We start from the raw sequence: 71,004 nt of genomic DNA on the forward strand, positions 1-71,004 counted from the left end.
TCAGTCCCACGGGTGTGCGCTGAGGACCTACTGTGCATCCTGGGCCCAGCTGGGAGGGGTGGGGCTGCCAAGATTGAGGAGCTGTAACCAGATTGGCCAAGCAAGTCTAAAATCCTTGGAATGAGAGTGCAAACAGGGTTACCAAGCTCCTGATTGTGTAAGAGAGGTTGCAAAATCTCTAGAAGTTCAGCAAGGGCAGGGTTAGAGCATTCATTCATTCATTCATTCATTCACTTATTCATTCATTTAACAAATATTTATTGAACCCTAAGCACTGGTCATGGAGCCAACAGTCTCGACAATCACCCAGGCAAGGTTCCTGCTCTCCCAAAATCCTAGAGAGAGAAAGTCAATCTGTAAACAAATAAATACATTTTAGCTAGAGATAAATACCATGAAGAAAATTAAAAGAGTGGAATGCAAGCAACTTGGGGATGCCATTTATGTTGCGGGGGAGAAGGGGAGAGGTGCTCAAGGAAAGCCTCTCGGAGGAGGTGACATACGAACGGAATCCTGAAAGGTGAGGGGGAGGCATCCATGCAAAGATGTGGAGGCAGCATGTTCCTGAAGGAGGGAACAGCAAGTACAAAGTCCCTAAGCGGACATGACACTGATATGTTCAAGGAAGGAGAGATTATTGTGTGCAGACGGTGAGAGGGGCCTGTGAGGAGGCTGAAGAGAATGTCAGGAGGCAGACAAGGCCTGGCCTTGTGGACAGGCGATGAGGGCAGGCTTTATTTTGTGTGCAGGGAGGGTTTACTCAGAGAGGTAGCATGATCCTTCGTGTGGCATCAGAGTGGTTTCTAGCTGCTGGGAGGAAAAACAGTTGGAGAAGCTGGAGAGGAATGGAGAAGCTGTGGAGCTGAGGCCAGATGGTAGAAAGAGGGGAACAAGGACAGAAGTGTTTTTGAAGCAGAACAGGCCCCGGGATTGCTGATGGCTTTGATCACCCAAAGGGGTGGTCAGATTATGAATGCCAGGCTTTGGGCTTGAGCAACTGTGGGAATGGCGGTATCATTCACAGGTATAGGAGAGTAACAGGTTTATGAGGAGAATGAAATCTTGCAATTTGTGTATCAGGGAAAAAAGCTCAGTATCCTTTGCTGACAAAACCTGTTCTGTCTGAATGTACTATAAAGACCGTGTGTCCATATGACAACAAAAGATACAGCCATTTAAAGAACTCAAAGGTGTCTGTGACAGAGGATGGGGCAGCCAGGCTCTGAAAATAGCCAACATGGCCAAAAATGTATCAATCACAAGTAAAATTTCAAAACTGCTTTCCTTCTGGGCTTTCCACACCGTGCGGCTGACAGCCAGGGCTCTCCCTCCAGCCAAAGGCGGGGCCATGTGGTCAGGGACCGGGGCTGGCAGGGGCACCTCACGCCCTGTGTTTGAGCTTCTTTCACTCTTGTGCTCCCTCTCATCTGATTTTCATGTTGTGCGAACCGTGGTCACTGGATTTGGGCATGGTTCTTTTTGTAAGTCAAGAGGTTTTTTTTTTTTTTTTTTTTTTTTTTTTTCCTTTTGTAATCATCTTCTTTGAGAATGAAGGCGTTTCTTTTTATTGGAAAAAAGTACCAGCTGGAATCATACACTGAATCACATTCCCGGCACCACATTCTGAGGGGAACTTGGGCATTAGATCCTGCCATGGCACCCCTGCTGGGCGCCCTCAATCAGAGGACGACACTGACCATCTGCCCTATGCCTGTCAATGCAAACCCCAGAGGAAGACACAGCAAATTCCTTCCTCTAGGGATTCTGGTTGGGAAAATCTAGCCTCTTCCTCCAATTCTGTATCCTGCGTGGTCCTACTGGACCCCAAACCCAAGGCTTCTGACCTTGATGAGCCCCCGTCTCAGCCCTAGCCTCAGTCAGCCCTGCCTCTTTCCTGGGCCTTCCCTGACCTCTGCTGCATCCTCCTTCTTTCTTTCCTCCATCCTTCTTTACCTCTGACTGGAGATGTCCTGAACTTTTTTCCTCCTGTGCTGGTCTAGCCCCAGGCCACCTCCTCCTGGAAGCCCCCAGTGATCAAGCCTGATGCCATCATCAACCTGGCAGCAGTTTCCAGTGCTCTCTCCTTCTATATACTGGTGTGTGATGGTCCTGGGTTGTGTGTGTGTGTGTGTGTGTGTGTATGTATGTGTAACAGATCTGAAGGAGCATCTCTTCTGTTCAGATAGGAGGGTCTTAGGGGCCTCATAATGACCAGTGGACACCTTTCCGTTCTCTTCCTCGAGAATCGTCTCGTTATGGGCCTGTTACCAGTGACTGCCCTGTCTTCCCACTCTCCCTGGCCTCTGTTTCAGGTCCCTCCCATCCAGCCAACACATATTTACTGAGTACCTACTCCGCACCAGACACGTGCTGAGGGCACAAGTATGAACAAGATAGGCAGTTCCCAGCTCTCACGGAACTGCTATTCTGAGTGTGGCATCCACAGGGAGGTCGATGGGTGAGTGGGGAGCGTGTACACAGAAGGAGAGAGAGAGAAGATCATCACCCATAGTGACAGGTGCCATTTGCTCCACAAGTTGAGTACCTGTGGTGTGTCAGGTGCTATTCCAGGGACTTAAGACACATCAATGAATAAAACAAAGACACCTACTCTTGTAAAACTTAAATTCAGGGTGGGGGGAGACAGAAAGTACACAATGCACATAATAAATACATGCATTTTATACTGTGAAAACATTAGAGTGGTAAGTGTTTAGAAAAAAAGATAAAAGAGTATAGAGTAAGAGGGCTGGCAAGTGTAGGAAGAATATTGCCATTTTAAATAGGATGCCCAGGGCAGGCCTCATTGAGAAGGTGATGTTTGAGCAAAGACGTGAAGAAGGCAGGAGAGTGAGTCCTGCAGATATCTGGAGAAAGAACATTCCAGGCAGAGGGGGAAAGCTGTGCGAAGGCCCTGGAGCAGGAGCATGCCAGATGTGTTTGAAGAACACCCTTGCTGTTCTTGGAAAGGAATCATGTAGGACCTTGAAGTCCATCGTAAGGACTTTGGTCTTTAGTCTGAGGAAAACCAGGAGCCACTGCGGGGATTTGAGCCAAAAAGTGACATGAGCTGACTCAGCCCTTCTTCATTAAATGCAGCAACTGATAGAAAGTGACTGAGGCAGGGAGGAGGCCGCTACTTTAGGTAACGAGGTCAGGGCGGTCTTTCTGAGGAGGAGCATCTAAGCTGGGAGGTTAGAGGCAGAGAATGGTCCCACCCACTCTTCTTTCCCCTCCTCTTCCTCAAACTGTCAACCAGGGAAAAGCCTTCTGATGTCTACCACACCTCAAGCATCTCCTTTCCCTCATCCTTTCATCCTCTCTCTCTTCCTCTCTCACCATCTCCATTTTCTCCCTCCCCTCTTCTTTAGTCTTTTGCCGCACCCCTCAGAGATGAGGCCTCTGCCTTCCTGGGGTTCTTAGAAAACAGTTGTGAAAAGCAGAAGGAAATGCTGCAGTAGGCCCTTGGCAGGAAGGAGGGCAGCAGATTACAGTGTCTGGTCCCAGAGGCTCACCCTGTAATCATCACTGTGTTTCAGGTGACCGGGGACCCTGAGGCATGCCCCACCAGGCCAGGACTTTCTATCCTCAGCCAACCCTCCCCAGTCCCCCACCTCAAACATAGGTGAGAGAGGAGGCAGCTTCAAGGCCTTGCCCTCAGCCCAGCCTTCAAGGCCTGATGAGGAGCCAGCTAGAGGGGACCCCTGAGCCTTCAAGCACAACCCCCACGGGGTGCAGAGGATGAAACGGAGGCCCCAAGAGGAAACAATGCAACTCCACGTCGCAGGTTGAGATTTGAACCCAAGACACTGTCTGCACCCCAGACTACCTCATCTTCTGGCCTAGGCCTTGGGGTCAAGCAGCAGGTCAAGGATTTGGCTCCCTTGCCTCAGACAAAGAAGAGGGCCTGTCTGTGGTCAGATACTGCATTACCAAGGCAGGGCAGGGGTGCTTTGCTGCTAGATGCTGGCATCCAAAGGGCCAGGGAGAACTCATCCCCAGTGGAGAGTGACCCTAACCCCACGTCTCCAGGAGAATGGGGATGGCTCAGGACAGCCCTGTCCCGCTGAAGTAACAGCTCAACCAGCCAGTGGAGCAAAGCTCCAGGGGACAGGTAAGCCCACAGGCCATCTTTTCAGCTCCATCCCAGGGGCCCAGGCCCTGAGCCTGTGAATAGAATCCCTCCTGTCCTCTAGGAAGAGAGATTTCAGTGTCAGCCTCCTGGGTCACCTGTCTATCCAGTCCAGAAATAGACCTGGCCCTCCTTGGCTGTCACGTGCCATGCGTGGCTGTGGCCTCCAGCACCTGAGTCATCCATGACTCATCGCCCTCTGTCCTTGGTCTCAAGAGGGTTGGGCCAGGAGGACTCATAAGACCAGTCTGATGTCCCTGCTACAGGCCTATCCCTCCCTGCTCCACCCCACACTGCGACACAGGAAAATAGCCAGACGCCTTGCAGCAGACACCCATATGAACACCCATCTGCTCACAGGGGACCCAGACACCTAACCGCACTCACCCCTGCACGCACACACACACACACACACACACACACACTCCTTCACAGCGCCCCTCTGCTCACATGTGTGCTGGGTGGCCCCATGTCCCCCAGAGTCTCTCCATAAGCCCAAAGCACTGCTCTGAGATTTAGGCTCTGCTATTAACTCCCTGGGTGACCTCACGCAAGATTCCTCCCCTTCCCCTTTGGGGCCTCAGTTTCCTCCTCTGATCTTGGACTCACACGTCTCCAAGATCCTTTCTAGACCTTAATCTAAGGTGGGGCATGGTGATTACGGACTACAGTGAATTAATGAAAGGAAAGAGCTAGGAGGGTGACAGTGGGCACGGTGGAGAGGGAAGGAGGACACCTGCCCGGGACCCTTCAGATCACACCACACCTCTGGCTACAGTCAAGCATGACAAAGAATGGCAATGCCCTGAAAGACTCCTCCTCGGCGGGGCGCGGTGGCTCACGCCTGTAATCCCAGCACTTTGGAAGGCCGAGATGGGCCGATCACGAGGTCAGGAGATCGAGACCATCCTGGCTAACATGGTGAAACCCTGTCTCTACTAAAAAAAAAAAAAAAAAAAAAAAAATACAAAAAAAACTAGCCGGGCGAGGTGGTGGGCACCTGTAGTCCCAGCTACTCGGGAGGCTGAGGCAGGAGAATGGCGTAAACCCGGGAGGCGGAGCTTGCAGTGAGCTGAGATCCCGGCCACTGCACTCCAGCCTGGGCGACAGAGCGAGACTCCGTCTCAAAAAAAAAAAAAAAAGACTCCTACTCAAACAGCCAACTCTGGGCATCACTATGTCTCCCCTCAGACTGGGGCTCCCTGAGGACGGGGCTGTGTCTCCTCTCAAACTGGGGTTCCCTGAGGACGGGGCTGCGTCTCCCTCAGACTGGGGCTCCCTGAGGACGGGGCTGCGTCTCCCCAGACTGGGGCTCCCTGAGGACGGGGCTGCGTCTCCCTCAGACTGGGGCTCCCTGAGGACGGGGCTGCGTCTCCCTCAGACTGGGGCTCCCTGAGGACGGGGCTGCGTCTCCCCTCAGACTGGGGCTTCCTGAGGACGGGGCTGTGTCTCCCTCAGACTAGGACTCCCCAACTCAGGGCTGTGTCTCCCCTCAGACTGGGGCTCCCTGAGAATGAGGCTGCGTCTCCCTCAGACTGGGGCTCCCTGAGGATGGGGCTGTTCTCTTCCTGACTCTCTGACAGGTCAAGAGCTTTCAGTCTCACCTTTTTTTCCAACTCTTCCTCTCTTGACTGAGCATGATGCAACTCCAGGCCAGTTCTTCTCAGCCTGGTTTCTTCTCTGTGAATTGGACCCAGGATGACAGCACCCACACAGAGGGGGCCATGTACTGATGAAACCATCTAAATAGCCATCACCACCAGGTCTCTCCCATATTCCACCTGTATTATCCTCAAATCCTCCCGGGTAATGTGGGTCACACCTGGATATGGTTCCTTAGAGGAAAGACAGGGCAGTGTGGTCCAGAAATCAGAGATTTGGCAGGAGCCACAAAGCTGAGGGTCATCAGCCACTCACACTCTATTTGTCCTTGTTCACCCACCCGGACAGCAGACACCTCCTCCACCCCTAGGAAGGGGTTAAGGAGTATCCCTCCCAGGGTACAGGGCATTGGGAAAGCTAGGAGGGAGCCATGTTCCTCCACTTGGCCCAAGATTCAGTTTCCCAATCCAGTATTATTACCGTGAGGCAGAACCAGGCCGGAGGCAGCTGGGCAGACTGGACACCACCAGGCTGTGGATCCCAGAATCTTCTTCTCTTGTTGGAGTGGCCCAGGGGACCAGACTAGCTCCTGAGGGCTCTCAGCTGGGAAGGCCCCGGGTTCTGGGTAGAGAGGGGCATGAGCTCAGCAGAGGCAAGGCAGGAAGACTACTCAAGAGAGCAAAGAAGAACCCCAGACAGGAGGTTGTAAGTGGGCCTGTCATCTCCGTGACGTGGAGAAATAGCAGAGACCACGTCTGGGTCTCCAGTTGCCACTGTCACCCTTCTGTCACAGCTTCCAGTACCGACTTCCTTACTTTTTTGTTTTACCACAACCCCCTGAAAAATACTTCCTACCTCATGACCCAGAACACATGTACGCACACACACACACTCCACACAAGTTTCAAGAAACAATACTTACCTTTACTCCATGCAAGACTAAATATTTTGTACCCTATTCTCCTTCCTATGTAAGAAAAAGAATCATACTGGTTGCATGCTGTTAAATCGACTTCATGACCCACATAGATCACAACGTACAGTTTGGAAACCCTACTCCAAGGTCAGCAAGCTAGATATAGTGCCATTGTACTGGTAGAGATACTGAGGCCCAGAGAAGAACCAAGAGCTACCTGAGGTCACAGGGCTGGTTGGTGACAGAGGCCCAGCCAGAGCTCTGGGGTTTTGGCTCCCAGAGAATTTTTCCACTGGAAGTTTCCAGAGCCTGAGGGACTCTGAGATAGCTGCCTGCAGAATGAGGACTAGGGAAGAGAATTCCCACCGACAGGTCATCAGGAAGGGGGAGACGGATGTTTACTAAGGCTCTCTTAGAGCTTCTGCAGGCCACAGCAGTGAAGGCTATGCTGAGCCTATGGAAAAGGTCAGCCTTGAGGGTCAGCGCCAGGTCCTCCTGAGCACAACGAAAAGGAGAAAGGGGAGTGGGCTGACTGCAAGGTCACACGGACTCAATCCAAAGGAGACTCCCAGTCTGATGGGGGAGACACTGACTGCGCCCTCAGAGAGCTCCTAATTTGTTTCAGATCTCTGCTGCAGGCAGAAAGTGAAGACAAATCCAGAACGAGGGCCCACACACAATGTCTTCACTGGACACCTCAGCAGCAAAGCAGTGAGAAGGCTGGGGAGGAAGAAGAAGAGCAGCAAAGCACCTGAGAACTCTCGAGAGGGAGGTCCAGCCACTCCCTCCACGCAGGGTTGCCAGACACAGTACGGGATGCCCAGTTAAATCTGAATTCCACACAAACAATGAAAATTTTACGGGGCACCTCATGTTTTTATTTGCTGCGTCTGACAACGTACTTCCAGGATCTTCTCTCCTCAGACCTGGAAGGCCAGCTGACCATAGAGGCCTGAGGCCCATGCAGGACTAACAGACAGCAGGAGAAACTGAGGAAGTGCTTCATGTCCAGGTATCTGGTATTGACCCAGCGGGGGTGAGACAGAGATGAGGGGCTCTGGGACCCCCATGCCCCAGTAGGTAGTCCTCAGACCACAGATACCTCCTTCCCACTTTCAGAGAGGGAGAGAGGATGGTCTGGGGTGCAAGAGATAGCCTTTGGAGTGGACATGTGATGGTGGGCAAGGGAACAAATGGCTTCCTTTGCCCCCTCCCAGCAGAAACCCAGGCCATTCGAGATAAGCCAGACTCCAGGGACACTTCCTGTGAGGCAAACGCCAACGGCTGGCACACCACTGGCATCTGGGGGGCGGGCTAGGAGAGGGGCAGTTTCTCCGAAGTCATGGGGCCTGGGGGAGGGTTTTACCAGCATCGAACTGAGCCCTTCCCCTCACCCCTGTGTCTCTTCTGCCCTCTTTCCCCACTGTGTGCCCTCCCACTCACCACCAGCACCACCATTTGAGTTTTTAATGTGGCTGCCAGACACTTAGGTAGTACCAAGGGAGTGGTTGAGGTCACCACAGTCACAATGAAAGGGGATGAGCCCCACTGACCTCAACAAGAAGGCATTCCCTGGGCTCCCATAATCTTTGCCGGCAAAATGTCCCCTTTCCCAGTCCCCAGAATGGGGGATAAGTGATAGGACTTGGGGAGGGGGGCACAGAGCAATGCCAGGGATGCAGCCAGGAGCTGAACCTGGGGCCACATCCTGGGAGGGGACTAATTGTAGGCCTGGGACTCTGTGCCCAGGGCTTAGGGCAGCATACCTTGCCTGCACCTCACTACAAGAAGGAAAGGAAAAGTTGTTTCCATTTTTCCTTGTGGGTTTCTGCACTGGCTGTTGCCACACCAAGAGAATGAACCATCCCAAAAAAGACTCGGTATTTTAGATGGTTCATCTAAAGGGATCCGTAGATCCCTTTCTCCCCAAGGGAGAAGGCCCAAGGTCATACCCTCACCTTCAGGGAGCACACGGGCTAATCAGAGAGAATTTGCCCCTGCTCTTGGGGACCCTGACAGAGTGAGGTGACTAATGTTCATTTATTCATTCATTCTACAAGTACCATATTTATTGAGCGCCTTAAGAGGGGACTGGGGGTGGGTTTTACCAGCATCGAGCTGAACTCTTCCCCTCAGCCCCAGGTCTCTTCTTCCCTCCTTCCCTTTTAAGTGGCAATCACTGTGTGTTCATTGTCTAATATAATCCACATCAACACCTGGGAGGTAGGTGTTGCCATGCCCATTTTACAGAGAAAGACAATGAGGCCCAGACAGATCCAGCAACTTGCCCAAGGTCACAGAGCTAGAAAACTCTACTGATGTCAAAAGCAGAGCTCAGCTCTGTCCGATTTCAAATCCTCTCTTCCCACATCCTTGTGCCAAATCACGACAATAGCTAACCTTTATTGGGCCCTATTGCGTGCCAGTCATCCTCCTATGACCATCCGCATTTCCCCGAGCACCAGCACTCTCAGCTCTAGTATGGGGACACTACTGCCTACGTCTGGTGTGGGGAGGATGACATGATCATGTGTACACAAAACACTGTGAAATAGATATCATGGTGCCTCTTTCACAGATGACAACTGAGATGCAGAAAGGTAATTGTCCTAAACATAACTGAGAAGCTGTCAGAGCTGGGGCTGTGTTTGGGGTTTGGGTTTTGGACCTCAGGGTTCAGAAGTTGCAGCTGGGATTTGAACCCAGGCAGTCAGGCTGGGCCAGGCCAGAAGTGACCCAGTGTTATCAATTCTGGGCTGCCACATAGAGGACTATTAATAGCCACGAGGTGTTTATTGCTGAACAGTCAGCAGTTCCCAAAGGGCAGCTCCAGGTCATGGGACTGCAGCCAGGTCAGTCCCCAACCCCCAGCCCCATGGGGGTTCGTCCCGAGATGCTGGCTCCCCCAGCTGGGCCTCACCCAGCCCCTGGGAACCCTTACCCAACCAGGCGGCCACCCCGTGACTGGGGATGGTGACCCCTGTCACACTTGTATGTGTGCGAGCCCTTGTGGATATGCCTATGCGGAAGATCTATAGCAGGAGTCTCACTCCAGGAGTGAGGATGCCTCGGGAGGGCATTTGCTGGGGCCAGGCCTTCCCCACCACTCCCAGCCTCAGGGGCCCAGCAAGCCCTGCCATCTTCTCTCTTTCTCAAGCTGGCCAGGAGAGCAGCTGGGAGGGAGCCCCGGGGAGTGAAGTAGGGAATACCTGGGGTGGGGGTGGAGATGCCTTTGGGAGCCAAAAGCAAGTAGATAAGAAAACACCCTCCCTGAATATTTCCCCAGAAGACACCCTCCTGTGGCATCCCTGGGAGATGGCAGCTCCCAGCTCTCCAAAGTCCCAGGGAAGGGCTTCTCCCCTGCCTGGGTCCCAGAGGCCCCTCTCTACCTATACCACTAACCATTTCACCTAAAGATCCTAGAACAGACAGGTTTTCACCTTGAGGGAGCTTCTGAAGACAGCCCTGGGGACATCCATCCCCTGCAGCCTGGCCCAGGCAGCCCTGCCCGGCCTCAGCATTTCTTGCCCAGAGGACAGCTGTGTATATAAGGGTGGACATCCGGCCTCCTCCATCAGACTGGAGGTTCCCAGTGTGTTTGGGGGACCTAAGAGAAGATTGGCCATGCATTCTGCTCCTGGTTCATGTGTTCATTAATTCCACAAATACTCGTCCAAGCCCACCTTGTACCTGGTCCTGGACTCAAAGCCACAGGGCATCATCCCTACCAGGAGGGGCTCTCCACACCCTCTTTTCCCTTCAGTCCAATCCCTTTCTCTCACTGCTGGGCCCCAGGGCTGAACCTGCTCTGGCATGCCTCACTCCTCAGCAGGAGAATAAGGATGCCTGCTTGCAAAGGTGATTGTAAAATCCAGCCAGACCATTTCAGATTCTTTTAAAAAGTGGGAAAAAAGCCCCACAAATGACCAAAATGTACTAAAGGGGGCGGTCAGAGAGGAAAAAGCTTTAGTGTGGAGACTAGAATAACAACACGATGACAATGACTTTTTTTTTTAGGACATCCTATGTACCTGTCACTTCATGAGGTACTTTTACATGTCAATGTCACTTCAGGCCCTTAAACTCCACCATGTAGGTATTATTGTGCCCATTTTAGACATGAGAAAGTTGAGGTGCAGGGAAATAATTTCTCCAGTGGCAGACCCAGGAGGGTGGCCCAGATTAGGCTCTGCAGAGGCATCCAAAGAGAGGTCCCGATGGGCCGGGCCTCAGAGGACATCACCCCACCTCCTCAGAGGCTTCCAGCCCCAGGACAACTGGATGAGCTACCGACAGGGAGTAGGGGAACAGTCTTCCCGCAGGAAGTCTGAGGAGCTAATGATGAACAGGGTTCTCAGCAGAGGAGACACGAGAAGCCCAGGAAAGGGACATGTACTGGCATCTGCTCCACTTGGAGTCAGACCCAGGGACCATCAGGGGATGTGTGGAGAAAATCGGGGCCCAGGCTGGTGAGCCACACATGCCTGATGACAAACATGAGAGAAGCTCTGTGAGCACTGTGAATGAGCATCGAGATTGGAGGTAAGGATGGGGTACCAGCATGCGGTGACTTCAAACAGTGCAACAGCCAAACGGAGGCAGGGTAGTGCCTTCCCGAAACTAGTATCCAAAGAAATGTCTGATGGCAGAGGCTCTGTCTCCTCCCTCAGATTAGATACTCTGTAAGGACTGGGAGCATCCTGAGGGCCAGGGCCATGTCAATCCTCCTTGAGACTGGGAGCTCCCTGGGAGCAGTACTTGCACTTCCCTCGTAGAGAGATTAACGCCCCAAAGGCAAAGGCAGCCTTTGAAAATCTCTGTCAGATCCCGGCCCCCTCTTGCCCTGGGAGACTCAGGCCCAGCCTCGCTCCATAGGCACCTGTTCCTAGTGAGCCCTTTCCTCTAACTCACTGCTCCCTGGGTTCTAGCTCTTCCCCTTCCATGTCACCCCTCTGTCCCCTTCTCAGCAGATGCTCAGTCAAGCCCTGTCTTTGCTTTGCATTTTCCTTTTCTAGGCAGATTATAAATATTTACTGATTCCTTCCCTGCCCTCCCCTAGTCCCATGTCCTAATGGACAATGTCCTGTGGATATAGCTGAATTATCTCTCTCCCAGCAACTCTGAAGCTAACCTGGTAGAGCCTTCCAAGGGTCATCCCATCCATCCCCATCTCTAGGCTGGCTCGTGCTAAACCCCCCGCCAGTAAATGAGAGGCCATCCATACACCAGGGTATAGTACATATACTTGGTATTCCATAAATGCTGGAGGATGGGAGGAAGAAGGCAAGAAAAGGATTCCACAGTCTTTTCCTCCAAATCCCTCAGGCTGTGCTCTCTGGCAGTTCTTCTCATCCTCTCTCCTCTATCCCTCGTGCTGTAGGTGAGGCCCACTTTCTTTTGGTGAGACTCCAGTAGAACCAAGTCACTCTCCTCACTTTAGAAATTAGGACAATACTTTGTGCTGCCTGGGAGAGCCCTTACCCTGAGTCTTCCCACAAAACTTACCACCACGGCAGATGCCTGGTCTCTGATTCCCTTACAAACACTCTCTTCTTTCCTTGAACATCCCTCCATCCACTAAGATCTTCATGAATACCAGTTAAACCTTATGGATGGGAAGGGACAAACACCCTAATCCCAAGGAAATGACTGTTTTGTTGGACAGCTCAGTTATTATTGAGGAGTAACAACAACCCCAAAGCTTAGTAGCTTTAAACAACACAGTGTATACATTTGCTTACAACTCACTAAAGTGGAGAAGGGATGGCTTCTCTGTACTTTATGTGTTGTTGGCTAGAGTGGCTCACCTGGCGCTAGGGAATCCAAAGTGATTTCACTTACACGTCTGGTGCCTCAGCTTCAGGTGGTTGGAACAGCTGGGAGTTGGCTGAGCCTCTCTCTCTCCATCTCTGTTTCTCTCTTCCTCTATCTCTCTGTCTCTCTTCCCCTATCTCTCTCTGTCTCTCCACAGTCTCGCTCTCCAGTAGAGTAGTTGGACAGTTATAGCCTGGCAGCTGCCTTACAAGAGGACAAAAATTGATACTACAATGCCGCTTAAGGCCTAGGCCTGAAAGTCCCAGAATATCTCTCTTGTGTTGCATTTTTATTCAAAGCAAGTCATAAAGCCGGCCCAGATTCAGAAAGAGGAAAAATAGACTCTACTTCTTGGGGGGCAAAGCATGTGGGCACAGGGATGGAAAGAACTGTTGACAGCCATGTTTGCACACTGGCCACCACATGATCCTAACACATGAAATTGATCCAGAATCACCAAGTTTTGCATGGATCCACCCTTCGGCCTTGCAGGTCTCGTGGGAGGCAGGAGAGTGGGCCAGCAGGCTCTCTACAGGCCTCTCAGGGCTGGGAGTAGGATGGGCAGCTCCTTGGAGAAGGGAGAGTCTCAGGCTAGGCAGAGGAGAAGGAGCACTGGGTAGCTCCAGACCAAACAGTGGCTAGGCCAGGGGGTGTGAGTCCCACAGAGAGGAGATGATCTGGGAAGGCAGGGGAGGCCCTGGGACTTGCTTAGGTCTGGAGAGATCCTTGGGAAAGGCTCCAGGGGGGTATCTGAGCGAGTCTTATACAACTGGGGGAGGTGGCATTTTCATGTTCTCCTTCTTTTCTCCATGGTCTATTTCAAGGCTGTTTCTCTCATCTAAGGCCATGTGTTGCAATCTCTTGCGTGCTTAGGTTTCCGATCTTCCACTGACGAGCCCCAGCCCCTAGAGACATCTCTTACTTGCCTTGCCTTGCCTTACCACACTTGGGGAAGTCTGGATTTCAGCCCTGGGTTTGGCCACCACTACATCCTCCCCCTGTCCCACTTTTCTTCTTGCCTGTTTGTGTTCAGTCTAGACGATTCATTTTTATTTGTTGATGTCCTGCCCTAGCCTGGGGCAGCTGTGGTGTGGTGAAAAGAGCACTAGATTTGGAGTCAGAAAAGCTGGTTTAAATTCTGGCTTGGCCATTTACTGACTGTGTATACATTTGGGCAAGTTATTTACCTTCTCTGAGCCTCCTGCTTCTCATCTGCCAAGCAATAATAAGGAGCCCCATCTCCAGGGTGGCTAAGAGGAGACGGTGCTAGCACTGACAAAGAGACCTCTGCTCTAATCCCTACCAGCTGACTTTGAGTTCACTTCTAGAAAATCCCTGCTCAAGTCCCCACCTGTCCAGCTAACCCTCCACCAACCACTCCTGGCATCTCTATAGAAATCCTGTACTCACCTCCATAGTCTTGGGATGAAACCCTCAGGTCCAGGCCTCAGTTTAAACAACGTCAGTCATTTAACAAATGTTTATTGAGCATGTACTGTGTTCCAGGCACTGTTCCAGAAGCTGGAGATACAGTGAACAAAACAGACAAAAATCTCTTCCTTCATGGAGCTTGCATTCTGGCTGGGGGAGACAAACAAAAGGGGGAGTACGTTTTAAAGCTATACTGTCTGAAATGGTAGCCACTAGCCATGTGTATATTAAGCACTCGAAACGTGGCTACGACTAATTGAGACATGCAATAAGTATAAAATACGCACCAGATTCAAAGATTTATTTTTTCTTTACACCCGATTTCTGCCCTTGGACAGATGCAAAGACTTAGTACCAAAAGAGTATAGAATTTCTCATTAATAGGCTAAGTGCAGTGGCTCATGCCTGTAATCCGAGGCAGGTGGATCATCTGAGGTCAGGAGTTCAAGACCAGCCTGACCAGTATGGTGAAACCCCCATCTCTATTAAAAATACAAAAATTAGCCAGGTGTGGTGGTGTGCGCCCATAGTCCCAGCTACTCGGGAGGTTGAGACAGGAGAATCACTTGAACCCAGGAGGCAGAGGTTGCAGTGAGCTGAGATCGCACCACTGCATTCCAGACGACAGAGTGAGACTCCATCTCAAAAAAAAAAAAAAAAAAACTCATTAATAATGTTTACATTGATTAGATGCTGAAATGATATTCTAGATATGTTGGAGTTAAACTATTAAAATTAATTTTACCTTTTCACAGTTTTCAAACTCTGGCGCCTAGAAAATTTTAAACTCCGTAAGTGACTCACACTATATTTCTGTTGGTAGCATTGTTCTAGAGTCTGTTAGGCGGCTACATGCGCTATGGGGAAAAAGAAGGGATGGTGAAAAGGAGGTACCCAAGTGCAGAGTGGGAAGGGGGGTCAATCGTAAATGCAGTGGTCAGGGTAAGTCTCACTGAGAAGGTAACAAGACTTGAAAGTGAGGGATCCAACAACATGGGCCATGTGTAAGAAAGTGCTCCAGGAAGCGAGGACAGCCAGTGCAAAGGCCCTGTGGCAGGAGCATGCCCACTGCATCTGAGGAACGGAGAAACCAGCATGGCTGGAGCCACGCGGCCAAGGCAGGGCCCGAAGTCATTGAGTAGTCAGGGAGTCAGCCCAAATGGTGCAGGCCTTTTAAGGCCATTTGGGTTTTTCTCTGAGTAAAACTATCTCTGGAGGGTTTTGAGTCAAAAGGTGACAAAACTTAACTCACATTTTAACAGGCTCTCTCCAGCAGTTGTGTGAGATTCAGCTAAAGGAAGGCCAGGGGAGAATCCAGGAGACCACTTTAAAGGCTCTGGCAAAAATCTAGATGGGATGAAAAAAGCCCCTACCTGCCGGGCACAGTGGCTCACGTCTGTAATGCCGGCACTTTGGGAGGCCGAGGCGGGCGGATCACCTGAGGTCAGGGGTTCGAGGCCATCCTAGCCTACAATGGTGAAACCCTATCTCTACAAAAACACAAAAATTAGTCGAGTATGATGGCGCGTGCCTGTAATCCCAGCTACTTGGGAGGCTGAGGTGGGAGAATCCCTTGAACCCGGGAGACGGAGGTTGCAGGGAGTCGAGATCATGCCATTGCACTCCAGCCTGGGCGACAGAGCAAGACTCCATCTCAAAAAAAAAAAAAAAAAAAGCACCTACCTCCCAGGGCTGCTGTACATATTCAGTGTAGGGGCCGGCACGTGGTCAGTGATTGGGAAAGGAGCACTTACTAGACCAAAAGCTGCCTGAGGCTGAGACCTTGCAATGGCCTGCACTGCCAGTCACCAAAGGTGCTTCCCCACCCTCAGTGCAATTCCTCCTGGACGACTACAACAGCCTCTGCCAGCCTCTCTGCCCCCCATACTGTTGCCAGGCACCTATGGAAAAGTGTATCTGACTGGGCCGCTCAGTGTTTAAAGCCCCTCAGCTGCTGCTCATCCCTGACAGGCCCTAGGCAGTTGGCATGCTGCTGCAGGCTCCCCTGGAGCTAACCCCTGCCCATGTCTCCAGCCTCCACCCTGCCCACCCACTCCCTGCCCAAGTGCCACCTTCATGCCTTGCTTACACTATCCCTTCTGCTTGGGATGTCCTCAACCCTTTCACCCCCCTCCCCCCGTTCTCCGTCTTCAAACCATTCTTTAAGTGGCAGCCTACAGATAACGTTGTAAGACACCACCCCCCAGCCACCACCCCCAATACAACTTCCACCCCCAAGCTAGATCAGACGCCCCCAGCACATTTTATGTATTTTTCTGCTCATGGATTTATAGTTTTGTGTCTCCCCACCCACTCACCCTCACCAGATCCTTGAGGGGTGGAATTGTGTCTTATTCATAGCACACAGTGACTGGCTCAATATTTATTCAAGCCGTATTTATGATTTGCAAGAATGAGAGGCTAGAGGAAGTGAATTTGGAAGCACTGCTCTTCAATGCCAAAGACCTGGACAGGTGCCACTTTACCCAGAAGCAGGACATGAGAGAAGAGCTTATGGCAAGCTGGAGCAGGGAGTCCCATCAGTGATGACCAGACCTATGGGTCCATCTTCCAGAGGCTCAAGGAACTCCAGGGTGTAACTATGCAAAATTAAGTTACACCCTGGGGTCACAGCCCTCCAGCAGCATCCCCTTCCCACTCCCAGCCTGTTGTAGCCAACAAGACCCCCACAGACAAAAACAGCTTTCTCCTGTCTCCTGGGCAGCAAGCTTGGAGACATGGCCAGTTCTTTCCCTGGCTAAGGGACAGAGGCCTGGATTATCTAATTCCTGAAGGCAGCACTACCAATTGCAAGGGCCCTTGGCTCCTGTCTTATAAGCTGTTTCTCCCTCTCCACCCATTCCCAGAGCTTACCACCTTCTATATCAAGACAGGATGAATGGGTTCCCCCAGGACCAGCTCAGCCAAAATGGAAGGACTTCACCCCCAGCACAAGGTGGGTCACCCCATATCCTACACATTAGACATACCTTTCCCAGACCCAAGACAAATGCCATGTTCCCCAAAGGAAGAGGGAAAGGGGGCAGGAGGAAGTCTAGAGCCAGGATTCAATGGAGAAGGAGAAACCAAGAAGAGCTTTGAGATCAGAATTAAATTCTTTAATACAAAATCCTTTTTTTTTTAAGATATATCTGTATTTCTTTGTTGTTGTTTAAAAATAAATATGTACTACGGAATATCTCAAAAAACTGCACTAGAGACAAAGACGTGATGTTAATATCTTTTCCCCACAATTATTACGGATAAACAGTAGCACCAATAAATAAATGATAACAAATATTAAAATTAAAAAAGGAGAGAGATTTAGTATGTAGAATTCTCTATTTTTTCTTGTTTTGTTTTTACATATAAAAAACAGAATAGCAATGTCTATTTTATCAGAATCACATATATACATAAACATATATATATATATATACACACAAATACAAGTTGCCAAATATATATATAGTATGTAGATGTATATTGAAACCTTATTTCAAAGGAATGTGTGCTGGGGAGCCAGGGGAACGGGGAGGGCAGAGCTAAGTGTTAGCAAAATTAAATATCTGTTCAAGATAAGCTAGTGACTGTCACCGATCAGGGAGAGAGAGATTGGAAACATGAATTTTATATACAAAAACCGGTACAAATAAGAGAGCGAGAGAGAGCAAAAGATACATCTCATAAATAGTTGAAATTAAATATTAACCAAGAATACTGAAAAAAACCCTACTCTTTAATTAAATTAACTGTTTTAATTTCTAATTAAAAAGGGATATTAAATAAGTACCGTATATAAAACACTTTCTCTTTTCTCTGCCTCCACAACGGGCACGTGGATCCTGCCTTGTCTCTCTGTGCCTCAGGAAGGGAAGGGAAGGACCAGGGGATGGAGGAAGGTCAACCACTCACACACACACAACCAGGTCTCCTGGGGGGACAGAACTAGTGGTTTCAATGGTGTGAGGACATCAGGTCCTTTTAGGCTACACCCCAGGAAGGGGAGCAGGAAGAGGACAAGGGTGAATCCCAGGAAGGGGAGCTGTCATGGGCTGCTTCTTCCAACAATGTGTCTCTTCTCTTCGCCGGGCCATCTGCCAGTGGCCTCCTGGGCAACTCAGAAGCAGGTGAGAGTAAGTGAAGGCCGCCCAGGCTCCTGAATCTTCCAGGCGCTGCCCCTGGGGGCAAGATGCGCATGCAGCATGTGGAGGGAATCCCCAAAGCACAGCAATGTCCTGAAGCTCCCCAAACTCCTAGTCAGAGCCAGTGTCCTCGTCCCTGTACCTGTCATCTGTCTTTCTGTCCATCTGACCCGGGGTAGAGGCTCGGTGCCAGGGCTGGGTTTGTCGGTGTTCCCAAAAGTGGGTCATATTTGCCCCCATACCCTGGCGTTGCACGTTCCTGGGCAGGGGAGGGGACCCTGGCCCCACCAAGTGGGACAAAAAAAAAGATCATGCCAGAGTCTCTCATCTCCTCCTCTTCCCTGTCAGGATCTGAGTGGGAACATTCCCCCTCCCAACTCAAGTCCACAGCAGTCAAATACATCCAGTGAAGACACCAATAACATTAGCACTGTTAATTTAAAAAAAGAATATATATATTTTATATATATAAAATATAGATATTTATTTTTATATATATAATATATATATATATATAAATGTATGTATGTGGGTGGGTGTGTCTACAGGAATCCCAGAAATAAAACTCTCTAATCTTCCGGGCTCGGTGATTTAGCAGCAAGAAAAATAAAATGGCGAATCCAATTCCAAGAGGGACCATGCTGGGTCACCCGCCCGGGAATGCTTCTGCCGGAGTCTCGCCCTCCGGACCCAAAGTGCTCTGCGCAGAGTCTCCTCTTCCTTCATTTCAGGTTTCTGGATTAAGGACTGTTCTGTCGATGGTGATGGTGTGGTGGCGGCAGCGTGGTTTCTGTATCGATCGTTCTGTATCAGTCTTTCCTGGTGAGAGATCTGGTTCCCGAAACCCTGAGGGAGGCTCCTTCCTCCTGCCCGGCTCACCGCCTCGGCTTGTCACATCTGAGGGAAATGGAAAACAAAGGCTGGGGTTAGGACCAAGTGAGGAGGCCTGGCGATGAGGCAGGCGGCCTCCCCATTCCTGGGGGACCCTGGGTCACTGCAGCCTCCAGCACCATAAGAGCAGAGAGGACAGGAAGGTGTGGTCCTGGGGCAGAAAGCCCCAGTGTGAGAACAGCCCCAGCCCCGCCCTCAGGGAGCCCTGGTCTGAGCAGCAGCTCCGCTCAGGGGCTCCCAGTCTACCCTCCGGAGCTTGCAATCTACTTGAGACAAGACAAGGACACAGGAACACTTTACAAAGCAACAAAGGAACGGATACCAAAGAACAGTCCCCACTTGACATTTTAAGAGCTGATGGGTGACGAGAGCTGGATGAAGTTAATCAGAAGAGGTTCCCTGCTGAGGAGGTTTTTCAGTTCAGTCTCTAGGAGCTGGTGTGGGGAAGACAGTAGGCAGGTCACCTGGGAGAACGCCTGAGACAGAGAGGCTTGGCTGGGTGGCCAGCAACGGGAAGGGCCTGCCCTGGGGACAGGAGGCTCCCGAGGGGGTAGTGTAGAGCAGGAGGCCCCAGCAAGGTGAGGGAACATCTCCATTCCCCATGTCCCCTCCCAGTGTGGCTGTAGGCCTCATCTCTCCTGAGCTGCCTGGAGGTTACAAGCCCAGGTACCAGATTGTCTTTCCTTTCAAATATGCTGCTTCACTTAGGATGGGGAGAGACAATTCGGCGGCTTCACAACTCCTGCCGAAGCAAAGGGGGCCTCCAAGAATTTTCTCAGCATGCCCCTACCCCTGGGTGATTGTGAGGAGGAGGTAGAACAGGCCCTACCCTTCTGGGGAGCCCAGAAATGGAAGTCCAAAGCTCGCAATTTTGGAAACTGATATTCCCAGGTACAGCCAGCCTGGGGGTTGGATAATGGTATTGGGAGGTTAGGGTCACCAGTTAACTCCCAGGTCACTTCACACAAACCCCCATCGGCAGAATCATCACCAAAAAACCCTAAAATGTCAAGTCCCTTATCTTCCCCAAAGACCCCTGGGGAACTGAGACTCCCCTCATCCAGCCCTGAAGTTAGGCAGAGCCCCCACCCCCAGCACTAATAACACCCTCTTGGTTTCACATAGGGCCAAGACATATAGAACCCCACACCAACTACCCAGGCCTGGTTCCCAGCATCCCCTGAGCATCCACAAGCCACAAGAACATTGCTGGGGGAGGGGAGACACTCCAAGGACTTCCCTAACGCAGCCTCAGGGCGAGCTGGGGGGTGCCTTGGCCCTGTCTAGGAAATCCCCATAAAAGTCTTGCCTCCCTGAGTGAAGCTGACCCTGACCCCCAGGGCCTCCCTCACTCTGAGCACAGGCCAAGTTGGTATAAAGAACACAGGCTAAGGCATTAAAAGATTGCCAGCCACCTGTCCCGGCCCTGTGCTCCTGACCTCACCCCCTGAACTGACTCACACATTCAGTCACGCACTTGACACTTCCTTGGTACCCAGTATGGACAAGGGACAGAGGTACAGATGCCCGGGGCTCATAAAGGTAAGTAAACCAGGCCCGGCTTACGGAGCTCACAGTCTAATGTCAGGAGAATGGGCACAGAACCCTCCCTTCACGCATCCTGGGAGCACTTGAAAATGTGTGGGCTGCTTGGGGTTGTCACCATGACTGGTGGAGGATTAAAGGTATCTAGTATTCTTGGATGCTACAGCTCCTTCAGTGTGTAGGCAAAACTGCCCCATCCTAAACCAACAGCCAGAGCCCTTGCCCTTAGAGAGCCCCAGTCTGAGGGGGGAGACATAGCCCTGTCCTCAGGGAGCCCCAGTCTGAGGGGAGAGACACAGCCCTATCCTCAGGGAGCCTCAGTCTGAGGGCGGAGGCATAGCTCTGTCCTCAGGGAGCCCCAGTCTGAGGAGGGAGACATAGCCCTGTCCTCAGGGAGCCTCAGTCTGAGGGGAGAGACACAGCCCTATCCTCAGGGAGCCTCAGTCTGAGGGCAGAGGCATAGCTCTGTCCTCAGGGAGCCCCAATCTGAGAGGGGAGACATGGCCCTGTCCTCAGGGAGCCCCAGTCGGAGGGGAGAGACATAGCCCTGGCCTGAGGGAGCCTCATTCTGAGCAGAGAGACCGCCCTATGTGCAGGGAGCCCCAGTCTGAGGGGGGAGACATATCCCTGTCCTCAGGGAGCCCCAGTCTGAGGGGGGAGACATATCCCTGTCCTCAGGGAGCCCCAGTCTGAGGGGGGAGACACAGCCCTTTCTTCAGGGAGGCCCAGTCTGAGGGAGAAGACACAGCCCTTTCCTCAGGGAGGCCCAGTCTGAGGGAGGAGACACAGCCCTTTCCTCAGGGAGCCCGGGTCTGAGGGGGGAGACATATCCCTGTCCTCAGGGAGCCCCGGTCTGAGGGAGGAGACACAGCCCTTTCCTCAGGGAGGCCCAGTCTGAGGGAGGAGACACAGCCCTTTCCTCAGGGAGGCCTAGTCTGAGGGAGGAAACACAGCCCTTTCCTCAGGGAGGCCCAGTCTGAAGTGGACTTAATCCCTTCCCCCATCAAGAAACATTGAGTGAGTGAGAAGCCCAGCCATGTAGACTTCAAAGGGCCGAGGCAAGGCCCCAGTGAGAGCGTCACGTGCTTTGTTGACACTGTCCACACCTGGAATCGGCTTTCAGCTTCTCAGCATTAGTACCAGAGGTAGTAATAACATCAGGACCGACAGCCACTATGAGCAGAAGGACCACAGGACACAACACACAGCTTGCGTCCACACCACCACACTAAGCCACACCAGCCTACCACTCAGGCAACCAGGGCAACCTCAGAACAGGCCCCGCCAGGCTGGACCAGCGCCTGCAGCCCACCACAGGGGCCTTAAAAGCAGAGAAGGCAGCAGTCACCAGGCAGGCAGCTAGAAACTGAGCAAGCAGCTGGCCCCTCTCAGGCACTCTCTCGCTCGCTCGCTCTCTTTCTCTCTCTCCCCATCTCTATGTGATGCCCCTCTCTGACCTGCTTGCCCTCTGGGAACCAACCTGCAAGTACGTTCGTTTAACTCAAGCTGCCTCGCCTTGCAACGCGAGTCTGTGTTTTTGCAGGAACATTTACACGTCTGCGGATCTTGTACAAACAAATGCTTTCTCCGCTCTGAGCAAGGCCCACAGGGACTGCAAAAAGGCAAAAGGAAAGACATCTAAGCTAGAGCATCAGCAGAGAGAGAGAAAAAAATCACCATGCAACACCCCCTAACACGTCCGCAGCTGCACCCCCACCCAGCTGGTCAGCCCCCAGGCCCTGGAAGGATCCGAGCGCTACAGCAGAAGACAGAGAGAGCGGCGGAAAGAGGCAGCACTGGCTAGGACAGCTGCCGCAGGAAGAGGCGGGCACAGACGGGCAGAGAGTGCGGGGAGAGGCTGCCATAAGGGGTAATGCTATGTCCCTGGGAGACCAGGGTGAGTCTCAGACCACAGGGACCCAACTGTTGCCGCCCCCATCGGAGCACGCCTTGACTCTTCACCTGCTGGGGATGGCAATCAGGGGCCACTGAGATGGCAGGGGCCACCTTCTCCCTGTGCAAGGCTCATGCCCAGGCCCTTCCACCAAGGTGGGCTAAAGTAGGGTGTGATGGGAGGCTAAGCCCAGAGGCAGTGTCCACAGGCCAGGCTGCTGGTGACCAGAGGACCCAGGGCAGGGCCCACCATAGCCTCCAACCCAGAGGAAGAGGCCGTCCTACAGGGAGGCCTCTGTGGGTGCCATGGGTTGGGCTGGAATAGGGGGCTCCCCTCCAGAGGCCCCAACTCCGTGAGGAGCCAGGGCACTTCCACCAGATGAAGGGAGGCCGCCACATGGTGTCTGATCCCACCCAAGCTCCTCCTTCAGCCGAGGAGTCATTCAACAAGCTGCCTCCAGTCATTCACAGCCCTTCTTGGGCCATGTCTGCCCTCCCCACCACCCTCCGCTTCCAGACGAGTGCAGAAGCCTAGAGCAATGGAAACCAGTTGGGTGAGCAGGCACCCGTGCCAACATGGGCCCATCACCAGTGCCCAGTGGGTGAGAGAAAATCGGTGCCCAGCCAAGCCAGAGTCCCCTCCCTTCATCCTCCAGGCCAAGTCGGCTCCCCCATTCACCCCAACCCTGGACCAGCAACGCCACCACCAAATCTACCCGTTGGTGCCAATTAGTGGAATGAGAGTGAGAGAGAGACACGGGCCAGGGGGATGAGAGCCAGGGAGGGACCAGGGGAGGGAGGCAGGGTTACAGGGTACGGCAGGCAGAGGTTGGACTGGGGGCCAGGGAGGCTCCAGGGAATTAGACAGCAGCGGGCACCAACGTACACGCTCCAGGACTTATACCGGGATTTCTTGCGCTTTCGTTTTTGCCCCTTTCCCTTTCCTCGAACTGATTTTCTGGAAAATAAAAAAACAGAGACAGAGAGAGAGCGGGGGCGGTGGGGGGAATAAAAGAAGCGGTAAGGAGGGCAGGGATGGGGGAACGACCAAAGCAAAGCCACACAGAGCCGCTTCCTGGAGGAAGTATCAGAAGGCAGGTGGTCTCTGGGGAGGTATGCACAGGCACGCACAGGCGTGTCTGGGCAGCAAGCACTCGATGGCTCTTTCTTCTCCTCAAGCTGCCCACCCTGGGATGGCAAACCCAGTCCCTGACAAGGCTTTGGTGGGAAACCGAGACTGGGTGGAGGGCACAGGACCCAAGGGTCTCCATGCTCACAATGGCGCCCGGTCTCCAGCAGGGGGCTAAGCCTGAGGGAAGGCTCTTTGCCCAGCAGCCCTGTCCAAGTCTGACCCTGAAGGTCAGGGGGTGATAAAAGGTAGGCCAGACTTTGGGGAGAAGGTCAGAGACCTGCCTGGATGGGGAGCAGGAGTGGGAGGGCAGGCTGTGCGTCAGGCACCTTCTGCCTTCATTTCCGACTGCGACAGAACCTCTGGGAATCCCGGTGTGGGGGAAGTGGCTACCTTGGGAGCTGGCACAGAACCAAGAGCAACACCAGCCTGCTCAGTGCGACCTGTACTGGGAGGCAGGGCTGGGTGTCCTGGAGCCCTGGGCAGGCAGCAGGGTGGGGTGGGAGTTAAGGAGGGCTGGGGAGGAGGGGCTTGGGCGGTACTTGGCAGGGAGTTCTCTCCCCAGCCTGTCAAAGCCTGCTACACCATCTCACCAGACACTCTTCCGAGCCCAGGCGAGCCCCCCACTCTACCCGTGGCAGAGCAGTCATTTGGGGAAGTGGGAAGGGGGGCAGGCTGTAGCCTGTCCCCTTCAAGAGAACCAGCGCTCTCCATGCCTGCCAGGCCCAAGAGAACACACCTCAGAATGTCTGTCACAGGGAAGAAAGGAGGGGGAGAAGGGACCAGAGAGGGTAAGTCTGTCCCCCTTAGGAGAAAGCACCAAAGGGTGGAAGGAAGGTTTCCGCATCCTCTCGTTCTGGAAGCTGGGGGCTGAGGGAAGAGGCAAGGGGTTGAGGCCTGGCGGGGGCTTCAATGTCCCCACAGCACTGGAGGCAGACAAGATGGTGTGGGGGAAAGGGCAGGGCACAGGTGCTCTCTCTCAGTCTCTCTTTCCCTGCAAGCTCTTGCCGATGCCAGTCGCCCACCCTGTCTTGAAGGGTTACTGCCCCCAGACCTTGTCCCCCGCCCCATCCTACCCGCCTCTTAAAAAGGAGCACTCACAAGCCTCTGAAAATGACCAACATTCAACTTTTTCTCCCTGGCCAAGAGGGCTGTGTGTCTGCCGCCTGCCGCCTACAGGAGGGCATGCGCTGAGAAACCACCCTCCAGCCGGCCTTGCATCCAACTGCACCATCACAGTAGCCACCAAAAGAGGCCATTTCCTCTGACACACAAAAGCTGGCCTCTCTGCCACCCACTCCCTCTCCCCACTGTGGGTGCCCTAGAGCAAGCCAGTGAACCAGTGTCCACAGTGCCCCCTGACACACCAAAAGAGCAAGTCCTGGCCAGGAATGATCTGGAGACCCGGAAGGCACTGTCCCTTACAAAGGAAGTGCCAGGCTCCTGGCTGGGTTTTCTCACTAGCCCTAGAGCCATCATCCTGGAGTTGGCTCCATCCCATTGTTGCTGACACCACAAGTCCCCCACAAGACCAAGTCTCTGACCCCGGGAGGCTATGGGAGCCCCCAACAGAGGTAGCCAAGACCCCCAAACCAAGACAACCGGCCATGGAGAGGGAGAAGTGCTAAAGTCAGGGCCACTTACTTTTCTTGTCTTGCTCTATCTTTCTTTGGTCTGCAATGGGTAGGAAGAGAGAAAAGAACAAAACAGAGAAGGGTTAAGATGGTGATGATAATGACAGGGAAAACAACAATAATAATCACAGTAAAAACAGCATTTATTATGGAGCAACACTGTTTTAACCTTCTCATATATAACTTGTTTAATCCTTATAACAATGCTATGAAGTACACTACTATTGTGCCCATTTTACAGATGTAGAAACTGAGGAACATTGAAGTAAAATGCCAAAGGTCACACAGCTGGAAGCTGCACGTGGGCTAAAAAGTACAACATGCTTAACCCTGGCACAGATCAGACACCCTGCAGCCACTTGCTGATAATGAATCCGCGACTACATCCTCACCTGCATTCACATTTGTTGTGCTGTAGGAAGCTCATCTCTCCTATGTGCTGGCCTTGGTGAGGTTTGATCCGCATAATCTGGAGGGGAAGGAAGCAGATCACAGAGGTTAGTGACCCAGCCAGCCATACCCAGATGGGACAACCCTGGGGCTCCTGCCACTCAGCACCCAGGGGTTCTGCAGAGCAGGGATGGGTGGTGGAGACAGGGAGGACCAAGAGCTCTAGCAGGAAAGAGGCTCAGGCCCACCCCAACTCCCCCAACCCTGCTGGCCTCAAGGAGCCCTTGTTCCACTTGAGGCCAAGACAAGGCTGCAAGGGTTGGCCAGGCTGGGAATTCAAATCCTAGGTTCTTACCACTCCCCATGCCCTCCCCTTCTTTCATCCTCTCTAGGCTTCACCCTGACTCCTAGCAGATACCCAAAAGCAACCCCCTCCCTGTGTTTCACAGCTCCCTCCCACCCTATCTGGGCTGAGATATGCCCCATTACCAGGTAACACCAAAGACTTTTTAAACTCTTCATGGACCAGGCTCATTCAGCTTCCCAAACAGAGCCCCCAAGAAGAGAGGGCCCTCAGGATTCTCTCCAAGAGAGGGAGAGAGGGGCCTCTGACACAGGCATCCATCTGCCCCCTCCTGAGCCAGGGAGGAGGAGATGGTTGGGGCTTGCTGGGAACCTGGGCTGGGAATACAAGCATCTTCTTCACAGAAGGCAAGACCCTACCACACCTCCCCTGTGCAACTCAGGGGCAGGAGCCAGACAAGGCAAGTCTAGCCAGAAAACGACCTGGGACCACCTGTTCCCAAAGTGTTACGCCCCTCCCTATCCCCCCCTGCCCCCACTTCCCAAAGATGCTCACCTGCATGGTGATGTTGGACTCCTCAGTGGGCACACACTCCAGGCCCTCGTCATTGCAGCAGCCCCCACATCGCATCAGGGGCACACAGGATGGCTTGAAGATGTACTCAATCTCATCAGGGTACTCCTGGAAGATGTCCACCAGGGTCTCGATTGGATGGCAGTAGCTGCGCTGATAGACATCCATGAACTTCACCACTGCATGAGAGGTGGTGACACATGAGCCCGGTGGATGACACGAAAGATGGCTAGCCCCTCTCTCCACCCAGCTCTGTAAAGCCACTCCTTGGAGCTTCCGTATCAGGCAAGTCCTTCTAAAAATCTACGTCCCTCCTACTGTGTTTGAAGCACTTCCCTAAGCTTTCCACCATCAACACTGGTGAAGGCCTGTTTTCATTCCAGAGATCACACGATATACTCAAGTTCCAAGGGACATGGCCTGCCACATCTGATCCCACCACCTCACTGTGACAGCTGAACTGAATCCTGGGCCAACCTCGATGCCAGAGGACAGTTTGAGTGTCAGTATACCTCATGGGGATGTTGTAAGCTTTCCCTAAAAGGAGGAAAAGCCAGCTTTGCCAAGCTAGTCTCCAGTTTCCTACATCCTCCCCACAACCACTACGATAACATCAACCACACCAACAGCTATTTATTGAGCACTTACTACATCCTGGTTACTGTGTACAGTAGTCCATAGCTATCATCTCACACAAGTTTCTCCACATGGGACTATGAGACACTATTGAGATTCCATTTTACAGATGGGGAACAGGAGGCTCAAAGAGGCTAAGTTGCCCCAAGGCCGCACAGCTAGTAAGTAAAGGAGTCAGAATTAGCTGACATCAAAGTGTTCCCAGGCCTATATTAGGCAAAAACAGAGGAGGCACCTTTCAGGAGGAGGCACTTTTCCCCCAGCCAGTCCCCTTCCCCAGACATGAGCTGAGAAGGTGGTGGGCATCAGCACAGGGGCTGGGCCCTCCTGGAACCCGCAGGTGGCAGTGGGGGGACACGCTGTGCCAGCCCTGCCAGCCACTGATAACCCCGCCCAAGAGGGCAAACTGCTTGCATCATGGAAAAAACAGTGCTACCACCGTAGCCACGAAACATTTCTAGAAGCTGATCTGAAGGGAGACCAGGGTAGAGACAATTTCCCAAGCTGGCTGTGGAGCCTGGGGTGCACTGGAGCATGAAGGGGTAATTCTGGGCCACAGGGGCGGGGCCCTTGAGAATAAATAAATGCAGGACTCTGGCATGACTACTCCAAATTGTGGCCCAGCCTGCCACTGCCACTCCTATTGCACCCCACCACCACTGCCACATAGCAATCCTGTCCCTGAAATGGGTTCCCTACCCAGAGGGAAGAAATAACACCTGGCCAGTGAGGAGGTCCAGGCTCTGGTCATGAGTTGGTGTGACCTTGGGCCAGTCCCTCCCCTCGCTATGCCTCCAACTCTGCTCAACTGTGTAAGTGGGTTGGGCTGATCTCTAAAGATGCTGAAACAGGCTGAAAAGGTGGAGTTTTGGCTTCCATTTCCAGCCCTGGGAACAAGTGCTCTTTTTTCAGCCTGGGTAATATGAAGTTTAGAACTTCATCAAAGCATCTTAAGTGTATGCCTCGTGGACTTCCACCCCAGCTCCCAACCCCCACCCCCAGAGGCCACAGCTGAGTCTCCCCCTCACTCCTCCCTCCAAGGTCTGCTTTCCAGAAGAATAAAGGACAATGAGGGGGGCTATGTACACAATAGGTTGATTGGGAAGAAGGTGGGGAGAATCCACAGGTGTGAAAACAGAAAGAGCAGTGGGGGAACAGGCCAGTCCACTGCCTCCTGTGAGGTCTCTACTTCTTTTATCCAGACCACCAACGGGCACAGAATCCTTCTCTACCCACCAAGGGTTACAGCAAAGCATCATCAAAAGGAGTGAACGAGACCAGAAGTCTGAAAAGGTCATTTTTTAAATCCAAGTCAATACGGAAGAAGATGACTAATCAAGAAGTTTTGAACTGCCCCTTCATCACGATTGGGACAGAGGAGGGCCAGGCTTGTGGCCCAGGAGGGGATAGAAAAAGGTCTGGCCTGGGCAAGGGGTTGGTAGCTGAGGGTAAAAAGACCTGGGGTAGGAATTCCCCCAAAAAGTTTCCCCTCCATGGGAGGTGGAGGGGGTAACCTCACCCGCACCCTTCATCAGGCAGCCGCCCCTCCAAGGGCTGGCCTCCACTGCCTAGGGAGCACACACATACACTCCAACACCAGGTTTTCGTGGTTTTCCTTATTTATCGCAGACAACCTTTTCTCCAGCAAACAAAGACCATTTGTCTTGCCTCTCCCAGACCAGAGACCACTGGGAAGCTGAAAGGAGTAAGTGGCGCACTAGAAGCAGGGGGCCGGTCAGTGGCTGAGAAGCCATGTCCTAGGCCAAGGAAAGGGCTCCTGGGGTAGGGAAGGAGGAGGCAGAACAGGCTGGGCATCACCACTGCTGGCCACTACCCAGCCATGCCGGATTTAGGTCAGGAAAACTCGCCTGAAGGAAGACCCAGGGCCTTCCCTCCCCAGAGGTGGAGAGTACAGGCCACAGTCAGTGGTGGGGAGAGCCAGGGTGTCCCCAGAGAAATGGGAGGATCCAAACCACAACGGAACAAAAGGCAGGCGGACTCGGGGTTGGGCAGGGGGGGTGGGGCGCCTGGGAGCTACAGCCAGCCCTCTGCTGGCCTGGGAGGGAAGTTCACAGCACCCGAACATAGTCAAGTGGGGCTTTCTCCACCCCCAAAGGAATGCAAACCAGGGAAGGGAGGGGAGATCCCATTAGGCTGAGCCCTCTGTACCTCCAGCTCACACAGGAAGGGTCACAGTTCCCACAAGTGGGACACGGCTATATAGGAAATGACACTAAATGTCCACCCTCCCCCAGGAGCTAGGGGAGACAAGGGACACTTCCCCCAACATCTAGGATCCCTGAACACTGTCTTCCTGCTCTGTGCTCACAATTCCTTCTCCGAATAAAATTTTACTGGAAAGAGCAGAAGAAAAAGGCAACAACTCCTACTTCTAGCAGAGACCTGAACAGCGGAGAGTCCTCACGAAACTGAGGGTGAACCTCACGGTGCCCAGCTCTTTCTTTCTTGGTCCTCATATTCCTGTGCCCCTTCCCCTTCCTCCCCACAGGTCTGAAGAAAAAGGAATTAGGCCATCCACCCATCCCCTGAGAGGACAGGGAACCCCATCCAAGAGCCAGGGAGACTCACCTTCGTGATGATTCTGCCCTCCTCCTTCTGCCATGGGTGCAGCCTGGGACCACTGAGGACAGAAAGAGAGCAAGGCATGGGCATGGGCAGGGGCTGGGGTGCACAGGCCCAGCCACCCAGCCCCTCCCCCCTCCTCGCTTCCCTCCCACCAACAGCCTCTGGCTTCTCCAAGTCTTCTGAGTCGAGCAGGACACAACCGGGGGTCCCCACGAGCACAGAATATGCCCACCACTCCTGAACTGCTATGATTATAAACCCAAGGAAGTTAAAGACTAACCAGATGCTGGGGGCTGGGGAGCTCGAAATGCACGAGGAAAACCCCAGAATGCTTCACTGTCCAGGTCCCCTGTACCTTCCCCACACTTCCCTCTCACCACCCCCCTGATTTCCTGGTCCAAAGCCATAGTAAGTATTAAGGTCAAATAAGAGGACAAATTTGGACTGGGGCAGGAAGGAAGGACTGGGGGCGAGGAAAACAACATGGTGACCTTCTCCTGCTGACATGACAAATACCAGGGTGAGCTGGTGTTGGAGAGGGAGGGGGGTGCTGAGGACCGAAGGGCGCCAACCGCCCTCCCCCATCCAAGTTCTTCTAGTCCTAGCATGCCCAGAGGTTGCTTCGAGGGTAAAAACCCAGGAGGAGACCCTGGGGGAGAACCCCATTTTCCTCTCTGCACAAATCTCTCCAGAGCCTCAATAGATTTCCAAAGTCTCACCTGTCTCCCACTCCCACCTGTTCCCTGGTTTCTTCTCCCTCCCAGGGTGAGAAGGTCCCAAGCCCCTCTCACCTGGGCACCTTCAAATGCCACCAGGGACCAGGGAAGGCTTTTATGTCTTGGCACTGCCCAGCCCCTAGGGGGCCCCCTGCACCACCTTAGGCCTGAGGCCTCCCTAACCTTCCCCACTGGCACCAGATCATTCCTCTCCTCCCCAGAAGCTGTGAAGGTCAACATGCCAAGACATGCGGACCTGACAGCACCCAAAAGGAAAGGCTTCTGCCAGCCCTTCCTGAGGGTCTCCAGCTCTCACCAACTCCCCTCCCGCCCAGCACTCGCAGAGCAGAGGGGCACTCTAGCCCACGAACACCAGACCCTGCTAGTGGGGAGTCCCACTGTCCATCTTTCTTTCCCTCTCCTTCCCACACACCCCCCATGCACCCCACTCAGGTCCCCAGCCCTGGTCCCAGGACAGCCAAGGTCAGAGGAAGCCCCTCTCAAGAGAAAACAGTTCCCAGGTTTCCAGCTGGTCAGCTTCCCACTGCGGCTCCTCCAGGGACCCCCTGGATTCTGCACCTCAGCCCCTCACCCATTCCCATGACACCCCCTGCCTTCCCCCTGACAATATTCTCCCTGGACCCTCCACTCCTCCTGGGCCCGAACGAGGAAAGGGGACAGAAATTTCGTACCCCTTCCAAGGCCAGGGGGCACAGGAGGGGCGGTTCTGGGCAGACAGGGGCCAGGTGTCCTTCTCTGGGGGCCTCTGAAGGTCATACTGTGGCCAGGCAGCCACTCCTCCCCCTCCTCCCTACTTGGAGGCCTGTAGCCAAGGCCTTTGTGCCAGGGTCTGAGGAACTTGTGGTGTTAGCAGCGACCCCTGTCCATGGCTTTCCTCGTGCCTTCTCTCCAAGGGAATTCTGGCTGAGGGAAGGCGTCAGGGAGGAGCGGAAAGGGACCCTTTAGGTGGCTTTAAGCAGAAGCAAGTTGGGTGGGCAAGTTTGGAGTTCCAAAAAACCACCTGCTCCAGCGCTGCCTTCTACCAGGACAAAGTGTGTGCAAGGCTGGCAGGAGCTCCTTTCCAGGGTTCACGAAGAACTATTCCCATGCTGCCCGTGTCACAGCAAATTTCAAGCCATTTCTCCAAAAGGGTAAAGTGGGGCAATGACTCTCTGCAAACCCTCCCTTGACCCACCCCCAGAGAGTTAAAGCACAGCTTACTCGGAACTGTTGTGGAGGGAAGGGAAGCACACTGTCACCAAGTCGGGACTTTCGGTGGAGTGTGACAAAGCGCCCGGTGGGCTCCCGCGCCACGACTTCTGACAGTGATCATCCTTTCCCTGGACTCTGGGGCCAGAAAGGGGTTAGATGGATCTTCTCCGCAGAGAGGAATGAAAATAAAAGGGGTGACAGGGCTTTCTCTCCACGATAGAAAGGAAATGGGTAAAGAGAAGGGGCGTCAGGAAATTCCTCCTAGCACTGGGCAGGGGTAGGGTCTGGAGACAGTAGGAAGGGGTAGGGATGGTTCTTCGGATCCCCGGGCTGGGGCTACCTCGCGAGGTCACCTTCCCGCGGAGGGGTGGTGGGGGGAGGGGTGCCGCTCGCCACTCTGGGCTCCCCATTCGGGCAGCCGAGGCTCCGGGAACACGCGGCCGGCCAGGCCCGGGCTGATGTAATCGGCTCCGCGCCGCGCGCACCCGGCCGGGCGGGGGAGGGCGGGCACCGAGCGGGACGCGAGCGGAGACGGGCGGGGTTGGCGCGGCGCAGGTGGCCCAGCAGGGAGGGGGGGTCCCCGCCGCAATCTACCCCAAAACTTTTCCCAAACTCGCGGCGAGGGCCGAAGAGACCGAGGGGCAGTGACAGCAAGCCCCCTCTCCCTCCTGCGCCCTGCCCCCTCCACGCTCTCTGCCCTCCGGCGGTCCAAGGTCCGAGCACCCCCCTGCCGGCTGGTCTCTGGCTCCCGCCCCCGCTGCCCGGACTTCCAGTTCGTCTGGGACCAGCGGCCGGGAGCAAACTTCAGCCGGCAGCGGCAACGCAAGCCCAGCCCCCTCGGCCTCCTCCTCCGGCTCCCGCCCTCGGCTGGTCGGCCCAGATCGTACGTGCGGTGACTCCGGTGGGTGGGCAGGGCCCGCGTGGGCGGTGAGCCTCTCTCCGGGTGCCCTCCCACCTAGCGCGCGCCCCCTCCCCCTGCACCTAAGACCACAGAGGGGGACGCCGCGCGCCTGGTGCCCATGGACCCGCGTGGGGCACGGAGCCCCCACGCGCGCGCTCGCACGCACGTCCCCAGCCGGGAGAGGCGCTCGCAGCTGCCCGCGGCGCCAGCCGGGCACGACCACTTACCTTGGCATGGTGGAGGTACAGCAGCAAGGCAAGGCTCCAATGCACCCAAGAGAGCAGAAAGTTCATGGTTTCGGAGGCCCGACCGGGGCCGGCGCGGCTCGCGCTCCCTCTCCGGCTCGGGCTGTGGGGCGGCCCGCTCTCTTCGGCGCCTCGGCGAGCTCCTCTTCCTCCCCGGGCCGAGGCCCGGGCCAGGGCCTGGGGCGCGCGCGCGGCTGGAGCACTGTCTGCGCACACCGCCGCCTCACCCGTCCATGAGCCCGGCTTCCAAGCGCCGAGTCGCCACCGCGGCCCCCTCTCTTCTTCCTTCTCTTCTTCCTCCTCCCCCTCCTCCGGCTGCGGCTCCTCCCGGCCCGAGCTAGCACTTCTCGCGGCTCCGCTCGGCTCGGCTTCCCCGGCGCGGACCACGGCTCCTCCGAAGCGAGAACAGCCCAGAAGTTGGACGAAAAGTTTCAGTGCGACGCCGCGAGCCCCGACCCCCTCCACCCCGCCTCCGGGCGCGGGCTCCGGCCCCTGCCCGCGGCTCGCCGCCGCGTCCACTGTCGGCCGCCGGCCGGGGAGGAGGTGGGCGCTGGGGCTGGGGGCGGTGTCTGTCTGTCTGTCCGTCAGCGCTACTGGTCCGCTGCGGGATCCCAAGGGGGAGGGCTCACGCCGCGCTCCGGCGGTCACCCCCAAAAGCAGGTCACTCACTTTGCCCCTGTCCCTCTCGCTGCTCGCACGCCCGCGCGCTCTCTCTCTGACCCCGTCTCTCTCTTCCTCGACTTCTCTCTGGAGCTCTTGCTACCTCTTTCCTCTTTCTGCTGGTTTCCAAAATCCACAGTGATTTGGGGAAGTAAAGCAATCTCCCCAAGCCGTCGGCCCGATTCAAGTGGGGAATGGCAAGCAAAAATAAATTAAAACGGGAAACAATACAGTTTAAAAAAAAAAAAATGTTTAAGAAAAAAGAAGAGGGATAAACCCCGGATCAATGAATATCAAATTCCAGCACGGAGCGCCCTGGCGGGTGAGTCCGCTGACCGGTCCACCTAGCCGCTGCGCCTCCCGACAGAGCGCTGGTGCTAGCCCCCAGCGCCACGACGTCCGAGCTACCCGGCTGCCCCAAGCCTCCGCGATCCTCCCCGCTACCAGCCGACTTTAAAAAAAGAGGGTGCCTGGCTCCGCCCCGCCTGGACCCCGCCCCCGGCCCGCCCCGGGGGGCGGGGACAGGCGAGCCTCAGCCCCTCCACACGCGGCTCGGGCCCGGGCTCTGCGGACGCCCAGCGAAGCCTGGCCCGCAGCCCGCCGCAATGAAGGGGAAGCTCGACCCCCACCAAGGTTCACAGCCTGAAAATTACCCATCCGCCCCCGGAAACTCTGTCCAGAGACACGCGCCCGCGGGGCATTGGCGAGGAGGGAGCAGGAAAGTGAGGTTACGTGCGGACAGGGCCTGAGAGCCATTCCCTCTCTGCTAGGAATATTGAAGGGGGCAGGGGAAGGCGGACAGCCCGACAGGGACGGGTGGGGAGAGGGACACACAGATCTATTGGAATCCTGGAGTGACCCCTGGCCTTCTCCCTGCTCCAACGCCCTCAACCCCTACACGCACACGCACACACTCACCCACACAGACACACGTCCTCACTCTCGAAGACGCTGCTCGCGCCATTCACCCAGCTTCCCTGTGGTGGCCGAGCGCCCCCTAGTGACTGCCGTCTGCACACCCCGGCTCTGGCTAAAGAGGGAATGGGCTCTGGAGAGGGGAGCGCAGAGGGGTGGGGGGAGTTTGCTCCTGAACCCCCTATTTCTGACCTCCCAAACAGCTACATATTTGGGACTGGAGTTGCTTCATGTACAGAGAGCCCAGGGCTAGGCACAGGGGGCACAGTGTGTCCCTCTGACAATGTGCCATCTGGAGCCCTCATCTGGCCCGCAGACATCAAAGTGAGCGGCAGCCAACAGGCTGGAGTGACTGGGGTCCTTTGGGAAGTGTCCAGCGATGCTTCCCGGGGGGGAAGAATTTGGCACCAAGTTTGTGGAGCTGAGAACGGGAAGCTGTGTGGTTCCGGGGTTAGTCAGTGACTGGGAGGGAAGAGGACCTGTTGGAGCCCACGTATGCACTGTGGAGTCTGGCAAAACCCAAAGGGGGAGGCAACTGGGCAGACAGAGGCCCTTGTTCCTGCTGCCCCCCCAACCCCAGATGTTGCCAGGGAACTGAGGCCAGGGGGCTGGTGGGGGCGGATGGAGGCCAGGGCCTGCGTGATGATTCAAACCTACCCGCCAGCACTAAGGAACGTCTGTAGGCTAGCTGCCCAGAGCTCCCACCAGGCCAGGGGCCAAGGCTTCTATCAGCCCAAGCCCAGACTCATAGCTCATCTTCTGAACAGAAATGGGGGTTTCTTCTCAGCTCCCCCATTCCCTCAGGATCCCTTGGCTACTTCTCCAGGCTCATAGCTTCTCCCCTCTCCTTCCCCCAGTCCCCTCCCTTACCTCCAAGCTGCCTTTTCCTCCAACTCTCCACATCTTCCCTAAGTGCTCCCAAAGGCCCCTATCCCATTCTTGCCTATAGGAACCAGCTTGGAAAAATTCCTGACTGGGTTCTGACCCGGCTATTTCCAGGCTGCTCTAGGGAACAAAGTTGGGGTTCTGATGCCTGTGGGAAGAGTGGGACCAGTCAGTCTGATTGTCCACCCGGATCTTGCCAGGGTCTGGTCTACAGCTGGCATAGCCTCTGTGGAGGCATGGACTGAGAATGGGAATGCAGCAATTTCCCTCAATTTGACCAAAACGCTCCAAGGAGCTTACCCAGTCAGCCGCATCCTCAGCACATGGTGCTGTGGTTTGGAAGAGGTGCTAGGTTACCTCCCCGGTACCCCCAGTTCCATCAGTGTGGTGTCCTAAGGCCCTTATGAGGAGAAGGGCTGGCTCCCACCCACCCCAACCCTCCCTTTCCATCATGCATGCACTAGTCCTGTCTCCACCACTTGGCAGGCTCCCCAGCAGCAAGGACAAGGTCTTCGTTCGTACAGTTAGTAAATGTTTATTTCCTGGCTAAGGGCCCCCTCCCAGGCAGGCCTCCTCACCTGGGCTCCATGCTCTAGGCTGGTGAATGGGATAAGGAAAGGAAGCCACTAACTTTTCTCCTTGTGTGCCTCTAGCACCCCAGGAGCACAAGCTGTAGGCATCTTGGCAGGGACCCCTCCCTCATCCCTACCTTGGGGCAGGATGGAGGTTCTGAACCCTAAAAGCTCATTCTGGCCCCTTCCCTTGCATCCTTTCTCAACTCAGCCTTCTTCAGCCCCTAAAAGAGCCAACAGACCTGAAAGAGCAGGTCTTAGTAAAAAACAAACAAATCTGAAGTTAAGAGGTGGCTGGAGGGGTTCCAAAGAGGGATAATCATCACCTGTCACTCCATGACCCCAGGCACCCTCACCCCATAAGCCAACGGTCCTCCATGGTGGTACCCAGCAAGGTGTGTTACAACTATCTGTTTGTATTTCCCTGTGGGCTTTGCCCAGGGATCCAGGGGAGTGAGGGCACAGAATTCCTTTTATATAAAGCCAGGATTACAACCTGGCCTAGGGGTTTTTGAGCTACCTTCTTTAGGGTGAGAAAGTATGGCCCACCTCCCCCTTTCATTTTGGAGATATAACCTGGCTGTGACCTGGAGGGGTTAACTCTGGATCCCATGCCCCAATGTGTTGTCACCGGCCTTTACAACAATGCACTCTTATGGACTCAGCCACATTGTCACCAAATTAAAAGCTCAAGTCACCTAGTCATCTGAGCCTTCAAAAAAGGGGAAAAAGCACAAAACAACAATCACAAGACGACAGGTATCTCTGTGGCACCTTCCCTCCCATGAGCTTAGCCCCTTGAACAAACTTGATTTCGCTTATCCTCCCCTCCCTCCCCAGGCTGCTGCAGGGGAGGGGGTGTCAGAGCAGACTGTCTCCCCAAAGAATCCTCCAAAGGCCCAGAGAGGGCACAAAGGGGCCCAGGGTCACCTAGCAGATTGGGGGAAGGGGCAGTGAAGCAGAGAGTGACCCACACAGAGGTCATGCTGGCTCCCAGTTGAGGGGCCCACTTGGAGGGCCTCACCTTGGGAGCCCAGTGGCCACTCCCCACAGCCTGTGGCTCTGAAGGCAGTTCAGAAGGAGCCAAGGAGGAAGGGGAAGGTGTTCCAGGTAAGGGGGAAGGGGAGAAAGGGGTGGGGGTGGAGAAGAGCATGAAAGGCAGCCAGGAGCCAGCGGTGGCCCCAGACAAAGAAAGTAGTGATTGGGCCAAGGCACAATATTTGTACTTTGTCCTGATGTCCTGTCAACTCCAATATTCAGGGAAACTCTCGTCTGTGTGGGTGTGGGTGGTTAATCTAGAAGCTGGTGGATGAAGGGACAAAATCCCTCCTGAAATTGGAAAGAAGGTGAGGAAACGGACACTGGGTCTTGTTGTTTTCCACACATTTCTCCAAGTGGTTTCACTGCGATAGAAGGTCTTGTCCTTCACTCCATCCCCTGACTCCCAGGTGACTAGCAGGACACTGATCTGCAGGAAGGGCAGGATACAAACCTGGCGAATTGAAGGAGAGAGAATTGGGTTGGTTCCCCTCAATTCCTTGACCCCGACTGTGGGTCAATCTCTCTCTCTCTCTCTCTCTCTCTCTCTCTGTCTCCCCCCACAACCCCCTCAACCCCTGCCTAGGTCTTTGCAACAAAGCATTAAAAAGACAAAGAGAAAGCAAAGAAAAGGGCCTGTTTGGTCCAGTGCTAGTGTCCTAGCCCCATGTGGATCTGGAGGCTTGACTTGAGGTAATGATAAGTAATGATGGCCAATTGATCAAAAGATTGGAGCAGAGGAAGCCAAGGAGGATAACTCTCCCAAGAGGATCCAGTCAGGAAAGTGGGAAGGAATGGGGAAGAGGACCTAGCTGGAGAGAGGGCAGGGCAGTCACTGTCTGGGGAAGCTTACCTACCCACACCACCCCTAGGCCCATCAGCCTCTGCCTCTCCTTCATAGGCCCCAGTCTAATCCCCTGACACTAGGCTGTCCCTGATGAATTGCATCTCCCCAACAGCCCCAGGCATGCCGAACTTCTGATACCCCAATCTCTGCTGTTCCTCCAAGTCTGACCCCAAAACATGCCCATTTCTGCCCCTGTTCACATCCTCCACCCCTACCCTGTCTTGGAGGGAGTCCCTCTGCTGGGAAGAAGGTGTAGCATATGGTGGCAACTAAGATCCCAAAGCTGTATCTGCCCTTTTGACCTGGGCCTTGCCTGAGAGCTGAGCTAAGCTCCAATTTGTGAATATGTGTAGGGACTACCAGGCACCAGGCTCTCTGCTGATTTTACAGGAGGTACAGGGACATCTAGGCAGGGCAGTGGAAAGTACAGGGACTTCGGAATCAAATGGACCCAAGTCGCATTCCTGGCTCTGCCACTCTAACTGTGTGGCCTTAGGCAGGTTATTCAACCTCTCTGAACCACAGCTCCCCTCATCAAAAATAGGAGTAAAGATCCCTGCCTTAGAGAGTTGCTGCACACAGACAAATGTGCACACAGCTGCCCCAGAAAGCAAGATGAAAAAGAGGCCCTGGGGGAAGCGTTATGAAGGTATGGAAGCGAAGAGCCAGACTGGCTAGACTGGGCATCTGGAAGGGCTTGGGAGGTGGCTTGGGACATGCATTCCACAAGCAATTATTAAACTCAGCTTGTTAGCTCTGCTTTGTGTTGGACCCTGGGACTACAACAATGTCGGTGAGCTGGACCTACCTCTAGTGTTGGCTTTTTTTAAGTATTGGCTTGTCTGGATGGAGGTAAACCAGAAGAGTAAACCAAAAGTGGGAATTCTCTGAGGGGCACTTATTTCCTGGGAGTAGGGGAAGGCTTCCTGGAGGAGATGATACTTGATACTTAAGTTGGGTCTTTTTTTTTTTTTTTTGAGACAGGGTCTCACTCTGTCACCCAGGCTGGAGTACGGTGGCGCACGGTCTCGGCTCACTGCAACCTCTGCCCCCCAGGTTCAAGCAATTATCCTGCCTCAGCCTTCAGAGTAGCTGGGACTGCAGGTGCCTGCAACCACACCTGGCTAATTTTTGTATTTTTAGTAGAGATGGTGTTTCACCATGTTGCCCAGGCTGGTCTCGAACTCCTGACCTCAAGTGATCCTCCCACCTCCGCCTCCCAGAGTGCTTGGATTACAGGTGTGAGCCACCGTGCCTGGCCTTGAGTTGGGTCTTGATGGAAGAGCAGGAGTATAGCAAACCAAGTGGACTGCGCAGAAAGAAAAGGCAAGGGAAGGTAGCCTGGAAGGTTCTGGTGGTTCACACTGAGCCCTCCTGGTACTCCTCGGAGTGATAGAGACGTTGAGGCTAGGCAGGGCAGGGGACTAGGGCGTCTTCAGAAACATTCCCCGCCAAAGCTCACAGAGACAACGCTGCTCCCTCAGGAGGTGAGCTCCACACTGCCTTCCCCGCCCCCCGGGGACAGCTTGTCTCTGTCAGAGAATTTAAACAAGCCAACACTAGAGGTAGGTCCAGCTCACACATGGAGCACCACTGTTGCTTGCCCCAGGAGTGAGGGGAGGAGGGCAGAGGACACCAGCCTGTGACAAGCACAGGGCCACTCAGCTGGGCCAAGGCATAAAGCAGAAAGACATATTTCCTCCAGCTTTAATCCCTCCCTGTCATTACCTGGTTCCCAGAGTCCTCCTGCCTACCTGTCACAGGCATGTGGCGACCTGGAAACAGCACGAGGCAAAAAAGTCCTGAGTCTGGCTGGGTGCGGTGGCTCACATCTGTAATCCCAGCACTTTGGGAGGCCGAGATGGGCGGATCACCTGAGGTCAGAAGTTCAAGACCAGCCTGGCCAACATGGTGAAACCCTGTCTCTACTAAAAATACAAAAGTTAGCCAGGTGTGGTTGTGCGTGCTTGTAGTACCAACTAGTCGGGAGGCTGAGGCAGGAGAATCACTTAAACTCAGGAGGCAAGTAAGCCGAGATGGCACCACTACACTCCAGTCTGGGCGACAGAGCGAGACTCCGTCTAAAAAAAAATCCAGAGTCTGTTGCATGCTGTGTGACCTTGACAGCTCCCCTTTCTGGACCGCAGGCTTCTCCTGGGTAAAGCCAGAGTTTCCGCTCCCTAAGCTCTGAGGCTCTGTGAGCCTGTAACATCTCCATCAAACACTCCAGATGAGACGACTGATACCAAATGTCACATCTTCCAGGGGCTGTGTGTTTTAAAAGCCTCTTGGAGCGGGCAGTGCTTAACTCAAAGAAATCTAGCACTAATGGTGAAATCTGGGGCTCAGAACCAAGTGATAGAAGGGAGAAGCAGTTCTCATGAACCCCCAAATCCCAGCAGGTAGGTAACTGCTTCCTCTGTTACCTGAGATGCCAGACCTCTGTCCTTTCAGGAAAGACACCAGCTTGATGAACCCTCACTGTGAAAAGCCTCAGCCACCCACCCACTCCCCTTGCCCCACCCCACCACCCCCATAGCGAGTAATGGAAAAAGGAGACAGGATGGATTTGATCTTGGTCCAACACTTCCAAGCTTTGAGACTTGGACAATTCACTTATCTGTCTGAGCCCCAGTTTCCTCATCTGTAAAATGAGGTTCATGGTTCTTACCTCCCAGGGTTGTAGGGAAAATATATGGAAACAGCAAGCATCAGCTAAGCTCCTTGCCCAAAGTAGGTATCACATAAATGTTATTTCCCTTCCCTGTCTCCTGTTCCTACCCACATTCATGAACAAACTCTTAGAGAATGCAAACCCACTATCATCTGGCTAAAGTAAAACAGAAACGAATAGGGAAACGGGTTTACCCCACCCCTGGTTTAAAAAAAAAAAAAAAAAAAAAGCAAGAAATCACATAATGCATGCCAAAGATGACTAGGGGTGGGGGATCTGTTGGCTTGGTTCCCGCTTTAGTCTTTCTTTGAAGCAACTATGTAACTAGGTTGTCATTGAGTTGGCTGCAATGTGAGTTCCTTCAGGGAAGTCCCAGGAAAAAAAAGAGGCAGGGACCCAAGGCGCCCCCTACCTCCCAGCAAGAAGGGCCCCTTCCCCCAGCAGCCCCCTGGGCCTGGGCTGGAAGCCGGGGTGATGACCTGGGCCCCCCAGGATGGTTCACAAAGATAATGCCAGTTAATGATTGGCCCCCTGGTTGGCCCCCTGAGAGCTGAGCTAAGCTCCAATGTGTGAATATTTGCAGGGACTACCAGGCACCAGGCTCCATGCTGATTTTACAGGAGGTACAGGGACATCTAGGTAAGGCAGTGGATTCAAAATCCCACCATACTCCCTGCTTTCCCAGACCCAGAAGTGCAGGGCGTGGGGAGTGGGGAGGCCTCGCCTCAGCTTCCAGGATCAGCCTGGCCCAACAGCCTCAAGATATTCAGGGAAGCAGGCAATTAGTCAGAGGATATCCATGTCAGGAGAACATCAGACTGTGCTCCTAGGAGTCTTGAGGGTCCTCAGAGATAGGACAGGTGGCAGGAAGGTGTGGGAGTGGGCAAACACAGTACATGCAGTTTTATCTGCTTCATTTATTGGCGCTTCACCTGGAATTTCATTTGAGGAAAAGTTCCCACTGCTAAAGAAGCTTAGTGGTCAGAGGAGCAGAAGGAGGCCCAGAGTTGTCCAAAGCCGGAAAGCTGCATAGAGTCAAGACCTCAACCCAGGTCACTCAACTCACAGCCTGGGGCTCTTTCTACCTCCCCAGGGCCACTTCATCATTTAATCAGGGCCCAGCACTGAGCCAGGCACCTTTGGGATACATTGGGCTTCTGCCTCTAAGAGCTGACTGACTGGGTGGGGAGCCAGGCAGTGCCAGAGAGGAGGTGCTGGAACTAGATGCTGCATGCATAGGAGTGTGTCAGCAGCTGACCCAGGGATCTGTTGTTTGCTCCTCCTTCCCTAGAGGGACTCAGCACTCCCTCACTCCAGGCAGTGCCCTGCAGAGGGCACAGCTAAACCATGCCCCACTGGGGTCTCCTGGTGAGATGGTCCCGCCTACATCTCCCTGCATGCCAGCCTGCTCATCCAGACCCGTCTCCTTCCAGAACACAGCTGGAAGCATCAGGAGAAGTGAGGCAGGGCATGCTCAGAGCTGCTGTGCCTGCTGCCAGCTTCTCCAAGTTCCAGGACCTGGTCACAGTCAGCTCCAGCTGTGGGGCACCAGGCCCCCACCAAGCTCAGGATGATGGCCAAATCATTTAACACCTGCTATGACTCAGGCACAGTTCACAGAGAGCTGACGGCATATGCCAAGCCAGACATAAACCTCAATTTCTGGATGGTGGAGAGGTCCAGGGGACCAAGGAAGGAACTGGGGTGGCCAGAGAGGCACAGGGGGAACTCAAGGGCTAGAACAATAGCTATTTACCAATCAATCAGGAGGCGTGCTAGGGTACACCAGGTGAATGTCTGCCCTGCCGCAGTCCACTCTTGACTCTAGGCTGGAATGTGCAGCTCCCTGCTGAGAATGAGGCCTGTCTGGGTCCCTGGTCTGCATGCCTCCATACCTCCTCCTCTCTTGGAAAGTCGAGGCCAGGACTTCCTACTAATCTTCATGCATAAGTGTAGCCCACACCCAACATAGCGGGTACCTCACCACGCCTTCAATTCCAGAGGCCAGACCTGAGGCGGTGGACTTATGGGTCCCAGACACTGTTGAAAACATGGTAGACAAGGCAAGCCCCAGCTCTGGGGTGGAATTCCAACCCCAAATGTCCAGATCATAGACAGTTATGGGTAAACAGAGCATTTTCTTTTCCTTTCCTTCTCTGTCTTTCCTCAGATGTCTCCATCCCTCCTTGCCTCCTTCTCTCTTCCTGATTTCTGCCTGACCCCATTGTCCCGGGGGCCTCCTGGGTCCATCCCATTGACTAAGTGCTCCTCTGTGAGCTTAGCTCCTCTGTCCTCAACTTCCTGAGCCCCCTGGGAAGGTGACTGTTCCCTACTTCCCATTCACTGTTGGGGAGCAAGCCCGGGCAGCAGGGAACAAGCTAGGAGGAAAGATATTCTTCACATCCCCTCAGTTCCTTCTAGCCCTCCAAGAACTAGGAAGAACTTGCAAAAAGGACATTTCTGTGGCTATGGGACACACTCCTGCCTGTCGGATGCCAGGAGAGTTGGTATGGCAACTCCAGAGAGAGCAACAAATACAGTGCGGAGCAGCAAGCCCCCTCCCTAAGACCCTGGCATGACCAGAGGTCTTAAGGAGGACAGAGGGAAGCACGATGAATCTGCCCTTCACCAGCTCTGACCATAGCCCTGGGATGGCATCTCCTCCCCCACTGCATTTCCCTCCTGTCACTTATCCACCAACCCCCTGCCTCTCCATGTCTCCTCAGCTTTCCAGGCTGAAGGCTGCAGGGACTACTAAACCACACATACACATACACAAATAAACCCCATCTACCACCACCACCCACGACAGGGCCCCGTAGAGAAGAGAGAAGTGTTTCCAGAAACCCAGCTGTTCCAGGCAAGCTGACCTGGGTCACAGTGGCCTCCCCACCAAGGCTACAGAGAGACTAGGCGTCCACTGAGCACCCCCTCCCAACACCACCACAGGAGTTAAGTTGAAAGTCCCCCTGACAAATAGTGTCCCTGAAGCCCTGGCATTAAGCACTCTGCTCCCTGAGCAGTTCCTCAGATTGCCATGTGTGGGTCCTGGAGGTCAGGACATCTGGGTTCAAACGTAGGCACTTGTCACTGCCTTGTTTTGTGGCCTGGAGCAAGGCACTGCCCATCCCTGCCTCAGTGTCCTCCTTTCTAGACTGAAGGAGCTGGACTGATTGCTAAAACCCCATTAGGGCTCCCAGTCTATTGCTGTAGGGAACAGGAAGGAAGCTGTAAAATGAAAGCTGTGGACACTCCTGCCTGTGGCCTGGCCGACTGCAAGAGATGGGGAAGGACCAAGGAGCACCATTCCAGGACCATCTTTTAGAGATACTATAAAGATTACTTAGGTACAGTTGAGCAGGGAAGCAGAGAAAAGTAAACTCTTCAGTCCATTGTCTGACCAACAGCCTGAGTTTGCCTATTGCCACCAACCAGAACAGCTGAGATTGCAGCAAGAAGAATTTAAATCAGATAAGCAGAGGTCTACCAAACTCATCTTCTCTAGAGGATTTATGGAATGACAGCAGCGGGATGTCTTTCTACAGACTTCTAGGCCCATTTCTGGCCTGGATGAAATGCTGGGGAGTGGGGGAAAGGAAGACAAAGGAGGAGAAGGTGAGCCAAGATGTCAACTCCCAGGCACCCGCGTTGGGAGAGGGGGTAGGCAGGGTGCCCCTGCCTGCAATCCAGGAGCTGAAGTGAGGGAAGGAATGTGTCAGGGGTGTGGTAGGGCTGAGCAAGGCAGGAGAATGGAATGAAAAGGCTGTCAAGTGGTGATATGAGTGTTTGTGGGAAATACCAAGAAAGACCCTTTCCTGGTGGGAGGGGATGAAAGGGAGCCTCAGCTCTGGCTCCCCCAGCCTGACTCCAGGGACTACAGAACCTTCTTGGAGCAGGGCCAGAGGTCTCCACTATGACATTAGCTTGGGCAGGGGAGCCCAGAGCCACTGTTTGAGGTGAGATAACACACACCTAGCCCTGGCCCCAGGCACTGGGGAGGGTAACAGAACAGAGATCACGAGGAGCAAGGGTGCTTCCTTCCCCCAGACTCCCGGGCTGCCCAGGCCACCCCTGCTCTTCCTCTGGGCGGAAGCCCCAGACCTCCCCAGGGGCAGCAGGTAAGGCTCTAGGGAGACATCTATCCTCACTGTACTCCTGGCCTGGCCCTGGGGCAGGTGGAATAATTCTGTGATTCATTCCACAGTTACTCCTCCTTCTCTTCCAAACCCAGGAATCTGGGAGATAAGGAGAAGGATGAGCAAGAGAATGGGTCCCCTTTCCCCTTACTTTAGTCAAAAATAATGGACCATTTGAGGCAAGGCCAGTTACCTTGATGGGGGACAGGTGAGCAAATGTGGTGTTATGCAAATGACTTATGTATTATGAGGAAGGGTGGGTCTGCCCTGCTTACTCCCCTCTGGAGGCCCACACCCCAGCACCGAGTCTTCCAGCCCAGAAAGGTTTGTTAAGTGATTCCAAAGCCTCTGTCCACTCTGGCCTGTCCCCCAGGCTGTCTCCACACCGCCATCCTCCCCTTTTTCTATGTGTCCTTTCCTACCAGGAGTTGAAGATTTCTTCCACCATCTCCCAGGTTCTGCCTACATCAACCCCGATCACAGCCACCTTGGGACACAGCTGCTCACACTTCCTCCTCTCCTGTCCTAAAGCTCCTCAGGGATGTCTGGCTCTCGAGAACGGGGCCACAGTTCCCCAGGGCTGGCAGGGGCAGCCTCCAGGCTCCTTGAAGCTGCCCAAGAGGAAGGTAGGAGGTGGACAGGGGCTGTTCCGCTGGCCTGGCTGGGTGCAGGTTAGGGAGCCCCTTCTCTGGCCCATAGGAGGGAAGACCCGCAACACCCAGACGTGGGGGGCCTTGAACCCCCTTCTGCCTGGGATGACAGAACAACCTTGCTGGGCACCTTCCATCAGTGGGCTTCAGATGTAGCTGTTGCCCAACCGTGGCCACACTCCATACATTCTCTGGAAGCCCAGGGCCCCCTCCTCAGTCAGGACCCCTCCCAGGTACCTCACCTAGTGCCACCCCGAGCCTCTAGAGGGCGAGGGAGAGCAGTGCTGGACTTCCCAGTCTCTGGGGCACGCCCAGGAGGCTTTCTGCACAGGCCCCTGGTCCCTGAAGAGGGGGCAACACGCTGGAGGCTGTCTATCTAGACTCACCCTCTAGGGGCAGGGAAGTATGGGGTATGAGCCAGGGCTGGGACAGGGACTGCTTGGAGGATTCAGGGACAGAAAGGTAGGCTGGACTGTGGAGGACCCTGAAGAAGGGTAGGTTTGAGTGATGGAAATATTATCTGAGTAATATTCAGATAATATGCTGAAATACGCTGTTCATTTGCGTACAGAAAGGAGAGCAATGGCCTGAGCCTCAGGAATCTCTGCCTGACCTTGGAAGAGAAAGAGGCTTCTTGGCCCACATTGCAAAGCACCACTACCCTCGCCCCATGCAGGGTCGGAACTAGGGAGAGGAAAGCGAGGCAGCTAGGCGAGGACCAAATGTAAGGAGTAAGGAGCTGCTCATTCTTATAAGAGTTGTGCAGGTGCAGCGCAGGCCCTAAGAGTGAGTACCTCCTTAAACACTGCACCAGGCCCTGCTCTCTTGGGAGCCTGCCGGGGGACTAAAGCCACAGGGACATTTAAGACAGAGTTGGGGTGAGGAGTAGAGTCACTTTTTCACACTGGACCCCTCAAAGGAAAGAACTAGCACCTAACTCAACTAAAGGAGAGTGGGGCCACAGATGAGGTGAAAGAGACAACTGTCTTGCCTGCGCCTGGGCTCTGTGTGCGCGTGCCTGTCTGTGACAGTGTCTGTGCATGTAATTTGTTCATTCAGGTTGTGGATCTCCCCACTTCTAGCTATCTGTCCCTGGGCAAGTCACACAACCTCTCTGAACCTGAGTTTCCTTGAAAACCCATGCTAATAATACCTATACAGGGTTCTTCTGAGGATTGAATGAGATAATATATGGAAAGGGTGTAGCATGAACACCTGGCCTGTGCATAGTAGGAACCAAACAAATGGTGGTTTCTATTCCCATTATTATTCATAATATGATTGTGTGCGGCCCCTTCTTTCCCCAGCCTCCTTACACATCCATCCCACTCCAGCCAACCAGGTCTTCTGACAGCCCCAAGCATAGGTTGCTCGTTTTTTCATCCTGGTCTATACAGTGCTACCCGTGAAGATTTGCCTCTTAAAACATGAAACCTTGGACCGCTTCTGCTCAGCAGTCTCCCCTAAACTCTTACAGCATAAGCTGTCTGTACCTCTTCATCCAGCCTCAAATGCTGTCTGATATAGTTAACTTTGTAAAGGGGTGTGTGTGTGTGTCTGTGTCTGTGTCTGTGTCTGTGTGTTTTATCTTTCTCCAAGTGCATTCACAGAGGAGAGAGTGTGTTTTTCAGTGATCTCTTACCCCATCCAAGCCCAAGGACTAATACAGGCCTGCAGGTATAAACATCTACATGTAGACTCTTTTCTTTTTTTTATTTTTTGTTTGTTTGTTTTTTGTTTTGTTTTTGGTTGGTTTTGTTGTTGTTGTTGTTGTTGTTGTTGTTGTTGTTTGAGACAGGGTCTTGCCCTGTTTACCAGGCTGGAGCGCAGTGGCATGATCTCAGCTTACTGCAGCTTCGACCTCCTGGGCACCTCAGCTGTCTGGGTGGCTGGGACCTCAGGCATGTGCCTCTATGCCTGGCTAATTTTTGTGATTTTTGTTTGTTTGTTTGTTTTGTAGAGACAGGGTTTAGCCATTTTGCCCAGTTGGTCTCCAACCCCTGGGCTCAAGCAATCTACCCATGTTGGCCTCCCAAAGTGCTGGGATTACAGGTGTGAACCACCACGCCCAGCTTACTTGTAAACTCTTTATGAATGAAAATAATAATGGTGGCTTGGTGCAGTGGTTCACGCCTGTAATCCCAGCACTTTGGGAGGCCGAGGCGGGTGGATCACCTGAGGTCAGGAGTTCGAGACCACCCTGGCCAATGTGGTGAAACCCCGTCTCTAATAAAAAATTACAAAAATTAGCCAGGTGTAGTGGCAGGTGCCTGTAGTCCCAGCTACTCGGGAGGCTGAGGCAGGTGAATCACTTGAAGATGGGAGGCGGAGGTTGCAGTAAGCTGAGATCATGCCACTGCACTCCAGCCTGGGCAACGGGGTGAGACTCGGTCTCAAAAAAAAAAAAGAAAATAATAATGGTAAATACTGCCTGTGATCATATCCCTACTGTGTGCCTTATGTTATCTCATTAATCCCAACAATAGCCCTGTGAAGTATATTACAATTATAAAACAAAGGCTAGGAGAGTTTAGGTAACTTGCTCACAGTCATACAGCAAATAAGCAACAGTGCTGGGATTTAAACTCAACTCTCTCTGGCTCCAAAACCAGCACTCTTAACCACTATGGCTTGCATACAAGAATGAACAATCAACAAACCAAAATTTCCTTTCTGTACTCAAAGAAAGAAATAACCAAACGCAAGCAGATATCAGAACTTCAGTCAAATGCTTTCAAGGTTTCAAATCAGAATCTATTGGGGTTCGAGTTCAGAATGTTCTGCTGTTCATGTTGAGACCAGAGCCCCACCCAGTCATTACACCCAGATGGTCAGAGGCACCCAGAGGGTCTTGCCTTACTCAATAGGGTTTTAGACCATTTTTTCAACAAATGGGGTTGAAAAAAATATTCATCCCAGAGCGAGTCAGAAAAACCACTTACTTTGTTCAATTCCCAGGACGTTCCTGTCAACCCTAGCTCTATTTTAACTTCTGTAGGAGAAACTTTTATTTGCTCTCCATTTGTTTATTAACAATTTGGCAACTTTTTGATAACTAAATGGACAACATTGGCCAGTCAGCAATATTACACGGAGTAACTACCAGAAAACCACTCACTGACTGATTTTCACATATATTCCCATCAATCCCCACCTGTTACAATAAAATGTTGTCAAGGGGAAATGTATCCCCTTCAGGCCTCCGTTCTCCTTTGCCATCTTCCTTTTGCTGCTCTGGCATTAAACTGCCTTGGAATCTCTACATTACATTCCCCTCTCTGTGACTCAGTGTCCCTACCTGGGAAATGAGGATCGTAAGACCACCAACTCTACGGGGCTGTGGCAAGGATCCAACAGGCAATGTGTAGAAAGCACAGCGACTGGCATGGAGGGAGAGCAGAGGAAACATTTGCGGCTGTGGGTGCTGTCATTTCAAGCCTGGTAAAGATGCCCAGAGACCTGACCTTCTCTAGCTCTGGGAAAACTGCTTCTCCCGGCACGCTTTCCTACCTGTCTCCTAGGATCCATGTCCCTGAGAATCAGCCCTCACTCACTACCCTCTTGTCCCTCCAGTTACCCCCCAGCCCCTCAAGATTTAGAATCATCAAACTCCATGACTAAGAAGGTAGTGAGAGCTCATCTGGTTCAACTTTATTTTTTCTGAAAGGAAAGGCAAAACTCTGCAATGTAAATGGCTTGCCTCTAATCACATATCGTGTGCTTCTAATTCACCTGCAAAATCCTATACATTCAAAAAGTGGACCCTACCCACCTAGGCCAACAAAACCAAATTTGCTCAAAGCACTTTTGGACTTTACTTCCCTTTATGAATTATCTTAGACTTCATTATACAACAAACAAGGAAATCAATTTCTTAATTTGGTGCCATACCTTGTTTTGGACCAAAAAACAAAAAAAAGGTGCTGCTATTACCTACTTAGTTTGCTCCATCTCCTAGGTCACACACCTGGGCACTAAACAACTTATACATTTAGTTCCCAAGGATGAAGTCTTTTTTTTTTTTTTTTTTTTTTTTTAGAAGGAGTCTTGCTCTTTTACCCAGGCTGGAGTGCAATGGCGTGATCTCGGCTCACTGCAACCTCCACTTCCCAGGGTCAAGCGATTCTCCTGTCTCAGCCTCCCAAGTAGCCAGGATTACAGGCGTCCACCATCAGGCCTGGCTAATTTTTTGTATTTTTAGTAGAGACAAGGTTTCACCACATTAGCCAGCCTGGTTTCAAACTCCTGACCTCAAGTGATCCGCCTGCTTCAGCCTCCCAAAGTGCTAGGATTACAGGTGTGAGCCACCACACTTGGCCAGGATGAAGCCTTGATACCATTGTGGAATATTTTTAACATAATAAAGGCTCCGAATATTTTTAACACGATAAAGGTTTTATGTTTGTTTATCCATAAATTTAGTAACTATCTATTGATACTTCCTTATATACCAGGCCCTGTGCTGGGGGATGGAAATGGCACAGTAAACCAGACTGACTCAGTTTCAGAGCATACCTGATCTGTTCTTTCAGTATGATTACATGGAATTGATCATAATAAAAGCCTCTAATAGATGGACGCAATGGTGCACACCTGTAGTCCCAGCTACTCCGAAGGCTGAGGCAGGAGTTCAAGGCTGTAGTGCATAAAGATTGTGCCTGTGACTAGCCCCTGCTCACCGGCCAGGGTGACATAATGAGACCCCCCAGCTCTAAAAAATAAAAAATTTAAATTAAAAAAGCCTCTAAAAATAAATTAAAAGACTTCCAGGAAAAATTGGCAGCCTGAACTCTTACATCTAGTTTTCTTGTTCCTGAATCTCCACTAAAGCAAAGTTAGCAAAGACACTAAAACACTGGGGGCAAAATGAAACATCCCAGCCAGGTCACCCTAGTGTGAGGCTTACAGAACCACACCCACATACACACACACCTACACACATACATACATACACTCACATACACAATCACATATACACACACCTACACACACATGCACACACACATACACACGCACACACACCTACACACCCACATACATACACTCACATACACAGTCACATATACACACATACCTACACACACATGCACACACATACACACTCACATCTGGACACACACCTACACATCCACTGTGTACACTCGTATACACACTCACATGTGTACACACATACCTACACACACATAGTCACACACACATACACAGCTTCCAATTAGCTTTACAAATCTCCACACCTAAAAATAAGCAAACAACTGAGGATTATGAGACATTTGAGGAAAGCTTCTAACACAAAAGACAGAGGCCAAAACAAACAAAAAAGTGACTTGAAGGAAGCTGAGTCTACATAGCAAGAAGAAAGCTTAAAAATAACAACACATTATTATCATATCCTGTGAATGATAAGAAAAAATATTGCAAAGATGAAACAAAAACAGAACAGTGTTTTTTAAAAAAACAGAGAATAAGAGAGAGGTCTTAAAAATCAAATGTGATAACAGAAATAAAAAAATTCAGTGGAAATTTGGAAGATAAAGCTGAGGAAATGTCCATAAAGTAGAGAGAAAATAATAAAAGGATGGAAAGTTACAAGTAACTATGAAATAAAACTACAGGACCAGTCCAGGAGAGACAACAACATCTAAATAACAGGAGAAACAGAGAAACTAAGGGAAAGACATTCTTAGTGACATAATCTAAGAAAATTCCCCAGAACTGAGGAATCCCTGAGAGCCCAGTGCAACAGATAATATTTTTTAAGTATTATTTTTAAATTTCAATTTCCAATGGTTCATTGCTCATATTTAGGAATATAATTGATTTTTGTATACCAGTTTTGTGTCTCACTACCATACTAAATTCATTTATTAGTTCTAGTAGCTTCCTTGTAGCTTCCATCAGACCTTCTACAGGGTTGATCATGTCATCTGCAAATGATGAAAATTGTACTTCTTCCTGTCCTATCTGAATGCCTTGTATTTTTCTTGCCTTATTACAGTGGTTAGAGCCTCTGGTACAATGTTGAATAAAACCAGTAAGAATGTACATCCTTGTTCTATCCTTTTTTTTTTTTTAATGAAGGGAGCAGAAGCCCAAAAGCCTACAGCACCCAGTATTCCAAGGTGGTCTTCCATCCAAGTACTAATGAGGTCCAACCCTGCTTAGCTTTACAAGATCAGGTCAGATAAGATCAAGCACATTCAGGAGAAAATATTCTATCTTTTCACCATTATAGTTTTTTTGTTTTTTTGTTTTTTAGTAGAGGCTTATTATCAGGTTGTGGAAGTTCCTTTATACTCTTAGTTTGCTCAAGTTTTAAAAATCAGAAATGGATGTTGTGTTTTGTCAAAGGTATTTTCTACATCTATTGAGATAGATGATTGTATGGGTTTTTCTTTTTTAATTTGTTAATATAATTAATTACATTGATTGTTGAATTTTAAACTAACCTTGAATTCCTAGGATAAGCTCTACTTGGTCATGATGTTATTAGTGTACATGTATATACACTAGTACATATATATATACTAATACATATATAGATGATATAGCATACTATATACCTAGGTTATGTAGTATAACCTATTACTTCTAAGCTACAAACCTGTACAGCACGTTACTCTACTAAATACCGTAAGCAATAGTAACACAATGGTAAGTATTCATGTATCTAAACATTGAAAAGTTTCAGTAAAAATACAGTATTATAATCTTATGGAAGCATCATCATACATAAAGTCCGTCATTGACCAAAACATCATTATGCAGTGCATGAATATGTATATATAGTATGTGTATAGATGATAGAAAGAGTTCAATTATATTTACATGAATTTTGTGTAGAAATTTTTCATCTATATTCATGAGAGATATTGGCCAGTAGTTTTCTGTTCTTGTAATATCTTTGTTTGGTTTTAGCCTTATCTGATGAGTTGGGAGGTATTTCCTCCTCCTGAATATTCTAGAAAAGTTTGTATAGAATTATTATTTCTTCCTTAAATGTTTGGTGGTATATGTCAGTAAAACCATCTGGGCCTGGATTTTCTTTGTGGAGAGGTTTTCAACTGCAAATTCAATTTTTTAAAAATTACATACAAATCCATTCAAATTGTCTATTTCTTCTAGATAATCTGAATGGAGTGGAGTGGCACAATCCCAGCTCACTGCAACCACCACCTCCCAGGTTCAAGTGATTCTCATGCCTCAGCCTCCCGAGTAGCTGCCATTACAGGCGTGCACCACCACACGTTGCTAATTTTTGTATTTTTGTATTTTTAGTAGACATGGGGTTTCACCACATTGGCCAGGCTGGTCTCCAACTCCTGACCTCAGGTGATCCGCCCACCTTGGCCTCCCCAAGTGCTGGGATTACAGGCATGAGCCATAGTGCCTGGCCTCTATTTCTTCTTGAGTAAGCTACCATAGTATGTGTCTCCGACAGAATTAGTTTATTTTATCTAAGTTGTGGAATTTATTGAAGTAAAATTGTTCATAATATTACCTTATCTTTTTAATATCTATACAGTCTGTAGTCAATCACAGCTCTCATTCCTGATACTGGTAATTTGTGCCTTCTCTTTTTTCCAGATCAATCTGGCTAGAGGTTTATCAATATAATTGATTTTCTTGAAATAACAGTTTTTGGGTTTTTTTTATCGTCTCAATGTTCTTCTATTTTCAACTTCATTATTTTTCTCTGAAATTTTTCTTTTTTTAGACAGAGTCTCGCTCTACCACCAAGGCTAGAGCACAGTGGTGCAATCTCGGCTCACTGCAACCTCCACCTCCCAAGTTCAAGCAACTCTCGTGCCTCAGCCTCCTGAGTAGCTGGGATTACAGGCACTTGCCACCACGCTGAGTTCATTTTTGTATTTTTTAGTAGAGTCAAGGTTTTGCCATGTTGGCCAGGCTGATCACGAATTCCTGACCTCAAGTGATCCACCTGTCTCGGCCTCCCAAAGTGCTGGGATTACAGGCGTAAGCCGCCGCAACCAGCTAAATTTTTCTCTGATCTTTATTATCTAATTTCTTCTCCTTACTTTGTGTTTAACTTGCTCTAGTCAAAGGTTTTTAAATTCATTAAAAATGTTAAACTATAAAACAAAAAGTACAGAAATAATTTTTCATCTGGTTTGTGCTCTAAAATAAACTTTTCATTTCAAAATTCCTCAGTAAGTCTGAAAACACATTCAATCATTTAGTCATCAAATGTTTATTGAGCACCTACTATGTGCTAGGCAGTATTCTAGGCACCAGAGATAGTGAATAAAACAAAGGTTATGCCTTCACTGACCTTGTGTTCTAGTTGGAGATGGACAACAAACAGATAAATATATCATATGTTCAAATTAATTATATAGGCCAGGTGTGGTGGCTCACGTCTGTAATCCCAACACTTTGGGAGACCGAGGCAGGTGGATCACTTGAGGCCAGGAGTTCAAGACCAGCCTGGCCAACATGGTGAAACCCCGTCTCTACTAAAAATATAAAAATTAGCCAGGTGTGGTAGTGCACACCTGTAGTCCCAGCTATGGGGGAGGCTGAGGCAAAAGGATTGCTTGAACCTGGGAGGTGGAGATTGCAGTGAGCCAAGATCATGCCACTGCACTCCAGCCTGGGTGACAGAGCAAGACTCCATCTCAATAAAGAAAAAACCACACACACACACACACACAAATGGACTATGTAATTTGTTGTTGTTGTTGTTGTTGTTTGTTGGTTGGTTTGAGATGGAGTCTCACTTTGTCGCCCAGGCTGGAGTACAGTGGCGCTATCTCAGCTTACTGTAACCTCTGCCTCCCAGGTTCAAGTGATTCTCCTGTCTCAGCCTCCAGAGAAGCTGGGACTATAGGCACACACCACCATGCCTGGCTAATTTTTGTATTTTTAGTAGAGACGGGATTTCACCATGTTAGCCAGGTTGGTCTTTAACTCCTGACCTCAAGTGATCTGCCCGCCTCAACCTCCCAAAGTGCTGGGATTACAGGCGTGAGCCACCGTTCCCGGCACTGACTATGTAATTTAATAAATAAATTTATTTTTAAAATATGGTGTTGATAAATGTCTGCATAAGACAAATAAAGCAAGGTGAGGGGATAGAGACTGAGCAAGTTGTGGGGGAAGGGGCTGTTTCTATTTTAGATGAGGTCAACAAAGGGCTCATTCTGAGTAGAGACCTGATGGAAATATGAGGGGGAACATCCGGAAATATCCAGGGAAAGGACATTCCAGGCTGAAACAGCAGCAAGGGCAAGTTCCCTGAAACCAGAACATGCTTGTCTTTTTGAGCAAAAGTAAGAATGTCTAAATGGCTAAGAAGAGAGGTAGCTAGGGGCCAGAACATGTAAAGCCTTTTAGGCCACTGTAAAAACTTCATATTTAATTCTAAATGTGGTAGGGAGAATTCTAAGATGATCCACCAAAATCCCCTGCTCCTTGGTTTGCCCCTATACATAATCCCAGGACTGTGAATACAATAGGTTTCACTCCGGCAGTTAGGTTGTTCCATGGCATAGCTGACTCTAAATATGAGAGATTATCTGTGGCCAGGCCTGGTGGCTCACGCCTGAATCACATGAGCTCAAGAGTTCAAGACCAGCATGGGCAACATAGTGGGACCCCCTCTCTACAAAAAATTTTGAAAATTACCCAGGTGTGGTGGTGCACACCTGTGGTCCCAGATACTCAGGAGGTTGAGGTAAGAGGGTCACTTGAGCCCAGGAGTTCAAGGCTACAGCAAGCCATAATCACACCATGGCACTCCAGCCTGGGCGACAGAGTGAGACCTTGTCTCAACGACAACAACAAAAACAAAAAGAACTCAGTTCAGCTGACATTTTGATTTCAGCCCTGTGACACCCTGAGCGAAAAGCCCACTCACGTTGTCCCTGCCTTCTGACCTACAGGACTGTAGGCTAATCAATAGGTGTTATTTGGAGGTGCTAAGTTTGTGGTCATTTGTTACACAGCAATAAAAAAGCTATTATGTTCAATATGATGGGAAGTCATAGATACACAGACCTTTCTTATGAGTTTGATGTTAATGTCACCCTAATTAGATAGTAAGCTCCCTGAAGGCAGAAACCAACAGTCTACAGGTCTCCTACACGAGACTGTGTCAGGCACCTAGTGGACACACAGGAAATATCCCACAAATAAGTAAAAACGTGTTGATGAAAGGTGAGTTCTTTGGAAAACTTGCCTAGCCTCTTGTACTGATCACTTTGAAGGACTGCTGATATTTGTATAAGTTCTTTCAGAGAAATTGCATTCTGTATATGCACAGCTTGCCTTCAGTCCTGCCTTGTATGTGGTGGGGCATGGGGTAGGATGACCTCTCTTTAAATGCAGCATGTTGCACCAGAACTCACCTTCCATTCAAACATGGCTCCAACATACTTCCCTTTCTGTTGCCACCATCTTTTGGGGACCCAAGTTCTGAATCTTGGGCTGAAGCTCAATACCTCCTTCTCTTACCCTCTCCATAGTCAGAGCCCTGGAGATTGATTTTCCAAAATGCCGTTCCATAAGTCCTAGCATGTGTGTTCCCACTGCCATCAGCCCACCTGAGGCCTCTCAGCTCTCACCTGTGTGATGGCAAAGGGCTCCCAACAAGCTTCACCATCTCTTCTCCCCTGTGCTCAATCCACCTTGGTCACCACCACCTGGCTAATCTCCCTTAGATAACACTTGGCACATGTAAGCCCTTCCTCTAAAACTTTCATAGGCTCATCACTGCACATTCAGGTGAGCAGGGTGTCCCACAGTGAGCTGTGAGCGTCTTGACAGCAAGGGCCATGTGTTGAATATCTTTGAGGCATCATTGGTATTCAACATCCATATGAGGCTGTTGATGGCAATGGTCATGACCATGAACATGAGAAGGATGTCTTTTCTTTTAGGTCAGAGAAGACAGCCTGGTCTGTCAGTCTTCCAGGCTCTAAAGACTTAACCAGCAGCAGGGGAAAACTATGAAGTTTGTCCACTCTTCTCTTTAACCCTCTGCCCCCAACTCCTCCCCATCCCTGGGAATCTTGGCCAGCATGCCTCCCACCCGTTACTCCATATCAATGTCAGCTGTCAGATCTTCTGTTCACGCTGAAGAGGTTTCCTTCCCAAGGGTATTTGCAATTTCACAAGGAGATGACCGTAAAGGAGGCAAATATTACTGGTAGGGTTTCAAGTATCGGCTACTGGGTGGAGTGAGACGTTTGGAAAGGGATATAAAGCTTTGCTCCTGCACCCAAAAATATGTCCCCGCCCATGCAGCAGGACTGATGTTAGTAAAAGAATAGCATTGAACACATGTACCCTCCCCCGACAGGTGGGGACAGAATAAGTCCACGCGGTAGGCAGGATCCGGAGTAGGCTGCTGAAAAACTCCAGCCAAATGATGAAGAAGAAATTTAAGAGAAGTTGAATGCCCTGTAGATCTTAGAAAATAAAGAACAGCTCCTCTCTGTCCTCCCCTCCTGAGACCCTTCTCCTAACCCACCAAGGGTCAGGCTGGGTTGGGATGATACTCAGTTTAGAAGCACAGGGAAAATTGCTATGCCTTCGGGTTTTTTGTTTGTTTGTTTGTTTTTGTTTGTTTGTTTTGAGACTGTCTCACCATGTTGCCCAGGCTGATCTCAAACTCCTGGGCTCAAATGATTCTCCCACCTTGGCCTCCCAAAGTGCTGGGATTACAGACATGCGCCACCACACCCAGCCAACCTTTGATCATTTTTATGTCCCCATCCTCAATACCAACTCTGAAGAGAGTGGACCCCTTTCCACAGAACCGGCCCACCCCCAGGCATGGACCATAGGGAGAGAGAAGCAGCTTCTAGACCCAGGAGCCCCTCCATCTTCCTTTTGTTCTGTTCTCCCTGCTAACATGTTGAAAGGAGACCTTTTGCACCCCTTTCTTCCCCTGAACAGTGGCTCACAGCTTCCTGGGCCCAGGGAGGGGAAGCCTGTGATGGGGGTGAGGGGGGACGTGGAAAAGGAGGAAGGGAGGAAGTTGTGTACAGCTTGGGGGAGCGGGCCCTCTGGCATCCTGGGGGAGTCGTCCTCCTTAATTGCTTGAGTTCTACAGCTGTCATTGCTAACGAGAAATTAAAAAGCACCCTGACCCCTGCCCCAACTCCTGCCCCCATGGCTCACAAGTGCTCCCTCAGCACGTTACTCTCAGAAGAGCACGGGCAGCGGAAGATGCCGTGAAGACGTGGGGACGCCTGGAGCTGACCGCTCCCAGCCCCCCAAGGGAGGGGGCAGATGCCTAATTGGGGGAATGGGAGTCAGTCCCAGGCCCGGCTTCTCCACTCCTCCTGCTGCCATCAAGTTCCAGGTTCCTGGACGGCCCTGATTTCACACATCCTGCCTCGTAATCCCCGCAGCTCTTCTGGGACTTGTCAGACCTCAGGCCCAGATTTTGGGGGTTGGGAAACAGAGTTCCTGGAACTGCAGATTGAAGATCTATACTGAGCTGCCCTGGGCCCGGCGAGCAATGATATAAAATGCAGAGAAATGAAGAGGGGATGGGGAAAAAAACATAGCAAGAAGGATCTTAGTTAGTGTAGGGAGGAACTTCCCGCTGTGTCTCACACCACACCCAGAGAGGACATCTCCTCTCTAAGGATAAGTCTCTACCTCACATGGCCGACCGGAGCCTGTGTGGTCTGGCTCTTGCCTGCCTCTTCAGCCTCCTCTCCCCACCCCTGAACTCAAAGCCAGACACTAACTTTGCTCTCAGAAGGGACTTCTCAGCACCCACAGATTTCAGCCACCTGCACAGCTCCTTCCTGTCACTTACCTCCCCCTCCTCCCCTAGAGACCACTGAATTTTCACAAGCAAAACACTGCATTCTAATACGATCCCTTCCCATTCTTCACATGCGCCCTCCTCCACACACAAACATACACACACACAGTTCTATACAGTACACTGCTGCATTTACATGGCGGAATCAAGTACCCAAGTAGGGGAAAATATCTCCCCACAGACCCTAGTTATTTGACTTTAAATTATAACGCTATCATGAACATCTTTGCTCACATAGTCAAGTGAATAATCTTCCTGAATGCATTTGCTATTTTTCCTTCAAACTTATGCAGATACTGTGGAGATCAATAATATGTGATAATTTCAGATTATTTTTAACTTTACCACAGTTGGTTGTCTTCATGAATTTTTCTCAGATGATGAATATGTTATACAATCACTATTTTTTGGAGTTCTTTGAAGGTTCTGTTTTTGTTTTTTAGTGTTCAAATAGGGTTTTCCAGCTCAAAATGTTTGGGAATCACTACCTGAAATCAACCAGCCATTGCCACACACACACAGTCCCCAAACCAAGTTAGTATTCTGTTCTGGTAAATCTTAAGTAAGTCCCTTTTTGCATAAGTCAAAATTCTTTCAGGTAAGAAGATAAACGAAGCAGGTGTCTGCTTGGCAGCAATGTAAACAGAGGGAAGACTGGGAGACTGGGTAGTGAGGGTGCCCCCAGCTCTCCTTGCCTGCAAACAAGGGTTACTTCAGAGCCAAGGAGCCCGATACACACACTTACACCTCGTCAGCCAGTGCACCAGGCAAAGCTGGTGGAAAAGCCTGACTCAGGCCACGTTTACCTAAGTCACCCTTACGTAAGCATGCCTATAAAGATTTTGGAAGGAACAAGGAGAAAAGTAAATAGCTGGGATTATGGGTGTGAGTTTAATGTTGGGTGCCTGATATTGCAAGACTGCTTTAAAAATAATTTAAGTATACTCAAAATTAAACTTGGGCACAATGCTTATACGTGCCCAGCCCTGTGGAGGGGTTGTCAGATAATTAAGAGATGTTATGAGACGGCCCCTGCCTTAATGAAGCTTGTGATCAAGTTGCAGAGAGGAGCTCTAGATTCGGCCAAAGCAGGCCTGCCGTCTACTTCCCCTTTGGCTGGGCTGAGCTTGGCCGCTGTTGGCTCACTCTTAGCACCCTCCACTCCCTCACAGGTCCCATTGCCCCCAGCCAAGCCCTCTCCTCATACTGTCCCCAGCTCATCCCCGCAAAGGAGCCCTCTTCATATTTGGGGCATTCCTTTGCATGTCACTGATATTCACAGCCATGGCAATGTCAAAAGGCACCTCTCCTGGGTTCCCCTCCCCTGGCTCCCTTTCATGCCTCCCCAGTATCTCTGGGGGACTCTGGTGTTTCTGACTCCTATCTCTCCCCAGCCCTCCCCTCAAGACACAACCCAGAGGAACTGCCACCACCATCTGCATGTTCTCAGCAATCAGTCCTCCCCCAGCGCCTGTCCCCGGAACTGGGAGGGGGCAACTGCTGAGTCAGCCTATTCCTCACATTCCCTCCCTTCTCCCCGGCCAGCCAAATGCCACGGACCCTGCCTCTGAGTGACGGACCTCAGCTGAAAGGCTGCCCCTCTCCACCCTGACCCCAGCTCAAGACCGGCCTTCCTCCCTCACACCCCAGCAGGAGGCCCAGAAAGGAGGTCACACTGCCCACTCTCCACTGGAGCCCTGGCCGGGCGTAGGGCTGGGGTGCCATACCGCCCCATCTTCCTCCCTCATTCCAAGCTCCATCTCCCTAACCAGCCTCACTCAGAGGATCTGATCAGGAAAGGACAGGGAAGGTGACAGAAAACCAGAAGCAAACACTCCCCACGCAATACACACACACACGTGTACACACACACGTGTGCACACACACAGCCAAGTGGGCACCACAGCAGGCCCAGTCACCCCTCTAGTGCAACGTTGGGCCTGCAGAGGGAAGCCTAGGGGGAGTCCCAAGAAAGACTTCCAACCCCAGGGACCCCCAGTCTGAAGGGAGAGCTTGCCCTATCCTCAGAGAGCTCCTAGTATGATGAAGGAGACCCCCAAAGAACTGTGGTCAAGGGAGGAAGGAGGCTGCTCTCTGTCACTCACATAAAAAGTAAACAAAGGCTCAGAAGGTCAAGGGCAAAGCTGTGAGAGAGCCTGGAAAGGGGAAGAAGCATGGGACTAGCCAGCAGGTAAAACTGACCAAACAGGAAAGGAAGACTTCCTGGAAGAGGAGAGCTTGGGGCACAGAGAAGCTTTTTGGAGGCCCAGGAATAAGCAGGGGGAAGGCAAGTGAAGGCCCAGGATGGAAACAAGGCCTTCCAGGCACAGCCAGGCCTGGGGTGAGCACCGGTTAAGGAGTAGGAGCGGCAGGCTCCATTCCTGGCTATGATGTTGCCTTCCAGGGCGGCAGAGGCCAGGGCCCTTCCCCTCTCAGGCCACAGACCCCTCCCCAGCACAATATGGGACTCATAGTTCATTTTTCACTGGGTCCACAAATTATGCAACCTGTCCTGCCCTCCGACTTGGAAAGCCTATTTCCTCTCTGTGTCTTCTGCTTTGGAGAAGCCCTAGCGGGAAGGCCTCAGCTCCCCATCCCGCAGGAACACAGGTGTGAGTTTAATTTGGGGTTCCTGATATGGCAAGACTGCTTTTAAAATGATTTAAGCATATTCAAAATTAAACTTGGGAAGAATGTCCATCTGTGTCTAGCCCTTGCTCCTGGAGGCTGTGTGCAGAGAGGAGACTGACCAGAGTCTCAATGCACGCAGGTCCCCAGCCTGACCCTTGGCAGCCCACGGCAGCCCACTCAGCCCATAAATGGCCTCATCTCTTGGAGAGCCCAGCAGGATCGTTTCACAACCATGTGTGCTCGACAGAGCCTGTTCTTGGAAAGCTGAGGACGGGACAGCTCACTTCTGGGTGTTGGAGAGGCCTCGGCCCCTGGGGTCTGCACTTGAACCATAAACAACCGTGGGCCTGCTTGCGTAGCAGGGGAGTGAGGACAAGGTTAGCCGGTGCTCTGCAGCTGGAGGGGAGCAAAGGGCCCCCTGCAAGAGCTCACCACAGAGTATTCCCCCTTCAGGGGGGCACCCCAGTCTGATGAAGGACAGACACCATAGGTCCCCACTGGATGAGGCTGGGATTCAAAGCAAGAGGGATGTGATGTGGTGGAGGTGGGGGGACATTATAGCCCAGCAGGCTGAGAGGGTTCTGAGGGCAGGGCCACCCCAGCGCCTGTCATGGTGCCCAGCTCCCCAATAGCACACTGTACAAATTTGGGAGGTAAAATGCTATGAATTGAAGGTGAGTCAGTATCCTAGTGCCAGATCACCTGTCCTTTTACAACTGGTGACTGGCCACGTGAGATGGGACAGGTAGGCAGGAAAGAAGCCCAGACCACAGGAGGGTCCAATTTGCAGGGTATACACTATATTCTGAGAGCACTAAGAAACAGGGCAGGAAAGCTGAGTGGAGGACAGACGTTTTCAAAGAAGGTTTTCTGAGAAGGGGCTTGAAACCTGTTTTGAAAGAGAGGAATTTTGCACAGCACAGAACCAAGAGTGTCCTGGCAGAGCGAGCAGGCTCTACAAAGGCCTAGAAGTGCCTAGGAAATGAAGATCCCTTCCCCTATTGTGGGTGAGACTGGGGATGGTGAGAGAAGGGGAGGAGCTCCACATCTTCAGGCTGATCCCTGGAAAGAAGCCTCTGATGAGGGATCAGGGCCAATCCCCCTTTGATGTGCCAGTTCGAATAGCTGAGCCTGGATGCTCCTAACGGGCAGGGGCCAGGTGGGGGCTGCTGAAGGGACTTAGCACAGTGACTGTCACGGTGCAGGTGTTCAATAAGTGTCTTAATGAGTGGATTGATAGGATGATTGATTGATTGACTCATAAGGGTAATAAGTCAGGGGCCTCACTTTTCTGGGGAACTGGCAAAGGTAGCCTTTGGGCTCAGGCTTCTTCTGATGCCTCCAAAGGTTATAGGGACACTGCAGACTTCACACATGGAACAGCACCTCCTCCAGGCTGCCTCCTCAGCTTTCCTGGCACCTCTGACTCTAGCCACTGGTGTCCTCAGACCTTAACCTCTAGAACAATGAAAGATTCGGGAGCCAAAGGACTTTCATATACATATAAAGTCCTTGTACATATAATAGCAACAGCAATAATAGTTAATATTTAATGACAGTTTACTTTATACCAGGTCCTGTGCCAATGGCTTATATCATCTTTTACATCATACATTTATGCCTAATCTCAGAAACTTCAGTAAACACTTCTAAGTAAACACTACAAGATGCAGAACACTATGGACAATATGTGTCCAAGAGAAATGTTGATAGAAATGTTTTTTAACTTTATTTTGATTCTCTGACACACATTTTCCACATTTAACATCTCTGAAATCAGGATGTTCCCTGCGATCAATAACAAAAAGGCACTGTGTCAGAGTTTAATTAGCAGCAGTCTTCCTTCTTAGTGGTGTGTAATTTAATTGTGCATCTCGCTTTTGATGAAATACAGTTATGTACGAGGTCTACATAACGGACCACCTGCCCCTTTCAGCCAACACTGGATGATATAGAGTGTGTGTTTCTCTAATTTCCAAACGTGGTTTCTGGGGACAGAGGCTGTGCCTTGGCCCATTAGCCTGGGAGGCTGTCTTCCCTTCCCAGAGCTCCCAACAGCCCCCAGCCCAGCATCCCCAACTCAGGAGGCCTGGTAGATATGGGGGGATAATGGTAGACCTGGAAAACCTCGGGCCTCCCAACAAAGCCCTTTTAATGCAGTATAGAAGGGAAAGGCTTAGAGAAGCTGCTCTCGGCAGCCTCAGGGAGGAATGGAGGTAAAAGGGAAGGAATGAGATTGCTCCACACTTCACTGGGAACCTCTGGACCAGTGGAAATAATGCAGGCCAGCACTTGGCCACAGGGACCAAGAGCCAATTGCAAACTTAGCAAACGCTGACCCCTGCCTCCTCCTGCACTTGCTATGCTTACCTGCCAAAATGTGTTCCTCTTGGCCTTTCCCTCTGCCCTCATGCTGGCCCGGAGGGGAGGCAGAAGCAAGTGAGGAAGTGATCTGCCCCATTGGACAGCAGAGGAAACTGAGGCCCCAAGGGCCCCTGGCCTGGATCCTGGGCCTTCGTTGCTCCATTCCAGTGGAGATGCCCTGAGCTGGGTGCCTGGGACTACCCTCTGAGGACCCCTCAGCAGGGGATTTCTGGGGTGGCAAGGGTGAAAGGAAGGGAGAAGTGTCTCTTGCCAGGGACTCTCCCACTTGGTCAGGACATTGCTACCACCTCCTCCTCCTATCCCTCTTTTCCCAGGACTCCTCCCCTCAGAAGCCCGTCTTCTCCCTCCTCCATTTCCCAGAAGCTGTGTCTTGGGGTCCCAGTGGTCCCTAGATGCCCACTGACCACTACTTTAGGTGCCTAGGCCCAGCCTGGTTGTGCAGAGGGACAGAGACTATGACTTGTCCCCTCCCTGCCAGACCTGGGAGTGGAGGCCTCTGCATCTGCAGTGGGGGCTGGAGGATTAGAGTTTTTAATGAGGACCAAGACCAGGGACTTAAGGGGTTAGAGAAGGGAGCTTTCATCCTGGCCCGGTGGGGGAGGGGAGGCCGGGGTCCCGTGCTAGGCTTCCCAAGCCCAGTCTTTCAGCACCTCCTCCCCACTCCACTGCCTTGGGAGGCCCACTGATGGATCCTGCTGGGGTGTAAGTGGGAGGCCCCTCCTGTCCATGCCCCACCAGGACTCTGTAGCCAGGGCCTCCCTGAGCCGCCTGCTCAAGATCCCACTCATAGCTGGGGGTCTGGGAGACAAAGCTGTCCCTCCTTCCTGTCTTACACCACGTGCCCCTGCAGGCAGATTTCAGAGGTGTCTCACCCTCTCCCCTGACCACAGGGAGTAAGGAGTGGGTCAGCAACCAATCTGGGGCTCCTACGCCCCTGTCTAGTGAAAACGACCCATACGAATGCTAAGAACTGTCCAGGTATTAACTCACATGATTCCTCTATGGGGAACTGAGGCCCAAAGGGGCCAGTAACTGGGAGTCACACCCAGGGAGTCTGACTCTAGAGCTTGTAAATGTCTAATTCAGTTATCTCTCCCAGTCACATCTTGGATTTGAGGCCTGAATCCTGAGGTTGGAGCTGAGGGAGTGTCTCTGGGGGTACAGTAGTACAGGAGCTGGGGGTTGATCCAGGAGTAGGGAGTCTCCACCTGGTATGGGCACAGAGCTGGTCCCCAACCTGCCAGGACTATCCCAGTTCCCACCTGGAGGACACAGGGCCGGCAAGGAGACATGTGTCTATTTGCTTGTGTCCCTCCCAATGTGGTGGGATCACATTGTAGGTGGAGCTGCCTTTGGGGTTGTCAGCTGAGCCTGGGCTCCACCATCCCAGCCTATTCCACAGGGATGCAAGGAGACACTAGGTGGCAGGAAGGCAGTGTCACCATAAGCCCAGAATCTCTCTGTGAACACTAACCTAGGCACAGAGCCAAGTGATAAGGGCCATATCTTCTCACCATCATATCTCCTACCCCCTGGCACAATGCCTGGCTATTGAAGACAGTCAGTAACTGCTAAATGAATGACTGAGAAACATAAAGACAAGAGGTGACACTCCAACAGGAGAGTCAGTCATGTAGACACTAATTGTAACACAAGGGCAGAAAGAGTGCAGTAGGAACTCAGCTGAGGGAGAGATGAATTCCAGCTGTGGGACTAGGGAAGGCTTCCCAGAGGAGGCAGCATTTGAACCGTCTAATAATAATAGTGATGATGGTTTATACCTATTGGATGCTATGTGTCTGGCATACTTCTCAGTGCTTTGCATATGTTAACACATTCATTCTTCATATTACCACCAGATTTGGATACTATTAACGTATCCATTTTACAGATGAGAAAACTGAGGCCCAAAGCCACATAGCTATAATAAATGAGCAGAGCCATAATTTGAGCCCGATTCTGGCACAGAGGCAGATATAGGAGAGTCCTATACAAGGGAACAGCAAAAAGTACAGTTTGGCCGGATGAGAAGGTTGCAAACTGGCACCCCGTGGACCACATCCGGTCCTCAGACATGTTCTGTCCCACCCACCCGCACTGGCCCGCACGGAGTCCTCGGAAAAGGCGCAGCCCATCACCACAGCCAGAAGGTAAACAATGGGCTGGGGGTGGGAGGATGGGCTTTGGAGTCTTAAATTCCAGAAATGCAACAACCTTTGAGAAGTTGAGTACCACACCTCCTCCCATCGCCCCAACCTCATCCCCATCCTTTTCGGCCCCAGTCCACTTCCCTTGTCCCCAGTTACCTGTCTAGTTCCTGAAGACTGTTAAGTTTGAGAACCTGGAGTCAAGCCCAGGGCACGGAAGGGAGCAGTAGCGGATAACCACGGGAAGGTACACACAAAGGGCCTTGAACACTGACCGGGCTAAAGAACGGGGGCTTTATGTCGGCAATAGCTCTGTAACTGCAGCCCCTCTAACCACCAGCAGTGTGGCAAGAAGAGCATGCATCCACACGCACACCCCCCACACTCACAGGCACCCACACACACACCACACACACAGACACACCACACACACACACACAGGCACACACACACAGACGCACACACCACAGACACACACACAGAGAGCACACACACACACAGACACCACACACACACAGACACCCCACACACACACAGACACCCCACACACACACAGGCACACACACACAGACACCACACACACCACAGACACACACACAGACACCACACACACCACAGACACACACACAGAGAGCACACACACACAGACACACCACATACACAGACACCCCCACACACACCACAGACACACACACAGACACCACACACAGACACACCACATACACACAGACACCCCCCACACACACAGGCACACACACACAGACACCATACACACACCACAGACACCCACACAGACACATACACACACACACACACACAGACACCCCCACACACACAGACACCACACATACATCACAGACACACACACAGACACCACACACAGACACACACACACACACAGACACCCCCACACACACAGACACCACACACACATCACAGACACACACACAGACACCACACACAGACACACACACACACACACACAGGGGCTGAGACGGTCTAAATTGGTGTCAGCTGGACCCTGAGTCTCAGTAGAAATCTGGTACATGTTGTCACAACCCCAGCTTCCCTCTCACATCCCCGCCGCTCCCAGGGCCAGCCCGCAGTGGGCCCAGCTGTGGCCACATCGGCCCTCCCTCAGCAGGGCCTCTCTCTCTCTCTCTTTTTTTCTCTCTCTCTCTCTTTTTTTCCCTCTCTCTCTCTTCTTTACGCAGAAGGGAGTTCCAGAGCCGGTTCCCTTGCCGCAGATGTTCCCAGCCTCGGGAGCTCCCAACCCCTTTGCAGGCTGGCTGGCCAGAGAGAGAATTCCGGACAGGATTTAGGCCTGGAATTTCCCTCTGAATGGGCGGTGTCAATCAGGTGAGCCAGGTTACTGGGCTGGGGGCTGAGTGGAAAAATTTTATCTGTCCCATCCCCTTCTCCTGGTGACTCAGGCCCACAGCGGCAGTGAGTCTGGGGAGGGAACGAGACAGGAACCCACAAAAAAATTTTCCCTTGTCTCTCTGGCTCTGCCACTGCCCAGCTCCCCTCCCCCATTAAACACACGCCCCACCTCACCGCTCACTACAGCCACTGCCTGTACCTGGGCAACAGCCATGGAGCCTGCACATCCCAGGCCCTTCCTAGCTCCCCTGTGGCAGGGCGGCTGGCCCACCGCCACTCGGGCCTTCCCCACGCCAGGCAGCCTGGATGGAGAAAGGTGTCCCTGATGAAGGCCAGGGTGCACACTGGGGTAGGGTTGCCAAGTTTTACAAATGAAAATACAGGACACCCATTGGCCTATGCAATATTTGAGGTATGCTTATACTAAACATTTATTTGTTGCTTGTTCTCTCTATGCAGAAGGGAGTCCCAGAGCTGAGGACTCTGAGATTCATATTTAACTGAGAAGCCTGTATTTTATCTGGCAACCTCTTGTGAGGGGCAGGGGTGGGGGTAAGGAATGCCTAAGGCATCCTCTACACCCAGGATCACCCACTGTGCAAGACCTTCCTGTGTCCCCCACCATGTCACCCTACAAGGCCTTTGGCCTCAGGGCCTCTCTCGGCCCCTCCAAGCCCTCAGGCACCAGACTCTCTGAAACGGAGAACCCTGGCACCTCAAACCAACACCAGACAGGGAGCCAGCAAGGCTGTGGTGGAGGAATTTTTGTGCCTCAGGATACTCCATGCCCACAGCCTCCAGCTTCAACTGGAAGGCCACAGGGAGGAGGGGGCCCACAGCTCCAGGGGACCTCTTAGACACCCCTGTCTTCTACTCTGAAGTTTCTACCCAAATCTGCCTCTCACCCATGGTCTGGTTGAAAGTACATCTCTTTCCCTCTCTTCTTTTGTACCCCACATCCCTCCCAAAACACTCTTGCCCATGACCTTATAATATTCCCCATCTCAAAGCCCCAGGTGAGGGGCTTTGTTGAGAAAACAGGGAAGCAGTCAAGAATTGAGTTTCATCAGCCATTTCTTCCTTCACCAGATGAGCACCTCCCATGTACAGGCACTCTGATAGGCCCCAGGATAGCAGCACCCAAGGCCTCACTGTGCTCACATCCTGGTGGGAGGCAGAGGACTTTCATCTAGCAGTGAGGGAGGGGCTGAGACAGACAAGAGAAGGACAAAGGGCCATAGCTGCCTTTGGACTTGCAGATGCATCTGGCCAGCCACTGAGTGTAGGCTGTGGCTGTGGGGGGCTTCTTCCCCTCCTCCTGGGGTTTAAATTGGGGCTCTGTTGGCCCCATCTGTGGGCCGGCTGGCTCTAACAGTAAACTCCCTGAGAGCAGGGCCACAGCCTGCCTGCCCCTGTGTCAAATGTTCTCTGGCGATGGAGGTGTTTTGACTCCAGATTGATTGACAATTGTGTTTGTGGCAGCAGCTGCCTCCAGCCTTGGGGTGAGGGATGGGTAGAAGCTAAAGGACCATCTTGTCCCCGAGACCCACCTTCTCTTTCCTGGAGATTCCCACACCCACCTGCAGCGGAGAGGGCAGGGTGAGGACCCATTGTCCGGACGGAGAGGCCAAATCCCAGTGACTCACCTAGAGTCATGCGCTCATGGGGGAAGGGTAGAACCAGGAGAAGAACCTGGCACGTTCAGAGCACCCCTCAGGGCTCCCACAGCCTCCCTACCTCCACCCACCTGCAGCCTTGTCTGGCGATGCTGTCTGTTTCAGGCAGCTCAGGCTGTTATAACCAAATACTACAGACTGGGTGGCTTACATGATGGATATTTATTTCTCATAGTTCTGGAGGCTGGGAAGTCCAAGATCAAGGTGCTCGTCAATTTGGTTTCTGATGAGGATTCTCCCCTCTTCCTGGCTTGCAGACAGCCACCTTCTCACTGCATTCACATGGAGAGAGAGAGAGAGAGAGACCCAGAAAACTCTCTGGTATCTTCTTATAGGGGCACTTTATCCCACCATGGGGAACCCACCTTCATGACTTAATCTAAACCCAATTACCTCCCAAAAGCCCATCTCCAAATACCATCACGCTGGAGTTTAGGGCTCCAACATATGAATTTGAGGGGATACAATTCAGTCCATGTCACTGGGCAAGAGGGAAGACTTTAGGACTGTGACCTTAGTAAGGCTCTTTTACTCTTTCAAGTAGGCCAGTCATAAGTAAACCCGAGCACAGTGGCTCACATCTGTAATCCCAGCACTTTGGGAGGCCGAGGCCAGCAGATCGTCCGAGGTCAGGAGTTCAAGACCAGCCTGGCCAACATGGTGAAACCCTGCCTCTACTAAAAATACAAAAATTTGTTGGGTGTGGTGGTGCACACCTGTAATCCCAGCTACTCGGGAGGCTGAGGCAGGAGAATCATCGCTTGAACCTGGGAGGCGGAGATTGCAGTGAACTGAGATCATGCCACTGCACTCCAGCCTGGGCAAGAGTGAGACTCCATCTCAAAAAAAAAAGAAGTGAGAGAGGGAAGAGAAAGGTTTCTCTGACTTTCAGGACCCTTGAAAGGGGCCAGAGCAGGGCACACCACAGTCTGGACCCCATGATTCCTGGGTTCTGGGTATGGCTCAGCAGGCCTTCCCCAACCTGCTTCACTGGGAATCCTGACTTCTGACTCCATGCGTCCTGCACAGGTTGTTGCCTCCATATCTTTACACATCCTTCCCACACCTTGAGTTTGCCTTGAACAATCAGGTGCTGGCAAGTCAAATGTCAGGCTGGATGGTCCAGTGGGCAGAGCCCTGAGCTGTGAACAAAGCAGAGACAATCTGGCCACTGCCAAACCAGGCACTCCCCCACACAATAGCCTCTGGTCTCTTGGTCAACAGCGAGGATTTTGTTGTTGAAACAGAGGCTCCCTGAACCTGCTAGAAGTGAGGCTTCCCTCACTCCACCCCCAACCACCCCACCAGTAAACCTGGGCACTTTACCCGGGAGAAATTGGGAGTGGGAGAGGAGAGAGGGGCTCCAAGCAGTCCCACAATATCAGAGCTCGAAGGAAGTCTAAAGACCTACCAGACAGTAGACAGAGAGGGAAACTGAGGCTGTGGGGATAAAGGAAAGAAAAGGAGGCACCCAGAGCTCTGGGTTCTGGTCCCAGCTCTGCACTGTATGGCCCTAGGCTGGTGCCCTTCCCTCTCTGTGCTCTGGGCCCCCTCCCAGGCTTGCTGTCCCAGGGTTCTAATTGAAGCACCTTGCCCGAGGAGCTCAGGCCCAATCAGTCAGCCACAGGTAGACTCCTGATTTCCCCCTCCAGGCCCCTGCCTTAGCCAGGTCCTGGGGACTTATGGCAGATGGGCTGGGGCAGGGGTGGGGTGGGGAGAGGAGGAGGGGGAAGAGGTAGTTGTCACGCCAGGGAGGGGCAGCAGGGAAGGGAAACTGAGTGTGTCCCTGGCTTGCCCCAGCCTGTCCCTTACATCCGGGAAAGGGTGAGAGTGACTGTCAGCTGGGGAAGGGGGGCAAGAAGGGTAAGCTGGGGAAGGGCAGGGAACCCCCGTCTGGACTTGTTGGGGCAGCCGGATGTAGCTGTTTCCGGCTGATGAAAGGGCCCTGATTGATATGATAGCAGTGGCTGACTCTAACCCCCAAATCTGGGTTCTTCCCATCCTCCTCAACTTGGGTATACCCAAAGGCCCACTTTGGAGACAGGCAAAAGCCAGAGAAAAGGGAGAAGAGTGGGGCTTCTGCTGCCACTGGGGACAACACCCCAAGGACAGGGTGGAGGGAAGCTGGTCTAATCTTTTCCACTCCAGCACAGCAGGGACCCAGGCCAACTCGCAGTGTGGAGGGAGGGGAATTGAGCCAGGATCAGAGGACAGGGCCAGGAAAGAGGTGCAAAGGCCTTGCTCCCTCCTCTCCCCGTGTTGGACATTCAAATATGTATGTACAGAAATGGATGTACAGCCCCAAGGATGGCAGAGAGGAGAGCAGGGAGTGTCACTGAGCATTTTACAACCTGTGTAGTCATTTGCCTTTCGCCAGGCCCATATAATAATAGCAAACATTGGTTGAGCATATCTTGTGTAGCAGGCATCCTTCTAAGTAAGACCTTTAGTGCATGACCTTGCTGACTCCTCACCACAGTCCTACGAGGTAGGTGCCATCATCTCCCCTATTTTAAGGATGAGGATATAGCAGCCCAGAGTGGTTAAGGAACTTAACCTTAGGGAGAGTGGAAATGGGAACCCAGACTACACTGCCTGGAGGGGGTTATCATGGGATAGGGGGACAGGGCCAACTTGTAACCAACTTGTAAACAGATAATGACCTTACAAGTAGGAAGGTCAAAAAGAGATGTGTGAGGTACAATGAGTCCCTGGAGGAAGGGCACGGTGGACAGGGGCTGAAGGGGAAAGGGAGAACCAGGAGAGTCTTCTAGGACAATAAACATTTAAATTGGATTTGGGGGGTTATGAGGTGTTTCCTAGTTTAGGTTGTTTTATTTTCTTTTTCACCTTTTTTATTATGGTAAAATATGTATGACATAAATAGTCACCATGTTAACTATTTTAA

The 71,004-nt window shown here is 52.0% G+C and overlaps 1 protein-coding gene across 4 annotated transcripts; it reads right to left on the reverse strand.

Moving 5' to 3' along the window:
- Positions 1-16,999: 16,999 nt before the first annotated feature.
- On the reverse strand, positions 17,000-33,788 carry LOC105489557 (vascular endothelial growth factor A). 4 transcript variants are annotated; one of them, XM_011754419.3, is made up of 8 exons: positions 32,678-33,787; positions 29,625-29,676; positions 26,382-26,578; positions 25,525-25,601; positions 25,143-25,172; positions 23,274-23,327; positions 21,957-22,088; positions 17,000-18,937 (listed from the first exon to the last, which is right to left on the reverse strand). In XM_011754419.3, exons 1-8 carry the CDS (start codon positions 32,741-32,743, stop codon positions 18,916-18,918), a joined length of 630 nt encoding a protein of 209 aa, XP_011752721.1. In that variant the 5' UTR covers positions 32,744-33,787; the 3' UTR covers positions 17,000-18,915. The 4 variants fall into 4 exon arrangements, with proteins under 4 accessions (XP_011752721.1, XP_011752720.1, XP_011752722.1 ...); XM_011754418.3 differs by having other exon boundaries at positions 23,256-23,327; XM_011754420.3 differs by lacking the exon at positions 23,274-23,327 and having other exon boundaries at positions 32,678-33,785.
- Between the last annotated feature and the right edge of the window lie 37,216 nt (positions 33,789-71,004).

This window comes from Macaca nemestrina, chromosome 5 (assembly GCF_043159975.1).
Source record: "Macaca nemestrina isolate mMacNem1 chromosome 5, mMacNem.hap1, whole genome shotgun sequence".
Taxonomy (NCBI): Eukaryota; Metazoa; Chordata; class Mammalia; order Primates; family Cercopithecidae; genus Macaca; species Macaca nemestrina.

Coding starts and splice junctions, on each gene's coding strand:
- LOC105489557 (XM_011754418.3), bottom strand. CDS start 32,743: ATGAACTTTCTGCTCTCTTGGGTGCATTGGAGCCTTGCCTTGCTGCTG. Junction 23,328..25,142: donor GATAGAGCAAGACAAGAAAA/GTAAGTGGCCCT, acceptor TTTATTTTCCAG/AAAATCAGTTCGAGGAAAGG. Junction 18,938..21,956: donor TTAAACGAACGTACTTGCAG/GTTGGTTCCCAG, acceptor CATTTCCCTCAG/ATGTGACAAGCCGAGGCGGT.